Source organism: Nicotiana sylvestris, chromosome 10, assembly GCF_000393655.2.
Source record: "Nicotiana sylvestris chromosome 10, ASM39365v2, whole genome shotgun sequence".
NCBI classification, from domain to species: Eukaryota; Viridiplantae; Streptophyta; class Magnoliopsida; order Solanales; family Solanaceae; genus Nicotiana; species Nicotiana sylvestris.
Window position 1 is genome coordinate 119,909,659 of NC_091066.1, and position 72,089 is coordinate 119,981,747.

The 72,089-nt window shown below is 40.4% G+C and overlaps 2 protein-coding genes, 1 long non-coding RNA gene and 1 pseudogene across 13 annotated transcripts; 2 read left to right on the top strand and 2 right to left on the bottom strand.

The window, feature by feature from the left end:
* The first annotated feature begins 16,979 nt into the window (after positions 1–16,979).
* LOC104245887 (receptor-like protein kinase HERK 1) lies at positions 16,980–20,203 on the top strand (annotated as a pseudogene).
* Positions 17,034–20,607, top strand: LOC138880361 (uncharacterized). Its single transcript, XR_011402993.1, has 2 exons — positions 17,034–17,373; positions 20,340–20,607. It is a non-coding gene; the product is annotated as an uncharacterized lncRNA (long non-coding RNA).
* An 874-nt stretch (positions 20,608–21,481) lies between these two features.
* Positions 21,482–29,926, bottom strand: LOC104245886 (putative late blight resistance protein homolog R1A-3). 11 transcript variants are annotated; one of them, XM_070160361.1, is made up of 5 exons: positions 29,769–29,926; positions 28,923–29,025; positions 24,014–28,378; positions 22,757–23,925; positions 21,482–22,170 (listed from the first exon to the last, which is right to left on the bottom strand). In XM_070160361.1, exons 3-4 carry the CDS (start codon positions 26,251–26,253, stop codon positions 22,767–22,769), a joined length of 3,399 nt encoding a protein of 1,132 aa, XP_070016462.1. In that variant the 5' UTR covers positions 26,254–28,378; positions 28,923–29,025; positions 29,769–29,926; the 3' UTR covers positions 21,482–22,170; positions 22,757–22,766. The 11 variants fall into 11 exon arrangements, with proteins under 11 accessions (XP_070016462.1, XP_070016463.1, XP_070016461.1 ...); XM_070160362.1 differs by having other exon boundaries at positions 21,482–22,173; XM_070160360.1 differs by having other exon boundaries at positions 21,482–22,368.
* A 30,464-nt stretch (positions 29,927–60,390) lies between these two features.
* LOC138879871 (uncharacterized) lies at positions 60,391–62,146 on the bottom strand. Its single transcript, XM_070159514.1, has 3 exons — positions 61,756–62,146; positions 60,890–61,600; positions 60,391–60,782 (listed from the first exon to the last, which is right to left on the bottom strand). Exons 1-3 carry the CDS (start codon positions 62,144–62,146, stop codon positions 60,391–60,393), a joined length of 1,494 nt encoding a protein of 497 aa, XP_070015615.1.
* Between the last annotated feature and the right edge of the window lie 9,943 nt (positions 62,147–72,089).

Sequence of the window (72,089 nt, forward strand, 5' to 3'; positions counted from 1 at the left end):
TTAAAGATGTGCAGCGATCAGATAAGACGCTTGCTTATAGAAAAGAAGCAAACAAAAGACAGGATTAGAGCCATTGCTCATGCCATTTTCAGGAGATGCCGGGTTTGTGAAGACATGACCTCTACTACTTTTGTCTCAGCAGTAATGATCTATGTGAAGCAAACCATGAATGAATTAGAGCAGCTTGAAAGGGATTTGGATCCTAGGCCCGCGGCGAGGCCGAACGACGCCCCGCGGACACCTAAGTTTGAAGCACTAGAGTATGCATAGTCCGTGTCTATAGTTTTCTACCTTTTGAGTCTGTCTTTGGTCTGTCCGTTATCTTTTCAGGCCAAGTATGTTTGCAGTCTTAGAGTCTGGGTTTGCTTTTAATTTGCGTCTGTTAGTTTCATTCCGAAAAATGCTTAGTTTGTAATAGTTTGTTTTAGTAATGAAAATTTCAAAATATATATATATATATATATATATATATATAAAATTGAAAATTTCAAAAAAATTCTTATTTCCACCCTTTATTTTTGCATTTATTTTCACGAACTACGCTTGGTCTGATTCGTGCGGGGTCACGATACGTAGGCAATCTCCATAGGATTCGACCGTAATCGTAAGAAAAAAAAAGGAAAAACAAAGAAAGAGAGAAAGAAAGAAAAGAGCGGAAAAACAAAAAGAGAAAGAGAAAGGAAGAAATGAGAGAGAACACAAAAGAGAAAGAAATAAAAGAAAGAAAAGAGCACAAGAAAAGGATGAGGTGATGAAATTTGAAAGAAAGGTAAAAGGAACAAGGAACGAAATGCCGGGATGACGCATGCAATCGAGCAAATGCATAATAGAAATGATTAACTGTATAAGTGCATTCATGCCAACGTGCGGTTGTCAAATCTGTTAAGACTTAATCGCTAACAAAGTGGTTGTTTAAATGTGTGAGTCCAGGCAGGTGGTTAGTTGATTGACAGTTCTGGCAACTCACCCGTACAACACCCGGTCGAAAGATAAAGTAAACAGAACAGGACAGGACTCGGAAATCAGCATCGTAGACCCTTCAAATGAAGTTGAGGTAACAGATGTGGGCGCTATGAAAGAAGAGATGAGGAAACTAAAAGCGCAAATGGCCGAAATGCGTCGGGTATGGTCTTAGGGACATCCGACACCATTATACTCCATTAATCCATCTTACATCCCACCTATAGATCAGGCTCAGGAGCCCACCACTCCCCACGGATCTTTAGCTTTCCCCTACCACACCCAGGGCTATGGTACTACTTCATATGCTCCTCCAGCTCCACCACCCAAACAGAACCCTCCCCCACCCATGGTTCCAGTCTTTGTGGCACTTCCCCCAGCCCCATTACATAGATCTTCCAGTGAGCCGCTATTCCAAGCTCACGACACCCAATATTACACTCCCGAACCCACTTTCAAAGCACCTGAGCCATATACCTATACTCCCCATTTTGAAATCCCGGGAGAAGTTGAGAAACCGGTTAAGAATGCAGAACAAGAGGAAGTGATTCGTAAAGTCAAAAGCCTGGAGCAATCCTTCAGGAGCATGCATGGTTTAGGCAACCAAGTCAGCGTCGCATACAAAGATTTGTGCCCTTTCCCTGATGTTCAGTTGCCTGCGGGGTTTAAAATGCCGAAGTTTGACTTGTATGAGGGGCACGGTGACCCAGTAGCCCATCTGCGTGGCTTTTGTAGCAAAATGAGAGGTGCTGGGGGAAGGACGAATTGTTGATAGCCTATTTCGGTCAAAGCTTGAGCGGGTCCGCGCTAGAATGGTACACGAGACAGGACCCCGGCCGATGGTATACATGGGATGATTTGACACAAGCATTCATTGGCCATTTTCTGTATAACCTTGAGATAGTCCCTGATCGTCTGTCATTGTTGAAGTTGGAAAAGAAGCCCGGGGAAAGTTTTAGAGAGTTTGGTTTCCGCTGGAGGGAACAAGCAGCAAGGGTTGATCCTCCGATGAGTGAGAGTGAAATGGTAGATTACTTCTTGCAAACATTGGAGCCTACCTATTTTGGTCATCTAGTGACATCTGTCGGAAAGTCGTTTAATGAAGTGGTAAAGATGGGAGCCATGATTGAAGAGGGATTGAAGTCTAACAAGATCTTGAGCTACTCGGCATTGAAAGCAACCACCCAGGCCATCCAAAGCGGTACTGGTGGTGTGCTTGGAAAGAAGAAGAAGGAAGAAGTTGCTACGGTTGAAACTAGTACTTGGTCCAAGCCCAATAACCCTCCACCCTACTACAACCAACGCAGACCTCACCACCCAAACTACCAATATACCCCATATGTCCCGCCGCAACACTACTATCCACCACCAGAACCACACTTTTCTATCCACCACGCCTAGATATACACTCAGCCTCCGGTGCACTCGTAATGGCGTGCACCGACTCCCCAAAACACACATCCACCCCTACAAAACACCTATCCACCCCCCAGGGCAAACAGACCAGGAACTAGCTTCCGCCCAAACCAAGCTTTTAGAAGTGAAAAGGCCCCAAACAGAAAAACATTTACTCCGATGGGAGAATCTTACACCACTCTCTTCCATAGATTGAAACAGTTGGGAATATTGACCCCAATTGAGTCCAAAGCACCAAACCCCCTTCCCAGAAACCTGGACCATTCTGTTAGCTGCGAGTATTGCTCAGGGATGCTGGGGCACGATACTGAAAAATGTTGGAAGTTGAAAAATGCGGTACAAGAACTCATTGATAATCGCCGTATTGAAGTACAGGCTCCAGAGGCCCCAAACATCAATCAAAACCCGTTTCCAGCGCATTATGAAACTAACATGATTGAACTGATACATAAGGGAGCAGATCCTAAAAAACCCTCGTAGACGGTCATGGTGATCCGTTCTATGGAAGCCAAGGTCAAAGAAAAGACAGTTAGCACGAGGCCAGCGGTTCAGCTAAAAGCGATAAAAGATAAGTCAGTGTTGGTAATGGGAAAAGGACCATTTGTTGCTGCAAAAAAGCCAGAGCCAGTCAAGTTAGTGGTATCGGGGTCATCATCTGCACCCGTGGTTGTTGTGAAAGGGGCCTACATAGAACCAGTTGTCATAAAGCCGGTAGTCCAATTACCCGTGGTTGATAGCAAAGCCGTACCGTGGAAATATGACAAGGTAGTGGTGACATACAAAGGAAAGGAAATTGAGGAAGAGAGTTGTGAAGCACAAGGACTAACTCGGTCGGGACGTTGTTTTGCTCCCGAAGAGTTGAAAAAGGCTAGGGGCGCTAAAGAAAATCCGATGCTAGTCAAAAAGGCTGTGACAGAAGAAGAGGCAGAAGAATTTCTGAAAAAGATGAAAGTGCAAGATTATTCCATTGTTGAATAGTTGAGAAAAACACCGGCCCAGATCTCGTTATTGTCATTATTGATCCATTATGACGAGCATTGCCGAGCTTTGATGAAGATATTGAATGAAGCTCATGTTCACGACAAAATTTTAGTGAACCATCTGGAGACAATTGCCAACAAAATCTTTGAGGTAAACAAGGTAACATTTTCTGATGATGAATTGCCTGTGGAAGGCACAGAACACAATAAAGCTCTCTACTTGACGGTCAAGTGTGAAGATTCAATGGTTACTCGGGCGTTGATCGATAACGGGTCAAGTGCTAATATTTGTACGTTGTCCACATTGAACAAGTTGAAGATTGATGATGATAGAATCCGCAAAAATAGTATTTGTGTTCGAGGGTTCGACGGAGGGGGAACAAACACAGTGGGGGATATTATACTCGAATTGACTATTGGCCCAGTCGAGTTCACTATGGAATTTTAGGTGTTGGATGCTGCAGTGTCCTACAATCTTTTGTTGGGTCGACCATGGATCCACGCGGCCAAAGCAGTGCCTTCCACACTGCACCAAATGGTCAAGTTCGAGTGGGACAGACAAGAAATCGTGTTATATGGGGAAGATCCCACATGCGCCATGAATGATGCCATTGTGCCCTTTATAGAAGCCGAAGATGATAAGGGACCATGGGTTTATCAGGTTTTCGACACGGTCCCGGTGAACAGAGTGCCCGAGGGTAAAAACATTCCATGTCCTAGGGTGGCAGCTGCGATCGTCATGGTGGTATCAGAAATGCTGAGTAATGGGTTCGTGCCAGGAAAAGGCCTGGGGGCTGAGCTTCAGGGCATTGTTCAACCTGTTTCTCTGCCCAAAAATCTGGACACCTTCGGACTGGGGTTCAAACCAACAACGGCAGATGTTAGAAGGGCTCGTAAATTGAAAAAGAAAGCTTGGGTTCTTCCTAAACCGATTCCACGCTTGTCCAGGTCCTTCGTCAGGCCGGGTGGCAAGAAGCAGTCATTGGCAAAGGTGTCGGGTCCACTGATTGGTGCATAGGGGAACTTGGATAAGGTGTTCGATAGGGTATTTGCTGAAGTGAACATGGTTGAGGCCGGGGAAGGGTCAAGCGGAGAAGATATACGGTACATCGGACCGCATGCTAACATCAACAATTGGGAAGCTACTCCTCTTCCAATTCGGAGGGAGCCGTGGTAGTGGGTTTTGTTTTTCTTTTGTCACCTGGATTATTCCAGGGTTTGTAATTCAGTTTCTATGTTCCGTCCGTTTGGATGAGTTAAAACCCTGTTATCTTTACATTCAATGAAATGCAATTTTCTTCTTTTTTCATTCCTAATTTTGTTTCCATTTTTTCTTTTCTTTTGTACAGTTCTTTTTGTGCTGATATCAATGATATGACATGCATGAGGAATCTTCGGCCCAGTTTAAAAAGCCAATCTAGCTCAGAAATAATAATACAAGAAATCGAGTATGATAATGGGGTGGATTGTAATGATGATGAGGCTTATGAGGAAATTAGTAAAGAATTAAGTCACTTTGAAGAAAAACCCAAACCTAACCTAAATGACACAGAAGCAGTTAATCTAGGGGACCAAGACAATGGGCGGAAAACTAAAATAAGTGTTCATTTGGAGCCACAACTCAAGGAGGAGAAAATTAAAGTATTGCATAAGTACAAAGATGTTTTGCATGGTCGTATGATGATATGCCGGGACTAAGCACCGATTTAGTAGTTCATAAATTACCCACTGATCCGGCACTCCCTCCTGTCAAGCAGAAGTTGAGAAAGTTCAAAACGGACATAAGTGTGAAGATCAAAGAAGAGATTACCAAGCAGTTTGAGGCAAAGGTCATTCGGGTTACACGGTATGCCACTTGGTTAGCTAATGTTGTGCCTGTGCCAAAGAAAGATGGCAATACCAGGGTGTGTGTCAATTATCGAGATCTTAACAAGGCGAGTCCAAAAGACAATTTCCCACTGCCCAACATCCATATACTGATTGACAATTGTGCCAAACATGATATTGGTTCTTTTGTGGATTGTTACACGGGTTATCATCAAATTTTAATGGACGAGGAAGATGCGGAAAAGACAGCATTCATCATGCCGTGGGGAACGTATTGTTATCGGGTCATGCCGTTCGGTTTGAAAAATGCTGGGACAACTTATATGAGGTCCATGACAACAATATTCCATGATATGATACACAAAGAAATCGAGGTGTACATAGATGATGTGATCGTGAAGTCTAGACGGCAGTCCGACCATGTTAGAGATTTGAGAAAGTTCTTTCAAAGGCTTCGCATGTACAATCTTAAGCTCAATCCTGCAAAGTGTGCTTTCGGGGTGCCATCTGGGAAGTTGTTGGGGTTTATAGTCAGCCGGCGGGGTATTGAATTAGACCCGTCGAAGATCAAAGCTATTCAGGAATTGCCACCTCCAAGAAACAAAACTGAGGTGATGAGTTTGTTAGGAAGATTGAACTATATCAGTAGGTTCATTGCTCAGCTCACGACAACTTGTGAGTTGATTTTCAAATTGTTGAAGAAAGACGATGCGGTCAAATGGACTGATGAATGTCAGGAATCTTTTGATAAGATAAAGGGGTATTTGTCTAACCCACCTGTTATGGTCCCGCCAGAACCAGGGAGACCTTTGATTCTATATCTGATGGTTTTGGATAATTCATTCGGCTGTGTACTGGGGCAGCATGATGTTACGGGTAGAAAGGAGCAGGTTATCTACTATCTCAGCAAGAAGTTCACATCTTACGAGGTTAAGTATACTCATCTGGAGAGGACATGTTGCGCCCTAACTTGGGTAGCATAGAAGTTGAAACATTATTTGTCATCCTTTAGTACTTACCTCATATCTCGCTTGGACCCACTGAAGTATATTTTTCAGAAGCCTATGCCCACAGGGAGGCTTGCAAAGTGGCAGATCCTGCTTACAGAGTTTGACATTATCTATGTGACACAGACTGCGATGAAAGCATAGGCACTAGCCGATCATTTGGCTGAGAACCCCGTCAATGAAGATTACGAACATTTGAAAACTTATTTCCCTGATGAAGAGGTGATGCACATTGACGAATTGGAACAAGTTGAGAAGCCGGAATGGAAACTTTTCTTTGATGGGGCTGCAAATATGAAAGGCGTGGGAATAGGAGCGGTACTTATTTCTGAAACAGGTCAGCATTACCCTGTTACAGCTCGGCTTCGTTTCTACTGTACAAACAACATGGCAGAATATGAGGCGTGTATATTGGGATTGAGATTAGCTGTAGATATGGGTGTACGGGAAGTCTTGGTCATGGGTGACACGGACCTATTGATACACCAAATTCAAGGAGAATGGGAAACACGGGATTTAAAGCTTATACCGTACCGACAATGTCTGCATGAGCTTTGTCAGCGGTTTCAGGCTATAGAATTCAGGCACATTCCAAGGATTCATAATGAGGTTTCCGACGCTTTGGCTACTTTGGCGTCGATGTTGCACCATCCAGACAAGGCTTATGTTGATCCGTTGCAGATTCAGATCCGTGATCAGCATGCTTATTATAATATAATAGAAGAGGAAATTGACGGCGAGCCGTGGTTCCATGATATCAAAGAGTACATCAGGATGGGAGTATATCCGGTACAAGCCACCGGTGATCAGAAAAGAATGATTCGGCGATTGGCAAGAGGGTTTTTCTTTAGTGGAGGAGTGTTGTACAAAAGAACTCCAGACCTCCGGTTGTTGAGATGCATGGACGCAAGACAGGCCACATCTATCATGACTGAGGTACATTCCGGAGTTTGTGGACCGCATATGAGTGGGTACATTCTAGCAAAAAAGATTCTCCGAGCATATTATCATTGGCTCACTATGGAGCGGGATTGTATCAGTTTTGTGCGTAAATGTCATCAGTGCCAAGTGCATGGAGATTTGATTCATTCTCCACCATCAGAACTACATACGATGTCCGTACCATGGCCTTTTGTTGCATGGGGCATGGATGTTCTTGGGCCAATTGATCCAGCAGCATCAAATGGACACAGGTATATTCTGGTAGCTATAGACTATTTTACCAAATGGGTGGAAGCTAAGACGTTCAAGTCTGTGACTAAGAAAGCTGTGGTCGACTTCGTGCACTCAAATATCATCTGTCGGTTTAGGATTCCGAAGGTAATCATCACGGATAATGGGGCTAATCTTAATAGTCATTTGATGAAGGAGACATGTGAGCAGTTCAAGATTACCCATAGGCATTCTACTCCATACCGTCCCAAGGCAAATGGTACGGTTGAAGCAGCCAATAAGAATATAAAGAAAATACTCCGGAAGATGGTTGAAGGGTCTAGACAGTGGCATGAGAAATTACCTTTTGCATTGTTAGGGTACTGCACCACCGTTCGTACCTCGGTGGGGGCGACTCCTTATTCATTGGTGTATGGCACCGAGGCAGTAATACCTGCAGATGTGGAAATCCCGTCTCTGCGAATTGTTGCTGAGGCTGAGATCGATGATGATGAATGGGTGAAAAGCCGCCTTGAGCAGTTGAGTTTGATTGACGAGAAGAGATTGACATCAGTGTGTCATGGTCAACTGTACCAACGAAGAATGGCAAGAGCATACAACAAGAAAGTGCGTCCAAGGAAATTCGAAGTCGGACAGTTAGTACTAAGGCGGATTTTGCCTCAATGGGCTGAAGCAAAAGGAAAATTTGCCCCAAACTGGCAGGGACCATTTGTAGTAACCAAAGTGTTGTCTAACGGGGCATTGTATTTGACAGATGTAGAAGGAAAATGTATAGAAATGGCCATCAATTCCGATGCAGTCAAGAGATATTATGTATGATTTCTTTATTTCTGAATGTATCTGTTTGTATTTGGCATATCTTAAAGATTAAAATGACGAAGGCGTTTGTCCTGCTATCCAAACACTTTTATCCCTTGTCATCCCCTTTGAGCCCTATTTATTTTTCATACCCCTCTTTCGGAATCAATGACACTATCAAGGAACACAGGTGCCGAACATAAAAGAAAGAAAGGAAAAGCAAAGGAAAAATAAAAGAAAAGGAAAAAAGAAAGAAGAAGGGAAAAAGAAGAAAAAAAAGAAAGAACGAAAAGTGAAGGAAAAAGAAAGAGAAGAAAAGAAAAGGAGAAAAAGAGGGGAAAAGAAAGAAAAAAAAAAGAAGAAAAGAAAGAAAGAAAAGAAAAAAAACACACAACAACAAAGGTAATTATGATACAGTGAACTACGTTTGACTTGATCCCGAAAGGGTACGTAGGCAGCCTTACTCCGAGGTTCAGTCATACCAAAATAAAAATCCAAAAATCCCCAAGCAAGAAACTGGGGGCAGAAGTTGTGATTGTTGTGAACAGTTAGATTCCGAAAGTTGTAATTGGAACCCATTTGAATTGTTTTGAGCCTTTTATATTTTTCTTTCTAACCCAATCCAAAAGCCTACATTATGGTCCAAAGAAAGACCTTCTGATCAGTTTTGAGAAGTGCCAAGTTGAACAGGTAGGAATAACTCACGATAGGGGCAACACTCTGATTCAAGCAAGAAGAACAAAAGATAGAAATGAGAGAGTCTTATGGGTGAAAACCCTCACGGACACCGTAAGGCGATGGGAGCTGAGAGAAAAATAAATGAGAGAGTCTTGTTAATGAAAACCTTCACATGCACCTCAAGGCGAAGGTGAGATGAGAAATGGCAAACTGAGAAAGGTCTGTTGATGGAAACCGTTTCGTGATACCGCAGGAAAACAAGGTTAAGGTCTGGGTAAATCAAACAAGTGATGGAAGTTCTGGGCAATGAGGTATGGCAATTGAGAGTTGTTTAGTTGGATCGGTTGGGCCGATTAGTCCGAAATGCATGTCATGACTATTGGTGCCAGCTGTTCCGGTCAGATAAGTTTCTTTTCTTTACTTCATTTTTAGTAGTCATCCGGTTTTGGATTCTTCTTATCCCTAACCCGTAAAACCATTACATTTCATTTTCTTTTGGGGGTTTGGTTTGTCTAAATGTTCTAATGTCAGTTATGTTCAAAATCAAGTGGGAAAGGATTTCAAGGCTCACTACCAGCTTCCGAGATCGTAAAAGCACAACGTGGTCAGAACATGTCAAAAACAACATGATGACAAGCGGAATACAGGGAATTAACAGAAATTTCATCGGTGGAATGATTAGGAAATATCGTGGGAAATGCAAAGGTTCAAACAAAAGGGTCAGAAAAGTGAAATAACAGCACGGATGTAAAACATTTAGGTCGCCAGAGGTTGGGGAATTTAAAAGTTGGTCAGAAAATCAAACGGTTTAGGGTCGGTGCGTGGAAGTCAGTCAACACAAAGCAATGCAGGGGAAGGATTTTTTAGCAAAAATGCCATCAACTAACCACCATCTTAAACTAACGGAATTTTCTTTGATTGGAACAGGGGCAGAAAGTTGGTGGTACAGGAGGAATTCTCCATAAAAGGGAAAGCAAGCAGTAATCAGGTTTGACCGCAAAGTGTGGTTTGATTAAATACAAGATAAACATGAATAGCATAGGGGAATATAATTTGGTTGCAAAGTTTGCATGTTTAGGATAAAATGCAAGTTGTCAGGACCTTCCTGGATAATAGATAATAGGACATAATTCAAATACCCGGATAAGATAACATGGTATAGTGAGAAGTAACACCTTAGGTTCATAATTGTTTGGAGTTGACAGGATCTTCCTGTATAAAGGGATGTAGTTTAAACCCTTGTAGATAACATGATGTAGTTGTCAGAACCTCCCTGGATAATAGGATTTAGCTTTCAATTCTTAGTAATATGTGATAATATGATTCAGTTTAACACTCACCCATACACCCAACTTCCAAATTGGGGCAGAAAAATTTCCGTTGGTTGATTATTTTGTTGAAGTCAGGAGTCCACCTGGAGAACAGAGACACGCATTTCGAATTTCGGCAATCAGGAGTCCGCCTGGAGAATAGAGACATACAATTCAAATTTTTAGCAATTAGGAGCCCGCCTGAAGAACAGAGGTGACACAATTCTAATTTTAGTTTTCAATCAATTTCTTTGTTCATTTTGGAGTCAGGAACCCGCCTGGAGAACAGAGGTACAAAATTCAAAATTCAGAAGTAAGAAGTCTGCCTGGATAACAGGGACATGCATTTCAAATTTTAGCAATCAGGGCGTCCGCCTGGAGAATAGAGACATTCAATTTCAAAATTCAGAAGTTAGGAGTCCGCCTGGAGAACAGAGACATACAATTCAAATTTTAAGCAATCAGGAGCCCGCCTGAAGAACAGAGGTGATACAATTCAAAATTTAGTTTTCAATCAACTTCTTTTGTCTATTTTGGAGTCAGGAGCCCACCTGGAGAACAGAGGAATACATTCAAGTTTTGAAGTCAGGAGCCCGCGTGGATAGTAGAGGAATACTTTCAATTTCAAGGTCAGCAGTCAGGAGCCCGCCTGGATAACCGAGGAATACATTCAGGTTCAAGTTTATTCAAGTTCAGCAGTTTGGAGAGAAAGAATAACATCTCAATTCACGATTTGAAGTAATAATAGTGAGTTTCACAACAAGACAACATGGCAACAAGGAAGTTTAAGATGCAAGTTTGAAGACTTTAGATAGGATATTTTTTGAAAATTCGTAGTTCATAGTTTAGTTTAGCTTCTTTTATTTTGTCACGGTGTAATAAGGAAGGTTAGCGAGCAGTAGCATCAGCAGCAATCGCAATGAAATCATAGCTCCCGGTAGTCCCAGCTACCGGACACTTCCGAACTACACTGACCTGATTCCTGTTTAGCCCAGGATATGTAGGCAACTTCTGAAGCAGGGTGCGGTCAAACTGTTCAAAATGCTTCATAACGGAATATTTGAACGGGCAAAAAATCGCTCGTATTTTCTCACTTATCTTTGCATGAAAACTCGTCATGTTTCCGAGCAAAGAGGGGCAGTTGTGAGCACGTGATTTTTGCCCTATATATGAATAGTTCCCAAAAATTCAAACAAAATAATTTTTGTGCATTTTGGCATCATTTTTCTGATATTGGTTGCGTTTTATGTGTGCATGTTAATTCATACAAAATATGCATTTGCATTTAGGATATAATTTCATACTCTTAGGATCAATTAGGGGTTGGTTTATTTTAGAACCAAACATGAAAAATTACAAAAATAGTTCACTTCAGCATTTTTATTATTTTAATTGTGAAATTGTCACAAAATAGTTTTAAAGTAATTTTAGGCATCAATTAGTTTAGTTTAATATTTTATTTTCAATCTTTATAAATAAGAAAATTAGTAAAAAAATAAGGTGGAAAATAAGGAGGAATTAATTGGGGGAAAATCAAAATGAAGAGAGAAAATAATTGAAGGAGGAAAATAAAAGAAGATACAAGGGAAAGGAGGGTCTTGTGCAAAAAAAACCAGAATTGGGCCGTTCTTGGTCAAATTTGCTTGGCCCAATTCATTAGTCTCCATATCCCAAACAAATCCGGACTAGTTCGAGCCCAAAAATGCTAACCCGGTCCGTTCCCCCTTCTAAGCGAAGCGACGTCGTTTCGTGGTCTCCGAATCAGGACCATTGGATCTCATCAATCCAACGGTCCGGAACTAACGAGGTTCTTGATTTAAAATGGTCGGAGAAGCCCACCCCACCCACCCTCTCAATCGTCTCTCTCACCTTAGAGACGAGGCCACCGGCTCTGCCCTAAACCGCCGCCGGAAATCGCCTTACGGCGGCGTTTGAGCTCCAAATACACCCAAAATTTCACCATATAGTCCTCTCCTCCTCCCCTTCCTATATCCAAGCTCAATTTCTTTCGAATCACAATCCATCTCCTAGAATCTTAGATTGAAAATCCGGTAAAAAACCATAACTCATTCAAACCGGCCCAAAATCATACCACACCATCCCCAGACTTCCCTCAACCCAAATCCATGACCATCTTCCTTCGAATCTCGAGGAAGCGGCTCAAATTTCAGATCTAAGAATTTCTGGCCAAAACCCTAACCCAAAATCTTTGTGATTTTGGACCGTAATATCCTTAACCATGTGTTCTCTTGTAAAAACACATGGTTAGGGATGTTATGTGTCAAAAATCTGGAAAAGATTCGGACGATAGCAACTGGCCGGAGTTTCTCGTGCTTCAGTGAGCTTTCTTGTTTCTTTTTACTTGCATAGTTGAAGTTTTAGTTATAGTTTTGATTTCATTAAAGTGTTCTGTTAATTTTACGGTTTATTTTGTGTATTAGTATAGTTTAAATCTTCTTTGTTCCTTGTTCCTTGTTCCATCTATTTTAATCAGTAAAGCATCTTCGCATTTTTAGTTTAGTTTGATGCATGTGTCATTTATTAGTTAATCATAATTTTAATTGCAGAATCGGCATAATTAATTAGTTTGGATTCAATACCATTTTGTCCATTAATGTTAGCTAGATGTTTAGGTTGATTTCAATTGCTTTTTAGTTCTGAATTTAATGTTCGAATGGTCAATTGAGAGCTTATTAGTTAAAAGTTAGTTTAATTTAATGTTAATCGATCCTGGTCTCTTGGTTTTCCTAGTTTGTTTGAGTTTGGGTGATTGAACAATTTGGATTGGTTAGTTCAATTAGTTAATTTCTGAGTTCTAATTAATCAGTCCTAGTTAGTTTTGAATTAATTTAGGGGATTGGTTATAGCTGTTGAGAATGTAGGTAGAACCAGTAACTTTGAGAAGTTTTCAAGGGCATTTTAGGCATAGAAAAGGGTAGTTTCTTTAGGAACAGTAATTTCAGAATATAACAAGGGTAGTATAGGTATTGTATAGGTAGAAGAACACCCTAGGGCCTTCTAGAATAGGACTTTAGTGTAGATTTCAGCCAACTTAGGATACTAGCTTGGGAAAGAAGTCAAGAAATAAGGGATTAATCTGAAATAAACTAGGGACTGAATTTAAAATCTGAAAATCTGACTTGCACCTCATTTGTGCCTATAAAAGGGCATGTTCAATGCCTTCATTCCCAAGTTTTGATCTCTAAAAATTCCTCCCCAAAAATACTCCTCTAGCCTCATAGATCTGAAATTTAGAATTTCAGATCCAAAACCCCTTTAACTTAGCTTTCTTCAAAAGAGAAAAGAAAAAAAAAACAAAAAAAAAACAATAGAAAACCTTCAAAAATCCAAAAAAGTATTGTTCTATTAGACAAGTCAGGTTAATTTTGACTTTTAGTTGTTGATCACCATTCTTCTAGTTCAATACTTGGATTTTGAAACTTCAAATGTTCTCCTGTTTAATTTCGAGCAATTTTGGGTCTGTTTGAACTGGTTTTGGATGAGTTTTGGATTTGCTGAAGTATTCTGGGGCATTTCGAGCTTATTTGAGTGCATTTCAAGTGGTCTTTGGGTTGATTTGTTAGTTTCAGTCTGATTGTTGAATATTTCTGAATTTCTGAATCCATTCCTGGGTTGCTCGTCATTCTATACTGTTGGAAGTTGTTATTGCTGTTGCTGCTCGTCTATTTGCCTTAGCTTGACCTCTTCTCCTTCACGTTTTATTCGAATTCCAGGTACAAGCTCGAGACTGATTTAATGTAATTCCTTCATGAAATGGAAATGCAGTTGTTGTTGATCTTCATTGAGGCTTTCACTGTTCTATTAGCTAATTGCATTACAACTAATTCTAGGATTTTTTTTGATGAATTCACTGTTGTAGCTTATTTGTAGTAGACTGTTTGGATTGTTAATGTATAATGGACTTACTGGATTATTAGAATAGCAATTATTCATTAGCCTTCTTAGCTTAGTTTTATTTTGTAGCGTAATTTTGAAATCAGAATCTAACTAGAACATAAAAGTGATTTAGGAAGTCACGAGCCTTATTGGTACTAATAACTGGAAACTGATTATGATTAGTGTTCATATTATTGTGGGTTAATTCGAATCAGGAACTAAAATAGTTGAGATGCAATTGTGTCCGAATGTTCCAGTCACCTCGAATTTGTTCTTAAGCCTTATTAATTGACGAACTGTTAGAGGTCAGTGTTGGAAATCGAATTAGGACTAATAAGTGGTTTATTGGTAGTTTAAATTGACGATCATCACCATTTAGTCTTAAATACCTTAGTTGATTCGTTAATAGTAATGCATGCTCCATTAGTGTCCCGTTTTGCTAGAATTAGTTCATTAGCTTTCTCGGAGTTTGTTTAACTGTGAATATTGTTTGAATCTTGACTCACATTGGTTGAAATTGAAAGTTTGGGCCAACAATGGCCTGCTGAAAGTATCTGAGCCCTCTTCCCTTTTAATTTAATTGATTTGACGCCTCAAATACCATAATGGGAGGTTTGGGCCCAAGGACAATATCAGAGGACCAAACTTGGACAAACTCGAAGGCCACACTCGCTTGTTGCCTAGACCGAACGCAGAAGCCCAAAAATGCTGAAGGTCTGAATCATGTGGAAGCCTGCGATCTTAAAAAAGAAATAGTAGCTTAAATAATATTAATCAATTAGGACCTTTATTTTATTATTAGAGACAAATAAAGTAGAGAATCATAATTACTTTTAGGTTTGCCCTTTAATTAATAAATGAGATAAGCCCCGTCAAACAAAATACATAAATTGCGGGGCCCTCAATAAATATCTGTGATAAAAACCTTAAAATTTGGGAGGGTTGTTTAGTGAATTTCACGGCCCTCCCCGAAGATAATAATGCGTTAGTCTCTTTAGGCGCGTATTTTAATAATTTACCTTCTTAAACTCGGGTGCGCATTGATGCGACCCAAATCCAAATCTCGATGAAGTCGAAATGTGTTGACAACCACAGGTGCATTGATTGACGTGGTTCGAAACGCGTTTTCACGACGTCACAATTCTTTTAAAATAAATAATGATAAAAAGCGGTTTACGAATAAAAGGCACCTAAGCTAGCAGGTATTAAAATTAGATAAAATCAAATGCAACAGTTAAGCGACCGTGCTAAAATCACGGAACTCGGGAATGCCTAACACCTTCTCCCGGGTTAATAGAATTCCTTACTCGGATTTTTGGTTCGCAGACTGTTAACAGAGTCATATGTTTCCTCGGTTCGGGATGCAACCGGTGACCTGGGACACCATTAATCTCTCAAGTGGCGACTCTGAATATTTAATAATTAAATCCCGTTCTGATTGTCCTTTAAACGGAAAAACTCCTTTACACCCTTGCGGGTGTAGGTGAAAAAGAAGGTGTGACAATATGTAGAAAAAATGATAAACAATAAGATATATACACAATGTAGACAAAAATTTTACAATTACATAACAACAAAAAATAGGTATAAGGATGAGAATGAAAACAATCTTTTAAACAAAAATAAAAACAAAAATTATAAGCACTACAATTTTACCCACTCTAGTGACTGTTGGGGTATGTTTTTAGGAGATTTTTTAATCTTTTTACTTTTTGAAGGTTTGCTAGTAGGGGAAACTTTGATTTTTTTGCAGGTTTCGGAATAACTTCTTCTTCCACAAAATCATCAACACGAGCAATTTATTTGCCTTTCCGTTTTATTGATTTAACAAATGTCGAAGCTTCTACAACATCCCTATCATGCTTGAGTTTTGTTAACGCCTCTGCCCTAACTTCACGAAGAGAAAACTTGGACTTTCTCTCTAGTGTTGCATGTCTGGATTTCACCATTTTTTTGGGTGAATCCTGTGAGAAAGCACCCAAATCAAAAGTAGGAATATCATCATCAGTAGCTTTTTTAGAGCTTTTCTTCGGAGTTCCTTTCTTCTTCATCGTAAGGAAAGGAAAATTTGAAGCAATACCGATTTTGTATGGATTTTGAGAGAGAAATCAGAAAATTTGAGAGAGAAATTGTAAAAGATTTTTGAACAGAAATAGAAGAAAGCGTTACTGTAGGGAGATTTTCAGAATCGTGAGGGGTTGTGGACAGAGAAACGTGGGTGGGGGGGAGTGGGTTATGTACATTAGCGAGATTAAAGGAGTTAATTGATATCTCATTTAAGTCCTAAAATGTATATAATTGGTAAATTATATATGTTCATATAATTAAATTGAAACTTTAGTAGGGAGGGTAATAAGGTTTCATATAGTATATAGGAAGGTAAAAACTCCTTTCACCTTTTCCTAATATCATTATTTGTTTGTTGGTTTCTATTTGTTAGTAATCCCGCTATCTCAAATTATCTGTTGTATTTCTCTTTTACAAGTCCCTTAAGAAAATATTAAATAAGAGGGATTTTTAATTGTTTTACCCTTATTTATGTATTAAGATATAATCTCTCTTTATTTAATATTTATTAATAATTGAGATGTTTGTAATATTCAAGAATAATTAATATTAAGGGTAAAATAGGAAAAAATAATTAATTTAATTTTGAACTTCTAAAATGATAATTAATTTGAGACGGGTATTTTTAAAAACTATGACATATAGGGAGTACACTTTTTGTTATAATTTGTTTCTTTGGCATAAATTGAATTAATAGGAAGTTCAAGAAAGAAAGAAATATTTTTAAAATTTTGATCTTAAATATGCTATAATTATATATGAATATAAAAGTAAAATTAACAAGTTCGAAGTTGATTTTTTCCAAATGTATAAATATGTAAGAATTAATAAGTAAAGAGCATAGATCTCTTATATAGAGAGAGAGAGAGAGACGCAATCACAGTAACACTTCGCACTCTTTCGTCTTCTCCAATCTCGACTGTTCTGGTAAAATCCACTTACTCAAGCATCTATTTTGTTTACGTATTTGCGTTTTCATCTCAAAGCTTCAATTATAGTTGCAACCATCTTCTTAGGGTTAATTTTTATTAATTTATTTATAATCTCTGTTTTGAACTTTGAAACCTTCCGATCATGAGTTCAATGTTACTTCTGATTTTTCGATTTTGCTTGTTACAATAATATTTATGTTGCTCTACCCTCTAAAAGTAATAGGCTTAACATTAGTCTTGGCCCATCTCCAAGGAGTGCTAATCTTGACGCCTTTCTAAATGGACTGGAACTTCTGAAAGTTGAATAATTCTTGGGGCAGCCTTACAGGTAGCTTCTGTTCTTACTAATCCTAGCTCAAGCGTAAAGAAAAATATCGGAGTTATTGTGGGTGTGAGCAGTGGCGTGAGATTTTTCTCTAAGCAGTATTCGACATTTAAGGAAGTGACAAGTGAACAAATCACTTGTTGCTCTATACTCCAACAAAATCGTCGAGGAATAAAGCCAGGCAATTGACCATACAATTTTCTTTGAAAAATATTGTGATTGCGCGGTAGAAAATGACATTTTGAAGATATGCTCTCTTTATTGCATCATGGTCATTAGGATGATATTTTCGAATTGCTAATCTTTTCCCAAATTCAGCTTTTTAGTAATTTGAGTCAACTCCTTTGCTTTGTCGAAATTGTTCCAACTCATTGATCTTCTTCCTTGTTAGGATGAATTTTGAGAGGTTGAACCTGGATTCGGAAGCTTGGAAGATGCTTTAGAAAAATATCTCTCCGTTGATATTTAAGTTGAATGACTAATTAAGATATCAACTTAGAAAAATCTTAAATAATTTTCATATAGTTCAACCCACAAAGGAAAATGTGAAAATATGGCCTTTGGGCATAGTTCAACTCAAAAGCTGTTCACGAGTAAATGATTGCCTAAGTCCATATAAGAAGACAACCAGTTCATTCCCCAACTAATGTGGGACTCTAACCCACTCCATCCCTCGCACACCCATACCTGCCAACTAGAACATGGACAATGTAACATGGGGGTCTAGGGACGGACTTGGGTCTGATATAGATATGGCCCTTGAGCCTAACTCAGGCCCAGAAGCTAGCTCATAGGGGAGGATTGTCCAAGTCTATATAATGAGACAACCAGTCCATTCCCCACCCAATGTTGGACTCTAACCCGCTCTAATAGAGAACAATGGATGTCTTCAAAACATTCCAACTAGTAAGAAGGAAAAAAAAATCTCACGATGGAAATGGCAGGAAGTAGCACACTTGGTCCCAAAAACTGCAAAGTTGAAGAGGAGAATGATTTGGTTTTTCAAAGTTAACCCAGTTTGATTTTTTTTTTTCAAATATTAGTTTTGCGGACGAAAGGGGCTCTTGGTCCATTGTTTTAGTTGTTTAACTCTTGCTATGAGGTCAGCATTTCAAGCCTCGCTGACATCTCTTTTATGCAGTTAAACAAAAGGCTCAAAAAGTTAAAACACGTCATACACCAAGGATCGAACACTCGACCTCTCTAAGAGGATAGACGGTCTTCACCCGCAGGCCAAGGGGAGGGTGATGACAAGCGGTGTCATTTTATTCTAGTTGTACTGTATTTTCTTTTTTGCATGTTATTTACACATATATTTGCATCCGCCCTGGGTATGAGGGTAGGTGTACTTATTGCTTTGCGATGGTTGGCAACTTATTTGCATTCATAGAAGAAGAAAACAGGAGTAGCTTGCCCAGTCAAGGACATGGATTCCTTTATCTATTAATGGTGGCACTCCATAGTCCACACATACCATGGGAAGCAAGCATTCAAAGGGGACAACGTCCATAAGTGCTGCTTCAACCTGGAGTCATCTCATTCCTATTGAAAATTATCGAGTTCCTTTTGCAGCTTTGCAGGAAGCAACTAACGACTTTGATGAGAGTTTGGTCATTGGAAAAGGTGGCTTTGGAAATGTTTACAGGGGTGTTTTGTGTGATGGCACAAAGGTGGCCCTGAAAAGGCTTAATTCTGCATCCCAACAAGGTCTTGTAGAGTTCCAAACAGAAATTGTGATGCTCTCTCGGTTCTGCCATCCACATCTGGTTTCATTGATTGGATATTGTGATGAAAACGACGAGATGATTCTAGTTTTTGAGTACATGGAGAATGGGACCCTCAAGAGTCATTTGTATGGGTCAGATCTACCCAGTATGGGTTGGGAGCAGAGGCTGGAGATATGCATCGGGGCAGCCAGAGGTCTGCACTACCTTCATACTGGCTATGCCAATGCAGCTATACATCGTGATGTCAAGTCCGCAAACATATTGCTTGATGAGAATTTAGTGGCAAAAGTTACTGATTTTGGACTATCCAAGACACGGCTTGAGCTTGATCAAACCCATACTAGCACAGTCGTGAAAGGAACTTTTGGCTACCTTGATCCTGAATATTTTAGAAGGCAACAGCTGACAGAAAAATCTGATGTTTATTCTTTTGGTGTTGTTTATAGAAGTTCTTTGTGCTAGGACTGTCATAGCTCCATCTCTTCCGAGGGAGATGGTCAACTTAGCTGAATGGGCAATGAAGTGGCAGAAGAAAGGACAACTGGAACAAATCATAGATCCCAAACTTGCGGGCAAAATAAGACCAGATTCCCTGAGGAAGTTTGGAGAAACAGCAGAGAAATGCTTAGCTGAGTTTGGTGAAGATAGGCCATCCATGGGTGATGTGCTGTGGAGCCTGGAGTATGCACTTCATCTCCAAGAGGCTACCATTCATGATAATCCTGAAGAAAACAGTACCATCCCGATTGGCGAGCTCTCTCCGCAAGTCAATGATTTCAGTCATATTGATGCCAGTGCTTCTGCTTCTAATATCTGGATGATCTCATCAAATTCGGATGATCTTTCTGATGATGAGTAGGGTTTTCTCGCAATTGGTCAAGTCCTACGGTAGATAACTAAGTGAAAATGGTACATACTGTCCTTAGGTGTTTGTTAATTCCCTTTTGTTCGTGTATCATATGAAGATTGATTTTTTTGTTTTCATAACAGTTTAGTCTGCGAGTTTCTGTAGATCCTCTTTTCATTTTATTGGGTGTGTCCGGTTGTTTCACATGTTGTATATGGTTTCTAAGAATTCCTTCATACATATGAAGTCATTCCATTAATACTATGTCACTGAAAAGTCTTTTAAAAACATGGAACAATTTGCAGCCTTCGGGACGACCTGATAACATAATTCTTTAACGTTCCCTCATGATGTCGCAACCAAAGCATGGTAATCCATTTTCTTCTTGTAAACAGGCAAAAGGAAGTTGGCATTGCATACCTCTTCTGAGATGATGGGCCCTCACATTTCTCTGGATGTTTTATATGTTTGAGATACTGCAGAATTGCTGGCTGGGAAATAAAGTAAAATGTAACATCAAAGCCTCTTTTGTTCCCTTTTTTCCCATTAATTGGCAATAGGGATGGCAGAGTTAGTTCGGTAATATGGTTAATTTATTTTGATACTTTCTCTTTCAATTACACAGTATTAATGGTGCAAATATAATTTCCCATTCTCATGAAATGTTACTCCTAACAAGTTATAGGTTTGAGACAGTGAAGCTGCATCCTTTTGGACGTTTGTTTGTTTGTCAAGGATCCATTAATATGGGAATTTGTTTTTAGCAAGTGTCAGCACTCCAGTCATCCTACAAACCTGCAACATTTTGATTCTTCTTCTTCATCAGTATGAAAGAAATACCACATAAAGGAACACTAAAATAGAAGCCAAATATGAAGGGCGAGCACATGTACTTTAGCACCTAATTGACTGAGAAGTTACTTCAATTCTAGATGGAGCATATGATCAAGGAGAAACTCGTGAAAAGTTACAGCATCTCGAGCAGGTAGCTTCTAGATGTCATACATGATTACGAGTTGGCTGGTGTTAACAGGTTTATCAGCTTCTCTTTTTCACTGAAGCTTTTCTTAATAAAAGGCTACAGAGAACACTCCATTATTTCCTGTGGTGTGCTTTGTTTATGCAAAAAATCAATTAGGCTTTGGAACACTAGTCAATCTTCAGACTCAATGAGCTGTCATCTCCTTCTGGCATGGAATTCTGTATCTGTTTGGGAAACTAAAATATAGTTGTTAGATTAAGACATGTGGAGTTGGATTATGATTGCCCAAGCCTATGTATCTCGCAACAACAACAGCAGCTTCATTCTTAAACCAAGATGGCATAATTAGAATCAGAACAACAAATGGTCAATAGCTTAGGTGATAACTGATTTGCCACACTTGTTTCTTTTTATTCTTTGATAGAACATCCAAAACTGAATGAGAAGCAGTAACGGATTTTAGTGAACTTCAGGGTTCTAGTAAAGATTTGGTGTAATTTTCAAGCCAAAAGCAGATACTTCCAAGAATCTTCATGAATCAAAATAGGAAAAAGCTCAGTGAAATGACTAATGGATAAACCAGAATCAACAATTACAGAAGAAGATTATACAGAGATGATTCAGAATGAGCAAAAATCAACACCTTCATTCTTCAAAAATAGCACTCTGTATATCTTCTAATTGTGCAGTCTACTCTCTCTGATTTCTCTCCTGGTAATGTCCATCTACTTATGTAACAACAATAAACTGCCCAAGGATTTGTCAAACACTTCACTATTACAATGATAAAAGCAACTTGTTGCAAACGAAACATCTGCTTCCAGAGTGTGCAAAGAGGAACAAGAGGCAAGAAGATACTTGAGATGCACAGATTCACTCTATCAAAGATTTATGTTACGTCTCAGTTTGAGGCCACTGAAGCATCGTCTAGAAGAACTGTGAGAAATCGTGGAAAATTGAAGCTGAATCACCTTCTCCGCCGTTTTCTCATTTATAAAGGGAGGATTAGTTGGTACAGGTAACTCTTCCTACTTTCTTTACTAGCATCTGCAATGCCTTGGACATGGATGGTCTTAATCTTGGAACCTCTTGTGTCCACAGAAATCTGACATGTACCACTCTTAGAATCTCATTTTTTTACATTGATAGTGTGGTAGTCGTACAACATAAGATTTGGATCAAACTCTCCCATTTTGAAAATGCTGCCATCCCTGTTTCATAGAGCAAAAATTTCTGCTCCCATTCTGCTGTTTCAAACTAGAAACTTAAGATTTCTGAAAAAGCATAAAATTTCTGCAGAACTCTTTTCTAGAACCACAGTAATTCTAAATACGACTTCTAGTGCATGTGTTCAACTACTTAAGCTTCTCCTTCAGCCACTTGTGGTCTGAATAAGATATAACTGTCCCCTAAACATACTTGCAGTTAACACAAGAGTTGAGCTGACAAAAACCAAAGCCTGCCATTCATCAGTTTTATAGCAAAAATTTCAAAAACACTTCATAGAAACATAGACATCGCTTTCACTTAAAAGGAAACATAATAAGTTAGGCTAGGGATAACATATTATCATTTTGACAACTGTGCCAGGGCAATTGAATCAAAACGTGAATTAAAAGTTACAGGAACCATAGATCTACTTTTGATCTCAAATAAGCCCAAGAAAAAGTTAAGATTGCATCAGAAGTTATGAGTTCGATTTCTTAATTATTTGATACGTGTATTAAGTAATACTAGTACTAAGCATAATACTAGCAAAACAAATATGTTCTGGCGTAAAAGAAAAATGAATAAGTGTAAACGTACTCAGATGAAACGGCAAGAACATACCAGATATGAGTCAAGGAGATGATCTTTTAGCCCAATCTGGAGGCTGTATGGTAACTGTGAATGAATCATTTGCCATATCTTCACGTTGTGTTGTTTGAATTTCTTGGGCTGAATTGGCAACAGACCAGTTGCACCAGTTTACCTCAATGCTTTTTAGAGATACAGCATCATCAAAATGAGAAGGGATTTTCTCAAGATGCTTACATTTCGTTAAAACCAAATGTTCAAGCTTAGGAAAAGCATCATAAGAGACAGACCATTGTGCAACTTTGAGGTTATCCAGTTTTAAATATTTGAGTTCAGGGAAGTCTGAATCTTTCACTTCCCAGTGATCCCCTTCAAAAGCTCTGAGAGATAATTTAAGAATCACCAAGTTGGGCAGTTCTGCAATGGTCGAAATTTGGTTCCAAGGTAAACGAAACTTGGAAAATGTCAATTCCCTTAGTTGCGAGGGGAAATTGAACTTGTGAGGAAGTTTAGCTGGATAGCTGTTGGAAACCAGCTTGAGGGACTCAAGGTGGCTTAGAAACTCTAATCTGGGAAAACGAACGCACCTACCCATCACTTTCCTTGAATAACCAAATGTCCCCGAAAATATGCAACTCAACTTTCTCAGTTTTGGCATCTTCCTCAAAATCTTCTCTGCATCTTCACCATAAGAGAGCCGTGGAGTAGAAAAGGTTTCCAAATTAGCTAATTGAGAGTGAGAAAGGGATTCATCCATGTTCTCATGCAAACCAAATGAAACCCGATGGTTTACATGTATATGCCTCAATTTCACCATCTTTAGAAGTGAACAAGGTAAAATCATCTCGCCTCCCAATCCTCTAACCACAAAAGTCTCAAGATTCCCAAGCTTAGCTATAGATGAAGGAATTGAATTTGCATCAGTTTGAGCAGCGAAGTACCTCATCTGAATTAGATATTGTATTTCACTGGGAAAAGTACCACCAATGTTGAAAGATTCTAAATCCAACACTTTAACAAGTTTGAAACTGTCAAAGATGAAGGAGATATCACGCGGCCATAACAAGTTATCCAGATCAATTGCATTGAATAGTAAAGAGCGGATATTTGAGCGAGATGGCCGCCACAAATCAATTTCATCTTGGTAAGAGTGAATGAACAATCGGTATTCCTTCAGCTGTTCATGGAACACATCCTCTCCACTGAGCCAAATAAAAGAAAACACATGAAAATTAGAGTTGGGATAAACATTAAAACATAATACGATTATATTAGTATAGTTATTTTTACCTATTGATCTGGAGAAGGAAATTCTCTTGTTTGGCCTTTTCCACGCAGAATTTATGCAACAAATCATGAATGCGGCACGTTTTTACCTTGGCATTGGGTCTCTTCTCCATGCCCATTACTAGATTTCTACGAATAAGATCTTCCAAGAAACCTTGTGCGGCATCTTCCTGTCCTTTTTCCTTGTTTGCTTGTACAAACCCTTCGGCTTCCCACAACCGAGTCAATTTTGAGACATGAATATCCTTGCCCTGCAAAAATCCTCCAAAATAGAGAAAACAAGGCTTAAGATAGTGTGGTAAATTCTTGTAACTGAATCCAATTATAGACATGCTCTCTTCTAAGCTGCCAATGCTCTGGGAACCTAGACTTTCTTCTACTACTTTCCACAAATCTAGTTTCTTCTTTTTCTGTTTCAGAACACCAGCTACTAACACCACTGAGAGAGGCAACCCTCTACAACGCCTTGCTATCCGAGATCCCACATCTGCAAGTTCCGGTGGACAGGTCTCCCCTTGAAATACCTCTTTCTGTAACAATGTCCAACTCTCATCATCTCTGAACAAACGAAGATGATGGGGATCACTTTCACATTTAACATAATTGGCAATGTCACTCAACCGGGTTGTTAGAATAATTCTACTCCCACTACGAACATCTCTGAAGCACAGATGTAAATTGTCCCACACTTTGTTGTCCCACACATCATCAATGAGAATCAAGAATCTCTTAGTCAACAAAAATCGGCGTAGCTCATCAGCTAATTCACCATCTTCTTTTTCATTGAGATCAGCAGGCTCAAGAACATCATTCAAGATGGTCAGCAACAACTCCCTCCATGAATATATTTGAGTCACAAGACATTGAGCATGGGCATCAAAGTGAGAGGTGACTGTTGGATCATTGTAAATCTTCTTTGCAATTGTAGTCTTGCCCAATCCTGGCATGCCAACGATTGAGATGACATCTAGTTGAGGTGATCCTCCAAGTAGCTGCTCCTTTAATTCGTCCATTGTATCCTGGAAACCCTCCATTTCTTTGTTTGTTCTTCGAGTATTATCCGAAAATGACGGTGCAAGATTAGTGGAGGTTTTTGCAACTTCATGCGCTGTCACTTCAATCTTCTTTCTTTCACAAGTCTCCCCAACAACTTTATTTACAATCTTAATATTCTCAACAACTTCAGAAATCCAAAGAACTTTGTACCAGAGTGGATAAGAATAGGACAAGCACGAGTCAATGACATACTCGGCCTTGTATGCCATTACAGTAACACTTGTTATAAGACCATAAACTTCATCATGCTCATCATAGTGTTCTGAAAAATGATCAATCAATGATGTTAGATACAGTAAGCCCTCCTTGACTGATCCAATCTGATGATTTAAGTCAACAGCCAAATCAAGCTTAGAACATGAAAGCTCCTCCAATTTGCCCAAAAAGCAATTGAGAAATCCTAGTCCATTTGTCTTGGGGAAGCTATAACTTGAAGAATCTGGAACTTTCAGACAAACCGTCTTTACCTCTGCCTCAACAAACTTAAGCAACTGCTTGACATCAGAGAGATATAATGTGTAATACCAAGCAGGAATATACCCCTTGATGGAGAAGAAACAAATGTAGTTTTTATCTTGAACGCGTTTAGCAAGATCTTTGAGTTCAAGATGCATATTGCGGTACTGTACAATATCTACAAGTAAAGATCCCATGTCCAATAGTTTGTCTTTAACTACGGAGATTTGATTATGCAGAAAAGAGATTGAACCAGTATCATAGTCCAGCACCTTGTCCTGTTGGGTTAACAGAAGATTGATAAAGCCTTCTCCATCTGTCTTATGCATCTCATAGGGTGATGCATCCACAACTTGATTGCATGCATTTTTGACCTCCTCTACCTTGACAGATTCAATCTCCCCTAGAAAATCAGATGATGAAAGTTCCATATTCTCACTGCTGCTTCCATCCATGAAACTTTCGTTAAAAGAAGCAGCATCATTGTTCGGCACCTTGTCCTGGTGGTTTAATAAGAAATTAATAAGGCCTTCTCCATCTGTCATGGTCAAAGGTGATACATCCAGAACTTGCAAGCATACTTTTCTGAACTCTACCTTGATAGACTCAATCTCTCGTAGAGCATCAGATAACCAAAGCCTCATTATGTCAGTGCTGCTTCCGTCCTGGAAAATTTCATAACAAGAATCACTGAGTATTGCTAACCTTTTCACAGTCACTTCAGCATGCATTAAGATATCATCCAATTTGTTAAGTTCTGTGTGGCCTGAGAAGATCCATGAGAATAGATCTAATGAAAATAAGCTCTTCACGAGCACCCTCAATCAGATCCAGAACTTGATATTCCAAAGTGGCTTTGTACTTTAGTATATCCATCAAGCTTCCCTCAGATTTGATAAGCCAGAAAGCCACAGTCAAAAATTGAAGAACAAGATTGACCTCCCTACAGTTGTTGCTATTCATAATATCCTCATAAGATAAACACATAGCAGATTGCGCCTCAATTGCGATGGTTCCAAATCCCGTCGAGAGATTATTTTGCTTCCTACGTTCAATTTGAGGAACTAAAGGTTCAATAAGATATGTTACCAGGAGCAATAACCCACCATAAAACCTTTTGACCTCATCTGCAATAGTAAACGTCAAATTGGTTTCATCCTTCAGTAGCAGATTTTCGAGAATATATTCATGAAACCTCATCCATCATGGGCCTATGTGAAGATGATGTATTGGAGGATTTTAGCATGCTGAAATAGGAATCAATGACCTCAAAGTTCATAGGAAGAAAGTTCAGCAGACTTATTGTGGGATGGTCTAATGTTGATGATGCAGAAATGCTGGGATACATCTGTCTAATCGCTGCCTTAATAAACTTGAATTTAAGAAGCAACTGAAAATGCAAGCAATTAATCATTTCCCTGACCAAGTCTTCTTGCTCCGTATCATTAGAAAAAGAGTCTTCGTGATGCGTATCATAAGAAAAAGAGTCTTCTTGATGCGTATCATAAGAAAAAGAGTTTTCTTGCTCCAAGTCATGACAAAGAGAATCACAGACTGACCATGCTTGGCTAATCGCAGATTGAATAGAGGTCAAAATAACAGTTATCTTAGTCTTCTCTTTACACTGCTTTAATCCATCCATGAAATAATTTCTAAAGAATATCAGCTCACTCCAAACATAGTCAATCAGAGATTTCATAGGACCTATTGTGATGGCGGCTTGACGGGTTAGTAGCTGAATCAGATCGACTTCCACCTTGACATAATTAAACTTCAGTTGCAAATGAAAAAGCACATCGTCTATTTCAGTAGTGTTGTGCATTTCCTCATCATAGGAGGAGTAGATAGCATTTGCTGCCCCAATGGCCAGAGCTTCCATATTTAATCGAAGAGAAATCACTTCTTCACATGGAAGGGGATAAGATTCTATGTCCCTGAAAAATCGAGAAAGGTAAGAAAGTCCCCTTTGGAGCCACCTAATTCGACCATCACATCTAAGTCTTAGATCCTCCCGGAAAGCACTAACAAAATCAAGCATATATTTGGCATTCAATATTGTAGTAGTCTCAGAGCTTGATGACTTTAACCCTATCAAGGCACTCTGATAAATCTGCCTCAATTCGGGCTAAAGGGACGACTTACCCTTTCCAGCAATTTAGAGAACTCACCATCCATATTGCAGTTCGACCCCAAGAAACATAGGTATGCTGCAGTGTAAGCTACATCCTCAACATGGGTGAAGAGATCCTTCATACTCTCATGCTCAATGCACCGCTTTGCAATTAATGTGAAGAAGACTCGTAGATGTCGGAGCTTCTTGTCAAGCAAAGACGCTGCAGGCCCTACACTAATAAAGAACAGAGCGCGATGAACAGAACCAAGCAAAGATTCAACAAACCCCACCATCTCCATAGTGATTCGACTAGATGATCTTGATGGCTTTGAAGCTCTGATTCGCTTAGCAATAGTCTCATGTTCAATTATTGTCAGCACCTCGGAAATCATTTGGCTAGTTGATCTTGATGCCTTTGAAGCTTTGAATTTCTCAGCAATGTTCCCCATTTTATTGGTAAGGTTGAAACGGGGAAAACGAGAATACATCTCAGAAAAGCCATCACGAGCTTCTAGAAATAGGGGCCTAAGTTGTCCAGATATCCCATTCCCAGGGTAGCACTTCTCCAGATTCGTGAGAAATACAGCTACATGCGTTAGGTGCTTTGTAGCATCGTCCAATTGATTAATGGTCGGTCTACCTAAATGCTGGCCCTTCACAAGGTTTATGGCACCTATCACATTGCGACACTCCTCGGCCATCTCCTTTCCACCTTTTCAGTTTCCTCTAATAGTTAATAAATCCTGCAAGTGATAAATTATTATCTTAAATCAGCGCTTGACTCAAACATATTTCAGGCATTTTACTGATTCCATTACCCCCTAACCATCGAATAGTCCAGTATTTCTAGTTTCGCCAATCTTATTCTTTACAAGTGCATCAATGACCTAAATGTTGCAACCATACACCAAACAAAGATGGATAGATTCACAGTTATCTGTTTTCCAATTTCCAAAGAGCTAATGAGGGATGAAACTTCCATTAGAATCTAAAATATGGTCAAAGAAGTGTGTTGTCACAGCCGTGAACTCTTTCTATAACTTTGAAATACTGTACGGTTTGGATTTTCAACCATGTGAAAGCGTTTACAAAATTTCAAGACTCTAGTCGTACTTTGCAAACATGTATGCTGCTAGGTTTGATGTTGAATTCTATCATCACTGAACCTGTTGATTTGAACAGCTTTTCAGTTCAAAATTTGATGTTTCATTGTGGTGTTTGAGTCTTTAACATCACTATACATATGAAAAAGAACTAATAAGACGAACAAAAACAAAAGAGGGACACCTTAGTTTCGTATTGGTTGAAATCTAACTTCAAACAAACTCCAACGGCAAACACCTTAATACAGTGAACGAAGTCCTCAAACGCCAACCAGCTATTCCTGCAACTAACAAAGCATAAGAATTAAGTAAGCTAAGATCGTATTTTGCAAATGTTATAAGAAGGAGAATCAGAACACACCGTTTGGAGGAGTGATGAAGAAAGTTGATCAGTTTAGTCTTTAGCCTAGTTTCTCAAGGATTGAATGGTCTCAAGGATTGAATGGTCTCAACGATTGCATTCCTTTCAATGTGAGAGATATAAGCAATGATTAAAAGGTAGCTAGACTGATTAATTGGTATTTTCTTACCTCATTTAATAATGTTCTTTGTTCATTTCTGATTGAACTTCTTTTCATGTGAAAGAACAAAAGTTAGTAGTACTAATAAACAATGACCATATTAATTCATCTTTTTCCTGTTTTTCCTGTAATGGACGACAGATGGGCGGCTGAAATGAAATAATGAAATAATTTATTTCCTTTCATCTGATCTTTCATTATTTGTTTTCAAACGTTTTTTGCTAGGAAAAAAACAAGTAGAAGAGTTGAACATCGTTATTTTCTTCTAAATTTATGAGACCCATTTACTAGTTGCTATGAACCAAAGATGCTAATCAGCTAAAGGAGAATATTGCAGGATAATAATAACTCAATACTTTTCTCTTTCCTAGCATTGAAAGAACAAAGTCAACATCTACTTGTGGTTTGATCAAAATTCATACACTATCGCAATATTAGGTACAGTGCAATGCCATTACTGCAGAAAACTGAACAATAAAATCTGTTGCTACTGCAGCTTACTTTCGTACCGATAGAAATTTAACTTGTACAGTGATGGAAGTCCTCAAATCCCTAGAAACGGAAACCAGTGTCCTGCAGCTAACAAAGCAATTTGCTCTCTTTCTTCTCTCTTTTTATTCTTTCAATAGATAAGAAGCTTACCTAATCTCTTATCTAATTGTCTGTGAAAGCCAATAAAAGATGGAAGTATCAATGACCAAAAGGCTGACTGACTAATTGGTCTATTTTATCCTACATTTCGGTCCTAACCATTTAGCTCTCATTTGTTTTCTTAATTTTATTTTTTAACTTTGAATTTTATTCAAATTTTAATCATTAAGTATATTTTTTATAATTAAGATCTGTAACAAGGATTTAATTTCATTAAGATGCTATCATCAACATTCACTACTAACCATCACCATCTCCCACCATTATCACCGACCGCCGTGCACCACCCAATACCATCATACTTAACTACCACCGACCATCACTGTCACGACCCAACTCCTACGCGAGCCGCGACGACACCTAATACTACTTACTAGGCAAGCCAATAGCCATACAATAACAACGAATTTGAATAAAACATGGTTTAATAAACTCAACAACGGAAATCTCATGAAATGTCTCATGAACAACAACAATACTGCTATAATCATCCTAAATACTGGTGTCAACGAGTACATGAGTGCTACTAAATATTAAAATACAAAGCAAATTCCTCAATAAAGTGTTTGGACAATAAAACATTAACAAAGGAAATAAACGAAAGAGAACTTCAAGGTCTGCAGACGTAATATCATCTACCTTGCAGTCTCTCAAGTATTGGTACCAACACAACTCTAGCAATCAACACGTCCAGAGTACGTGGATCTGCATACCAAGTACAGAGTGTAGTATGAGTACAACCGACCTCATGTACTCAATATGTAGCAAATCTAACCTTGGGCTGAAAGCAATGACAAGATCAGATAAAACAGTCAGAGACCAATATCAATGACAACACAAGATATAATGATGACAGTAACAGTAAATAGCTCAAAGGAATTATCATTCTAAAACCATCAAAATGCCAACTTTCAATAATAAATGTTGAAACGCTCCCGGTCCACCCGAAACTCAATCCGAACATAAGCCCGAACCCAAAATCATCATACGAACCTATTGGACTCAAATTCCGATTCCGACGTGGTTTACTAAAAATGTTGACTCAAGTCAAACTTGGCAACCTTAGTCTAATATTATAGAACTAAGTGTTCCGAATTCAATCTGAACCCTTCCAAAACCAAACCAACCATCCCCGAAAGTTATAAAATAGTAAAAGAACATATGGGAAGTCTTAAATAGGGGAACAAGGACCTATAAAGCAAAACGACCGGTCAGATCGTTACATTCTCCACCGCTTAAACAAACGTTCGTCCTCGAACAAGTCTAGAATCATACCTAGAGTACCGAATAAGTATGAATATTTTCTTTGCATGTCCTCCTCGATCTCCCAAGTCTCCTCCTTGACTAGTTGACCCCTCCACTAGACCTTCACTGCTGAAATCTTCTTAGACCTCAACTAGCGGACCTGCTTGGCAACAATGGCAACTGGCTCCTCCTCATAACCCAAACTCTTATATAGCTGAACTGTGTTGTAATCTAACACATGCGACCTGTCGGCATGGTACTTCCGGAGCATAGACACATGCAAAATAGGATGAATTCTTGATAGACTGGGAGACAAGGCAAGCTCGTAAGCAACCTCCCCAACCTACTTCAATACCTCAAATTGGCCAATAAACCTCGGACTCATGCTCTCATCAAAATTTCCTGGCCTTCTACGTCTGAAATATTTTGTGCGTCTCTTGGACCTTGATTTCCCGTTTGGAATTCTTGGCCATATGAACCTCCTGAATTCTCTCTGTCGCCTAGATGTGTGGCAGAAACATCCTGATCCGGTGATTAGATCAGATTTGCGGCATGCTTTGTCAAGCGCTGGATTGTGTTGGATAATTTGTTTTAGGGCATAACGCTTCGTACAAATGTCATCCAATGTGATGAAAATAGCTTGCCTGATGTAACCAATTCGCGGGATTGTTATAGACTGAAACTTTTCTTCAATGATGGTCATGGTTCGGCTTGCCAACAATTTTGGAAGGGAAAAGACAAAGGCTTGCTTTATATTGATGTCTCCACCAATCTCGAAGAGTATCTTTGCCATTTTTTGAAAATGCCTGTCAATGTCATTTCTGTCGAATGACACACACTTCATCTGGAAGAGTTATCTTCACATTTTCTCCTGTCTTTGGCCAGTATCTCCGCAGCAAACTTCATGTAGGATCCTGATATTAAAGGCAAAATCTTGGAAAGTAAGAAAAGTATTTTTGTCTTCAATTCCAAGTGAGTTCTACCAATCTCTGAGAATTCCTGAGAACCTCATGATACCCTTCATCGGCGAGACTTTAAAGAGAACTTTCTCACCCACCATAAATGATAAATCACATGCTTTTTGATCCGTGTAACTCTTCTATCTGGACTGTGTTATACGAAGTCCCTCCTGAATCAACTTCACCTTATCCAAGCCATCCATTACCAAATCAGTACCATATAACCTAGCCTCGCCGGGGTCAAACCAATTGACGGGAGAACGACACCGTCGACTATATAAAGCCTCAAATGGAGCCATCTCGATGCTGGACTGATAATTGTTATCATAAGCAAACTCGACCAACCCTCCGAAGTCAATAACACATGCTCTGTGCATATCTTCCAGAATATAAACTGTCCACTCCGTCTGCCCATCGGTCTGCAGATGAAAGGTTGTACTGAGCTCTACCCTGGTACCCAACTCACTCTGAACTGCTCTATAGAAATGTGAAGTGAACTGAGGGCCTTTATCTGAAATGATAGAAATAAGCGCACCATGTGACCAGACAATCTCTTAAATATAAATCAGGGCCAACCTCTCTGAAGAGTACGTAGTCACCACCAGAATAAAGTGCGGAGACTTGGTAGTCTATCGACAATCACCCAAACAATATCAAACTTCCTCAACGTATGCGGCAACCCAACTACAAAATTCATAGTGATGCACTCCTACTTCCACTCCGTTATAACCATCTGCTGAAGTGAACCACCTGGTCTCTAGTGCTCTTACTTAACATGATGGCAATTTAGACACCTTACCACATACTGAACTATGTCCTTCTTCATCCGCCGCCACCAGTAATACTGCTTTAGTTCACAATACATCTTCGTAGCACCTGGATGAAACTGTATGCTTCCTCTAGAATCGTCTCCCTAGGCCATCAACATTAGGAACACATAAGCAACCCTCCAGTCACAAAACATCATCATCGCCGATAGTACCCTCGTTGGCATCACCCCGTAGCACCGTCTATCTAAGGAACAACAAGTGCGGATCATCATACTAGCAAGACTTGATCTGCTTGAATAAAGAAGACTGAGCCACAACACATGCAAGAACTCGACTGGGCTCAAAATATCCAACCTCACAAGTCGATTAGATAAGGACTGGATGTCTAAAGCCAATGGCGTCTCCTCTGCTGAAATGAATGCCAAACTAACCATACTCTCGGCCTTTCTACTTAAGGCATCCGCGACCATGTTCACCTTGCCCGGATGATAGCGGATAGTACTCCCTCTGTTCAAATTAAATGATGTACTTTCCTTTTTAGTCTATTCCAAAATAAATGACACATTTCTAAATTTTGAAATAATTCAACTTTAAACTTTTCATTATACCCATTTTACCCTTAATGAGAAGCTTTTATACCATACAAATATCATGGCCTTATAAACCTTTTACCCCTTAAGTTTTTAAGACCACATGTTTCAAAAATATTCTTTTATTTCTTAAACTTCGTGCCAAGTTAAACTACCTCATCTAATTTGAAACAGAGGGAGTAATATAATAATCCTTCAGTAACTTAAGCCACCTGCACTGCCTCAGATTAAGATCCCTCTGCTTAAACAAATGCTGCAAACTGTGATGATCAGTGTAAACCTCGCAAGACGCAGATCTTGAGGGAATGAACTATCGCGGCCAACTTCAAATCGTGCACAAGATAATTCATCTCGTGAGGCTTCAGCTGACGTGAAGAATATGAAATAACTCGCCCCTCCTACATCAATACACAACCCAAGACAACGCGCGAAGTATCACAATACACAATATATATCTCTGATGTGGAGGGCAACATTAACACCGAAGCTATAGTCAATGCAGTCTTAATTTTCCCGAAAGCTCGCCTCGTAATCATCAGACTATCTGACCGGAACACCCTTCTAGGTCAATCTAGTCAAAAGAGCTGGAATAGATGAGAAGCCCTCCTCAAACAGATGATAATAACCCGTTAACCCCAAGAAACTCCTGATCTTGGTCGTTGTGGTAAGACGAGGCCGACTATGAACTGCCTCGATCTTCTTAGGATCCACCTTAATACCCTCACCTAATACAACATGCCCCAAGAAGACCATGAAATCTAACCAGAACACGCATTTGGAGAACTTAGCATATAGCTTCTGTTCCCGCAAGGTTTGAAGCACTAACCTCAAATGTTGCTCATTCTCCTCCATACTACACGAGTAGATCAATATGTCATCAATGAAGATAATGACTAATGAGTCAAGATATGGCCTGAACACCCAATTTGTTACATCTCGCATTTTCGTACGTTAAAAGTTTTGTCTTCAGTTAATCGACGTAGACTCGGGGATGAGATTATCTTGTGGTTAACGTATTTATGCTATTTATAACAAGCGATAAGTAAGTGTCATAAAGGATAACGGGTACACGAATTAAAGAAAATGAGTTTCGTTGAATGTGACCGATTTGGGATAAAATACGGGTCGAGCGATAATACCCAATAATTATGGACTAGTACCATGCCAAGTACCATATGACCATGGTAGTATGACGTATACAGTATATTAAAAATGAATAATATTTTTAGGTAATTTGAGATAATTCTTAATTATACGGGTAATTGGTTAATTATCGGATAACGGGATATTACCTAGTTAATTAATGAATTATGAGATAAGTCTACCCTCCCCCCACCCCCCAAGAAAAGTAACGTGGCAGCATTTAGCTAACCACATAAAATGACTCTTAGTCATCCTAAGTATTAGGTGTCTACCTAAGAACACTTAGAACTTTATAGGAAAAGATTTATTTACAATCTGATTCCATTTCATTTAGAGAAAAGGAACCAAAAAATGACCAAAAATCCTAAAGCAAGAACCTATCCTTTCTTGGTTTGAATATTTCAAGAACATAAGCTCAATTTCGTTCAAACACTTCAACAAGCAGAAGCTTAAAATTCGTTCAAATACTTCAAAGAAGTAGAAGCTTAATTCTTTCAAATACTTTAAAGAACAAAAGCTTAATTCGTTCAAATACTTCAAAGAACAGAAGCTTAATTCCATTCAAATTTTGCTGCAAAAAAAAAAAAGAGTACGGTGCAATCTTCGCTAAGAATATTATATGAAGTTTTCCCTACTCCGTCATCCCTTCTTTCTTGTTGGCATGATCCAAGTTATACAAAAGAAACGAGTAAATACACAGTTTTCTTAAACGACTCTATTCATAGAAATACTACGAGTCTATGTGTTCTTGATTCCCCATGTGACATATTATTATATCTTCTGTTCATGGGTCTCAGAATAATACGCAGTTGAAAAAGTTTATCCGGAAGGAATATTGAGATTATTATATACTTTTCATGCATTTCATTCATTTATACATGTACATTGACCCATGATAAGATGACGTTATATACGCGTGTATATATATATATATGGGATATGGGAAACAAGTTACAACGTTATATACGCACCACCACCTGATCAGTTGGTATGTGTTGATGATGTTGCCCACAATGGCCGAGATGATATGATGGGATGCCTTCAGTGGATTGATGATGTTATGTACACCTATACCCATGCATGACACGATATTTATATACACATGCATAACATTACAAATGTTTCAGAATTTACAAAGTTATTCAAATTTACATATGGATTTCTTTATTCCATGTTTCATCTATGCCTTTTACATACAGATTTTCATGCTTTACATACTCAGTACATTTTTCGTACTGACGCCCTATTTAACAGGGCCTGCGTTTCATGCCCGTAGGTGCAGGTAGGCAAGCTTGTCGCGCCCCCTTTTACTAAAAGCGAAATCGGGTTCATGACATTTGGGAGGACAACTCGTTCCCTCTTGGGAATTGGGTTTTTTGGGTTGAAGAGTCGCCACCTAATGATTAAAGTGCATTAGGACACTAAAGAAGAGTTCGAGTTGGAAAACCAGAGTTCGGGTAAGGGCTAGAAATTATCTTAAGGGGAAGGTGTTAGGCACCCCCCTCCCCCAAGATCCACTAGTGTGGTTCCCGACCATGTTACAATTGTGACTTTAACTAACAAGTAAGCAAATAAAGATCTCAAATAGAAGGGGATTTACACATAATGTTGCAAGTGAATTGAAAGTTTGAAGAAAGATAAAGAAAACAGAAATCTTAAGCAAATAGTCTGGACATTTAAAAAAGGGATAACAAGTAAAGGGGGAAGGGTCATAGGTTTACAAACAATATGGATCACATCAATACAATACTCGGCAATCACTTCTCAGAAGAGGGGTCGCATGTGGTATTAGCGCACCGGTCATCATGTCCATATCTACCCTTTCCCACCCTATTAAGGTATTAAATGCGGAATAGTGTCATTACTTATTGCATGCTACTATCCGTCCCGATCCTATCAGTCCTGGAGGCATTTGGGACTATTAGTCCTAAATGGAGGGAGGTTGGGGCTTTTCAGAGTTTTAAAAGGACAAAATTCTAATGCAACAAAAAAAAAACACATAAGCAAGCAGTTTAAGGGCTTAAATAGGCCTCCTCACTTAAAGGAGCAAATTATTTAGCATGACTTCAAATACTGGTTATAGTATGAATTAAATTTAAAGCGTTAGGACATGCTACTTCATCACATATTTCTCGGATGAGGAGTCCGAATTAGGCCTTGTCTGGTAGCAATTTATTAAAACTGACACAGTTAAACAATTACCTACTACTTACCTAGGTGGAAGTATACTGATTTTAAAGAAGGGTTACTGATTTTAGAACCAATTAAATTCTGCAGATATTAAACAAGCATTACTACTGATTTTAGACTTATAGATAAAATAGACGAATCAGATTCAGACGGCTGCTCCTATAGGCATGATTTCTAAGCGTTATTAATTTTAAAACGATTATGTAAGTGTAGGAGCCCTATATGCATGGTATCTAGAATGAAGTTGATTACTATTAAACCTATGATTGTTTTCCTAACGACAGATGAATATGCAGAAATGCAGAAACAAAACTATAGTCATGATTTCTATATGCAGAAACTTATAGGCATGATTTCTAATGCAATAATGAAACAACTTATAGGTAAGATTTCTACGTGTAATGCATAACTTATAGGCAAGATTTCTAAATGCATAAGTGCAGAAACTTATACATGATTTCTATATGCAGAAACTAATAGGCATGGTTTCTAATGTAATAATGAGACGACTTATAGGCAGGAGTACTATATGATATACATAGATGTAGAATTTGTAAATAGTAATCCTTATGAGCATGGTGTCTACCCATATGCATACATAATGACCCTCCCCTTTTTCACTAGAGCCCCATAGTTATTATAAATTATTACAGACCCGAATGAATCAAAAAAATACATCAGAACTTTCAGCTGCAACCAAACAGCCTAATTCAGACTCAAGGTCTAGCAATATGAGATAAACCAACTTTCAGGATCCATTTTCCAAAAGCCTTTCTGTTATTTGGGATGTGTCAAAGTTTCCAAGAGTCTCAAAGGGACTCAGGGAAGTGGTTACACCCCAAACACATTGCAAAATTAGATTATAGTGCAGTGTGGAAGAGTCAGCCCTCAAATGTCCAAGTTCAGAGGGAACTCAGGGTCCCAAAGCATGGCTCATAAGAGGGGGACAAAACTTAGAATCTAAGAGTAAGTGTATGTGCATAGAGGGGGATTAGGGAAGTCCATGGCAGGCTGGTGGTTATGCCCAACAATTTAAGAGTGTTGGCACACCCTTGACCAGCCTGTCAGCCAAAATTGGGAGTTAGGATCCATTGAGGATCAGGTTTGGACCTGGGCAGTAATTTGGATACTATCAGGCCATGAACCTTAACTCAAACACATAGAAGAGAATAGGGGTAGGGGTTTATAACAGAAAATAGATGCAAGGAAAGAACACACATACTTAACATTAATCATGAACAACAAAGTAAACAGGATTGCAGAAAACTGTAAATAAACACATAGGGGTGAGGCAGGAAAGCTAAATTAGAATATACCAGTTTCAGGGAAAACAAACAAGTAAAAGTAGTCTTGAAAAAGCCAAGTTGCAAGAAAAAGTTCCAAAAGATCCCAGAAAAGAGCAGAATATTGTAAGAGTATTGAACTCAAAGCAATAAAGTGTGTAAGTAATTGAAAGTATTGATCTAAAAGTTCGAGGTATTGGACTCGAAGTGCCCTTAAAAGTGCAGAAGGGTAGTCCCTTTTATAGTGCAGAGAAACAAGTAAGAAAGGCAAGCAAATATCATTGAAATCAATCTCCCTTTGGTTAAGGGATTATGATTCCAACGGGTAAAAGCCAGTTAAGGAAATAAATTTTAATTAAAACCTTTCAAGGTAGCACAAAAGGGGTAAATACATAGAAGTTATTTAAGGAAAACCATCAATGGTACACGGTTTGTGCCAAATATGGCAAGGAAATCAATCAAACAGCCATGAAACCAAAACTACAGGTTCAATTTGAATGAACCAAGTCATGAAAGGTAAAGGAGGTTCAATCGAAGAAAAATCAGTGACAATTCGTCAGCCTTATTAAAAGGATTTCAGAATCAATCAATCAGTTGGTAAAAACCTTTTGAAAGAGAAATTTCACATATATAAATCATACCAATCAAACAAAAGGAATCGTCAGGTTACTCAGCAAAAGAGTCTAACATTAAAAGCCTTAGAGTCATAAACAAAAGGGAATCGAGTTCAGTTACAGACTCATAATGAGTCTGAAAGCCTAGGGTCCCAAAGTGGAACCCTAATATCACTTGCCAAAGAAACCCCCAAATCCTAGGGTTTCGAATTGAGTCAGACATAGAGGTGAGAGAGAAGGTCATTGAAAGAGGCTCAGAAGTCTCTTCCAAAGACTTTATGAGAAAAAAAGGGAAAATAGGCTATTTAACACTTAGCCCATTTTCTATTTCAATTACAGCCCTTTCACCTTTCAATTTTGGCCCTCAATTTGACCCAATTCTAGAACCCCAAATTAAACCATCCCAACCCCCAAATTACCCGACCCCTGATCCGATTAAAAAAACCCACCTGGCTCCCCTTTGATCTAGGCCTTTTGATCAACGGACGTAATTCACCCTTTCCTTTTTTAATTCCCAACCCCCCTGACCTAATTCATTTCACCTGAGATGCCGCCTTTGAACCCCTTCGTCTCTCAAGTCCTCTCGAGCCTCTCTGAAACCCTAATCGTCTCCCACCTTATCTCACCATGTTTCCACCGGAATCCATGGCGTCTCCGGCCATGAATGGTCTGTACTCATCCTTTCTCACCATCAGACCTAAACTATTCAAGGTTTTGAAGCCCGACTTCAATAACTCTCTTCAGATCCTTCTCAGATCTGTAAATCTATGGCTTCTCCGGCCATTACCCCGGCATGTTCAAGCAATATGAGTCTTTTCGACTCAGGATCTGACTTTCCTCAAGACCTTTCTCATTTCTAAGGTTTTCTCTACAACTCTAAGCCGTCTAAGGTTCTGTCTCGCCTATTTTTCTTAGATCTGTGATATGTCTGGGCTTTACTTGACATTTTAAAAGGTTTTTCCCCAAATTTCGTTTTCAAAATCGCTCAATTTCAATTTTAGGGTTTCTGAAAAAGTTTCTTCAAATATCTTTCCGATTCATTCTGTTCTTTCTTCATGTGTGTTTACCTATGTTATACTCGTATGATTTCTTTTCTACTATGCTTGAGTTTGCTCTCATGTTTCCTTTCTATTATGCAAGATTCTTCTACTTTTGTTGTTATTCCTGTACTCACATGTTAATCTGTGTTGTTAATCCTTATTCTTTGCTATACGTGTTTATGGTTAAGTTCTTTGATTTTGTTCACTTTATTTAGCTCTGGTTGTCATCTTGCTAAGCATATTTCACCTGCTTTTGTTTGAGCTCGTATCATCTCTTTCTTCTAAACTTGTTTAAACTCCGAGTTTTCTCAAACATGTTCTCATGACCTTGAATCAGTTCTTTCTATCATGTATGTTTGTTTCTCATAAAGTCTTTGGAAGAGACTTCTGAGACTCTTTCTATCATGTATTTTGATTTTCTTTTTGTTTGGATCTGAAAACTTCTTTGGAAAAAGGATTTCAACTGATCATTCAACATTTTCTCATCTCCTGGGATTCCAATTCTCATTGCCGAAGCTCTGTGCATTGATTAATCATCCGTCTTTTGAGCGCCGCTATATTTGACGGAACCGTCGATTTTGGAAACGACCGATGTAATACTGGCACTGTACTTGCCTTCTAACGCACATGCGTTTGACGATTTCTGTTGAACTTTCCGGTTCAAAAGTTTGCCGGCGCCTGCTCGGAGTTCATCTAATATGCCCATTACTTACTCGCAGTCCCACAATAATTTTGCCCTTAGCTGCTCTTTCTGTCTAAATAAAAATTAATTTTTTGTTTGCTCTGCTTCTTTGCTTACCAGTGGTAGCGGTGATAGCTCCTTCTGGTTTTTGGGTCGTGGTATTTTCTGTGTTTTCAGGAATTCTCGGAGTATTGGAGACAAGTTGGGCGCACGAGCACTGGCAAAGGAGAGCAACCTGGGCGAGTGTCAGCAAGGGTGGTAGGAAGTGGGCGGGAGCGTACAACTACATCGAGCACAGCAAATCAGCCACAGGTTTTGTTATCGGGAGTTGGTACCTCCTATTTTACTGTTTCCCTTTTGGTGTTAGCTAAATTATTGTTACTTTACTTAGCAATAGTTAAACCTTTGAACAAGGATACTAGTTACCACGTGTTTCCTTCTAGTTTGATTTGTGTACGTTGTGCACTAGCGAGACTTCTCTAGAGTGTTGTAGGTGTAGTGGCTGCAGTCTGGGATGATAGAATAAGGGCATGTCCTTGGGTGGGGCAGAGTGTGGGTGGGGTTCAGGGGGTGGGTCGGGTATCAGGGGAGGTAGAGGGGGCAAAGGAGCCTATAGGTTGAGAATCGGGTCATGGAACATAGGTTCACTAACGAGTAAATCCATAGAGTTGGCAAAAATCCTGCAGAAGAGGAAGATTAATATAGCGTGTGTCCAGGAGACTAGGTGGGTCGGATCGAGGGCGAAAAACATGGATGGGTATAAGTTGTGGTACTCTGGTGTCCTGAGGGGTAAGAATGGAGTGGGTATCCTGGTAGATAGCCATCTTAGGGAGTCCGTAGTAGAGGTCAGGCGAGTGAATGATAGGCTAATGACTATTAAGTTGGTGGTGGGTGAGGGTACTTTAAATGTCGTTAGCGCGTACGCACCACAAGCAGGCTTGGATGAGGATATTAAAAGGCAATTTTGGGAGGGGTTGGATGAGATTGTTCGTAGTATACCGCCTTCTGAGAGGTTATTCATAGGAGGAGATTTCAATGGTCATATTGGGTTATCTGCAGGTGGGTACACTGAGGTGCATGGCGGATTTGGTTTCGGAGAGCGGAACGGAGGGGGCATTGCGCTGTTGGACTTTGCCAAGGCTTTCGATCTAGTCATTGCAAACTCGAGTTTTACGAAGCGGGATGAACATTTGGTTACTTACCAAAGTTCGGTGGCGAAGACTCAGATTGACTATCTACTCCTCAGGAGATGCGACAGAAGGTTGTGCGAGGACTGCAAGGTTATCCCAGGTGAGACCCTCTCAACGCAGCATAGGCTTTTGGTGATGGACATTTGTATTAGGATAAGGAGGAAGAAGAGGTCAGTACAAGGACGCCCCAGGATTAGGTGGGGCGCCTTAACTAAGGATAAAGCTAAAGAGTTGGAAGGAAGGTTATCGGCAATGGGAGCTTGGAGAAGTAGTGGGGACGCAAACACAATGTGGTCGACGACGGCGGACTGTATAAGAAAGGCGATGAGAGAGGTGTTAGGGATATCTATGGGACACTATGGTGGACACAAAGGAGATTGGTGGTGGAATGCAGTTGACCAAGGTAAAGTGGAAGCAAAGAAGGCGGCTTACCTAAGGTTAGTAGGGAGCACTGACGAGGAGGAGAAGAGAGAGAACAGTCAAAGGTATAAGGTAGCTAGGAAGGAGGCGAAGATGGCAGTGACGGAGGCTAAGACGACAGCTTTTGCTCGTCTGTATGAGGAACTAAGGAACAAAGGTGGGGAGAAGAAGTTATTCCGACTCGCTAAGGCGAGAGAGAGGACAACTCGGGATCTGGACCAAGTGAGGTGCATAAAAGATGATGACGGCAAAGTTTTGATGGGAGATGACCAGATTAAGAGGAGGTGGCAGACCTACTTTCATAAACTTCTAAGTGAAGAAGGGGATCAGGATATTATACTTGGGGAATCGAGGAATGCCGACAGTCACCATGAAGTAAGTAATTGTAGGGACATTGAGATCGATGAAGTCATGGAGGCAATGCGTAAGATGAGAAGGGGCAGAGCTACCGGGCCAGACGAAATTCCGGTTGAACTGTGGAGGTGTGTGGGTAGAGCAGGCTTGGAATGGCTTACTGCATTGTTTAGTGTTATATTCAAGACTAATAGAATGCCTGAAGAGTGGAGGTGGAGTACAATGGTCCCGTTGTATAAGAACAAAGGTGATGTCCAGAGCTGTAACAACTATAGGGGCATCAAATTACTAAGTCATACCATGAAAGTTTGGGAGAGAGTGGTAGAAATGAGAGTGCGAAGGACGGTGTCTATTTCAGACAACCAGTTCGGGTTCATGCCGGGACGATCTACCACAGAAGCTATCCACCTTATTAGGAGGATGGTGGAACAGTACAGAGATAAGAAGAAGGATCTCCACATGGTGTTTATTGATCTGGAGAAAGCGTACGATAAGGTTCCTAGGAAGGTCTTATGGAGCTGCTTAGAGGATAAAGGGGTCCCGAGTAACTATATTAGGGTGATTAAAGACATGTATGATGGAGCTAAGACTCGGGTTAGGACAGTAGGAGGCGACTCTGAACACTTTCCAGTTATTACGGGATTGCACCAAGGGTCTGCGCTCAGCCCATTCCTATTTGCCCTGGTGATGGATGCACTGACTCATCATATTCAAGGGGAGGTTCCATGGTGCATGCTATTTGCTGATGACATTATTCTAATTGACGAGACAAGAGGCGGCGTCAACGAGAGGCTAGAGATTTGGAGACATGCTCTTGAGTCTAAAGGTTTCAAGTTGAGTAGGACGAAGACGGAATACCTCGAGTGCAAATTTGGAGTTGAGCCGACGGAAGCGGGAGTTGAAGTGAGGCTTGACTCTCAAGTCATTCCCAAGAAAGGTAGTTTCAAGTACCTTGGATCGGTTATTCAGGGGATCGGGGAGATTGACGAGGATGTCACACACCGTATAGGGGTGGGGTGGATGAAGTGGAGGTTAGCGTCGGGAGTCTTGTGTGACAAGAAAGTGCCACCGTTACTAAAAGGTAAGTTTTATAGAGCAGTGGTTAGGCCTGCCATGTTGTATGGAACTGAATGTTGGCCGGTAAAGAACTCACACACCCAGAAGATGAAAGTAGCAGAGATGAGGATGTTGAGGTGGATGTGCGGGCATACAAGGATGGATAAGATTAGGAATGCAGATATTCGAGAGAAGGTGGGTGTGGCCCCCATGGAGGACAAGATGCGGGAAGTAAGACTCAGATGGTTCGGGCACATTCAGAGGAGGAGCACTGATGCACCGGTGAGGAGGTGTGAGCGACTGGCTGTAGTGGGCACGCGGAGAGGTAGAGGGAGACCTAAGAAGTATTGGGGAGAGGTGATCAGACAGGACATGGCGCGACTTAGGATTACTGAGGACATGGCCCTTGATAGGGAATTATGGAGGTCGAGCATTAAGGTTGTAGGTTAGGGGAGAGTGTGAATATTTCTACAGCACAAGTGAGGGAGACTATCTAGTTAGGAGTTAGACTAGGAATGTCAGTGGTCGTCTATTGATGCAGGGCTTTACCTTTTAGTTGTACTATACCAGCCATCTATTTCGTATTTCGTATTTCGTATCCTGTATTTCATATTTCATATCTCTTATATATTGTTGTTATTTTTATTACACATTTTTATGGTACTAATATATCATCTCCTATTGTTTTTTTGAGCCGAGGGTCTCCTGGAAACAGCCTCTCTACCCTTCGGGGTAGGGGTAAGGTCTGCGTACATATTACCCTCCCCAGACCCCACTTGTGGGATTATACTGGGTCGTTGTTGTTGTTGTTGTATTTTATAAAAAAATAGTAATAATAATTTTAAAAGTAAATTAAAAATACTGAGCCAACAAATACTATATAAATATTAATTTAAAATACTGAATATAATTTTATAATTATAAAATGCTACTAATCGTGAAATAGGCTATAATTGCAATTACATGCAATTTAGCTTAAAAATACCAAATAGGTTTGTAAAAATATATAAAAATCACATTAATTATATTTTGGTGTAATTATGAGAACAAAATAAGTTAATCACCAAAATGATGGAATAATTATTGGATTTTGTACTGTTAATAATAGACAATAAATTGATTTTAAAATCTTAAAAATTAGGAAACAATACCAAAACTCTTGGGCATGCTTATATATGTATGTATATCCTATTTTAAAAGCATTTTGTATATAAAAATACATAGGAAAAAATTGGGTATCAACAGCTGCCCCTCTTTACCCGGGAAGGATGAAAGAGTTGCCGGGTAAAGATATGATGGCCAATTTTGACCGAATAAAACGATTTTGAAGAGTTTTGACCGAGCTCTGGTTTTTGAGCTACCTACATATCCCTGGTATTAGAGGAATCAGACCATATGTAGTTTGGGATCCATCGGCGGAGTATGCCGATGGAGATTTTCGAAAAGCGGACGCGATGTTCAGGTTGAGAAAGGATAGTCAGAGTCTGATAGGCTGTGGGAACTAGAGTGGGATCGCTCCTGCTGAGACGACCATTGCTAGCCAGTGTAACTACGAATGAACAATACCAGCATATATATATTGTGCATAAATTTAAACGTGATGCAAGTTCCTGTTGGACCGTGAATGCTGTCTTTGGACGGTTAGGATGACGTCCTCGGACCATGAAGCATATGATAAAGGATTCACAGGATATGAAATGATGTTCTTGGGCTAGGAGGATGATGCCTCTGAACCATGATGCCTTTGAATAATGATATGCAAAAGATAAAATGGGGTCCTCAGGCCATGGCATAGCGTTCTCGGGCTATGAAAATGGTGCCTCCGAACAATGACGCCTTTGGATAATTTGACGATCTTTCAGCCCATGAAAATACAGAAGGTGGCGATCTTTCAGCCGATGCAAGACGTAAATAAAGGGTGGCGGTATTTCAGCCATGCAAAAGAAATAAGATGGCGGTATTTCAGTCATGCAAGAGAAATAGAGTGGCGATATTTCAGCCATGCAAGAGAAATAAGGTGGCGGTATTTCAGCCATGCAGGTGGAGGTAGAGCTTAACCTCGGAAGGCAGAAAGGTAGTCTTATGCAATGCAAGAGATGCAGATGGAGGTAGAGCTTAACCTCGGAAGGCAGAGAGGTAGCCTTATGCAATGCAGAAAATGCAGATGGAGACAGAGCTTAGTCTCGGAAGGCAGAAAGGTAGCCTTATGCAATGCAGAAGATGCAGATGGAGGCAGAGCTTAGTCTCAGAAGGCAGAAAGGTAGCCTTATGCAATGTAGAAGATGCAGATGGAGGTAGAGCTTAACCTCGGAAGGCAAAAGGGTAGCCTTATGCAATGTAGAAGATGCAGATGGAGGTAGAGCTTAACCTCGGAAGGCAGAAAGGTAGTCTTATGCAATGCAGAAAATGCAGATGGAGATAGAGCTTAGTCTCGGAGGCAGAAAGGTAACCTTATGCAATGCAGAGAAATGCATATGGAGGCAGAGCTTAACCTCAGAAGGCAGAAAGGTAGCCTTATGCAATGCAGAGAAATGCAGATAGAAGTAGAGCTTAACCTCAGAAGGCAGAAAGGTAGCCTTATGTAATACAGAAAATAAAAGGCGAATAGTAATGAAATCTCTTAGCTGATAGATGATAGCTGATAGCTGATTGCTATATTATGGCTGTTGTGGATGTCGTGTACGGATAACAACTGTAAATAGGTGATGATTCCGAGAGTTGTATTCCTAGGAAGTATGAGTGTATAGATATATCTGATGATTTTAAGCCTTGAATGCCTGCATCCAAAGAAAAATCGTGAGTTTTGTAAAGGGGGGGGGGAAGGTTAGTTCATTTCCCCATGAGCTTAGCTTGTCCTGCTTGGCGTTGTGTATCATTGAGGTAGCATTGCTAAACAAAGTAATTTTGATACCAGACTTGCATGATTTAGAAAAAAATGTAACATAAATACATAATTTAAAATAGTTTTCTTTAGATGAAACGACGAATGCGACGCAGTTCAAGACATTGCAACCTATGCCCATTTGATGCGACAGGCTCAATAGGTCCGATAACATCCATTCCCTAAGCATCGAACGACCATGGCGAGCTTGTTGCAGTAAGCTCGTTTGGAGGCACCTTTATCATGTCTGCATGTATCTTACAGCGATGGCATTTTCGGACATACTGGATGCAGTCCGTTTCCATAATCATCCAAAAGTAACCAGCACAGAGTATTTTCTTGGCTAAGACAAAGCCGTTCATATGTGGTCCGCAGGTCCCCGCATGAATTTCCTCCAACAATCTGGATGCTTCCTTTGCGCCGACACACCAAATCAGGAGTCCTCCTATACAGGATTCCTCCACTATGAAAGAAGTTGTTAGGTAATCTCCGAAGTGTGCGCTTCTGAGTAGGATTTGCGAGTTCTGGATATTCTCCCTTGGTCAAGGTTTTCCATCTGCTTCTTCTTCTACATGAGCATAGTAAGCTGACTGATCATAGATCTTTACCGGAATAGGATCAATGAAGTTCTTGTCTGGGTGCTGTATCATAGACAATAGGGTAGCCAATGCATTGGCAAACTCATTCTAAACTCTGGGAACATGTTGGAACTCTATCTTTGTGAACCTCTTCCTCAACTCCTATACATGATGCAGATAAGGGAGTATCTTGGAGTTCTTGGTTGCCCATTCTTCTCGGACCGATATATAAGAAGGTCTGAATCTCCGATCACTAGCAATTCCTGAATGTTCATGCCAATGGCCAGCTTGAGCCCTAAGATGCAGGCTTCATACTTGGCCATGTTGTTGGTGCACGAGAACCTGGGCTTGGCAGACACTGAATAATGCTGGCCAGTTTCTGATACTAGGACCGCTCCTATGCCAACTCATTTGAAGTTTGCCGCTCCGTCGAAAAACATTCTCTAACCATCATAGGATTCTGCAATATCTTCCCCTATGAAAGATACCTCTTCATCAGGAAAATACATCTTTAGAGGCTCGTATTCTCCATCCACGGGATTTTCAGCAAGATGATCTACCAGTGCTTGTCCTTTGATTGCCTTCTGAGTCACATAAACAATGTCGAATTCACTCAGCAGGATTTTTCACTTGGCTAGCTTGCCAGTAGGCATGAGCTTCTGAAAGATGTACTTCAAAGGATCCATTCTTGATATGAGATAAGTAGTATAGGCACAAAAATAGTGCCTCAACTTCTGAGCTACCCAAGTCAGAGCACAACAGGTGCGTTCCAATAGAGAATACCGGGCTTCATGCGGGGTAAACTTCTTGCTGAGATAATAGATGGCCTGCTCCTTTCTTCCCATTTCATCATGCTGCCCCAGAACATAACTGAAAGCTCCATCCAGTACTGCAAGGTAGAGTAATAGAGGTCTACTCGACTCGGGCAGGACCAAAACTAGCGGTGTTGACAAGTATTCCTTGATTCTTTCAAAGGCTTTCTGACAATCATCAGTCCATTTGGTAGCGGCGTCCTTCTTCAACATCTTAATGATTGGCTTACAATTGACAGTGGATTGAGCTATGAACCGGCTGATGTAGTTAATCTTCCCAAGAAACTCATAACCTCTTTCTTGTTCTTCGGTGGTGGCAATTCTTGGATAGCTTTGATCTTTGAAGGATCCAGTTCTATTCCTCGGTGACTCACAATGAACCCAAGTAATTTTCCAGCAGGAACCCCGAATGCACACTTGGTGGGATTCAGCTTCAAGTTGTACCTTCTTAGTCTGTTGAAAAACTTCCTCAGATCTTCCATATGGTCAGTGGCTCTCTTGGATTTGATGATGACGTCGTCTACATACACCTCGATCTCTTTGTGTATCATGTCATAGAAAATAGTAGTCATGGCCCTTATGTAGGTGGCCCCAACATTCTTTAACCCAAACAGCATCATCTTGTAACAATACATCCCCCACGGCGTAATGAAAGCCGTTTTCTCCGCGTCTTCCTCATCCATCCATATCTGATGATACCCAACAAAACAATCAATGTACGACTGCAGTTCATGCTTGGCATAGTTGTCAATTAGAATGTGTATGTTCGGCAATGGGAAGTCGTCTTTCGGACTGGCCGGATTGAGATCTCGGTAGTCTACACAGACTCTAACCTTCCCGTCCCTCTTCAACACTGGCACAATATTGGCTAACCATGTTGGGTACTCTACTACCTTGAGAACCTTGGCTTTGACTTGCTTGGTGACTTCTTCCTTGATTTTCAAACTCATGTTAGGTTTGAACTTCCTGAGCTTTTGTTTTACTGGTGGACATGTCGGATCGGTTGGCAGTTTGTGAGCTACAATAGATGTATTGAGACCAGTCATGTTATCATAAGACCAGGCGAATATGTCCTCATATTCCCTAAGAAATTCCGTGTACTCTTTCTTTTCTGACAGTGACAGATGAACACTGATGCACGTTTCTTTGACATTTTCGGCATCTCCCAGGTTGACAATCTCAGTTTTGTCCAGGTTAGACTTAGGTCTGTTCTCAAAATTCTCAACCTCTTTAACAACCTCTTTTGGTATATCATCTTCTTCTGAGTCTATATCCGTTTGTTACGTTGCCTCATTGTATGTCACAATCATCGGTACATCAAGATAAGTAATAGTAATGCTGTGTAAATAAAGTAAACGATAAAAAGTAATAAGAGCAAGATTTATAAGAAACTGAAATGCTTTGATAAATTTCATAATTGTTTTGAACATTGGAGCTCTTATTTCAATATTAAAAATGTGGAAAGAAAGTCAACTAGCGAAAAATAAAGACAATGCATGGTGCTTTGTTCAGCCTTGCTTCCCCGAAGCTTTCTGGGCCTTGGTGGTTCTGATGGACCAATTGTTGAGGCATCATCCTCGGCTCATAGCTTGTATAGAAGGGCCTTCCTCCCCCTCCTCCTCGAAAATGACACAACAGTCCATATTGTCATCTTCCAAAAACAAATTCCTCATCGTCGCCAGTGCTTCCTCTTCTTCTGACCCATATATGACATCGACTGGCTGGAAGGTCTGCTCTGAGCGAGATATCAGATGCTCCAGTGGGTAGTAGGGACTAATCCATGGTGGGACTAGTGGTTGAACTCCTCCCAAGTGTATTCATATCCCAAACCGAAAGTGGTACCGTGTTTCTTTAACTTGATAGGGTTAGCGATTCCTTGGAGATTCTTGCCAAGTCCCTTGCCAGGTTCGTATCCACACCAATTCAATATACTTTCAATTTTGTTATCCCACCATTTATCCTTGTCCACGGCGTTGACTCGCTCAATGTGATGGTAGGTTTCTCCGCCTATCTTCATTCTTCCTCCGATTGCTGGGATGGTCTAGCGACTGTATATGGGATTGCTACCATCGCTGCGAATAATTACCTCTTAGTGATTCCACTCGAATTTCACTGCTTGATGTAGGGTTGATGCTACAGCTCCAGCAGCATGGATCCAAGGCCTTCCCAATAGCAAGTTGTAAGATGTTGGGACGTCTATCACTTGAAAATCAACGTCGAACCAAGTCGGTCCCATTTGTAGACACATACTTATTTACCCAATAGTGGACTTTTGGGATCCATCAAAAGCTTTGACATTGATGGCTCCATCATTGATCTCATGCAGGCTCTTTCCCAATGTTCTGAGAGTTAGCAATGGACAAATATTGAGGCTGGACCCTCCGTCAATCAAGATTCTGGTGATGAAATAATCTTCGCACTGTACAGTGATTTGCAATGCCTTGTTGTGGCTTAGCCCTTCAGGTGGCAGCTCATCTTCGTGGAAGGTGATTTTGTGACTCTCCAATACTTGCCCTACCATGTTTTCCATTTCTCCTCCAGTTATGTTGATGGGCACATATGCCTCGCTCAGTACCTTCAATAAGGCATTCTTATGTGCGTCAGAGCTTTGTAGCAGAGCCAAGATAGAGATCTGGGCTGGCGTTTGTTCAACTGATCAATGACCGAATACTCTTTGGATTGTATCTTCCTCCAGAGATCATCATGCCCAATTTCAGTAACGGTTGGTCGTCCAGAGGCCTGCTTACTGGACTCATCTAGATGTTCTGGAGTATAAACCCTGCTGGTTCTTGTCATACCCTGTGCTGCAATTACTTCTCCAGATTTGGTTTTCCCTTTCCTTCTCGCCTTGGTGGTGTAATCCCACGGTATGACCTTTGGGTGGAACGATGTTACGGCTGTCATGGCCACTAGAATGGGCACCCTTGCTTTGGGAGGTAATACAACAACCTCAAATGGTACAGGTGCCTTTGGGGACCCAAACTCGACCTCAATAGGCCCTGGCGTCTTTGCAGAAGAAGGTGCTTCGAACTCAAGTGGTATGGACATATTCACTTCGGCATTTCCAGAAGGTTGCATCTAGACCACAATCGGATTAAGGGTGACTGTTGGTTTCTTTGGCTCGTCACCTTCAGCGATCAATCCAATCAACCCTTTGGGATCCCAATCGTCTTCTATCTCAATCATGCGAACACCTCCACCCTTGTGGTATGGTAGAGGGTTGTTACAAACATTCAGAGTAGGCTCCTTTACCACAATGATCTTGTTGTCAATTAAAGCTTGGATCTTATCCTTCAGAGAGCAGCACTCATCAATGGTATTCCCCTTCATGCCAGAATGGTATGCACAAGTTTTGTTTGGGTTGACCCATTGGGAGGGGTTTTCGGGGTTTATGGCAGGGATAGGGGTGACGTAACCAACAACTTTGATCCTTTCATACAACTGGTCGATAGGTTCAGCAATGGCAGTATACTGTTTGGGGGGTCTGCGGTCGAAGTTTGGTCGGGGTCTAGGGAAATTTTTGGCGAGGGGGAGGTGATTGATAGTGGGCTTGTTGGGTGTTGTAGGCTTGGTAGACAGGTGCGGATTGAGAGTATCTGGGCGAAGTGGGCTGATATATGGGAGGTGGGGATGATTGGTAAATAGGCGGTGGAGCTTGGTAAGAGGGCAAGGGTTCTTGGTAATTTGGGGTAGGCTGATATGTGAGTGGAGGTAATGGGTAGGTTTGGTATTTGATTGGGGACTTTGTTCTCTGTGCAACCATCATGGCACTCACATCCCTTTTCTTAGACGTGCCACCAGAATGTAGAGCCTTGTTGGTGGCCTGTAATGCTTCAAAGTTTATGACCATACCACTTTTAATACCTTCCTCGATCCTTTCCCCTAGCTTAATGATGTCGGAAAATTTCTGGCCTTCAATCAACATCAACCTCTCATAATATTGTGGGTCTTGAGCCCGGATGAAAAACCTATTCATTTGTTCTTCTTCTAAAGCCGGCCTGACCTTAGTAGCTTCTGATCTCCAACGAGTAGCATACTCGTGGAATGTCTCTGTAGGTTTCTTCTTTAAGTTCTGGATGTAGAACACATCTGACGTATTTTCCGTGTTGAATTTGAATCTGTCCATGAAATCGGATGCCATACTTACCCAATTCGACCACTTCTTTGGGTCTTGGCTAATGTACCAAGATAGAGCATCCCCTTTCAGGCTTCTCATAAAGAGCTTCATGCGAATCTTTTCATCCTTCCCTACTCCGACCAGCTTGTCGCAGTAGGTCCTCAAATGGACTCTGGGATCCCCTATGCCATCAAACATCTCGAACTTGGGAGGTTTGTACCTGGGGCAGTTTGACATCTGGTTGAATGCAAAGGTCTTCGTAATTCAATCCCTCGATCCCCTTGCTTCCTTCAACACCCTGAACTCGGCTAGTCAGCTACTTGAGTTCTGCGACCAGATTTCTGATAAGAGAGTCTTTGTCATCAGACTTAGGTGTGCTTGAAATAGGTTGAGTATAGTGTGGTATGGTTTCCACATAGATGGGGGTATTGTGGAGATGATCATTTGTGGAGTTTAGTGGTTCAGGGATGAGCAGTGGGGTGTTGTTTGAAGTGAGGCATGTATTGCAGTGGTGATGGGGAGCGGGTTGGTTTCGTGGTTTTGGAATGTTTTGTGGAGGTGTGGGGTTTTGAGTTTGGGAAAGTTGACATCTGGGGTGGTGAGGGAAAACGACAAGCTTGCCAAGTTCCGAACTTGGTCCAGTTCTTCCTGAAATTTCAACAACTTTAGCTCGAGCTGGGAGGCACTTTCCTTGGAAACCTAAATACCCTGAGGAACCTCTACCCTTTAAACTGAGTTCTCCTTTCTGATATTGCTCAAATCTTCCATTTTTCCCCTATTCTTGTTTCTAATAGGACTCGGAGGCGGAGGGCCCTTAAATTTTGTGGAGTATGATGACGATGCCAGAGTGCACAAACTAACCTTTGGGGAGGGGAATAAAACAAAAAATAAAAACAAAGGTAACAAGTTAGTGCGGGTTGTAAGAAAAAGAGGTTGCGATATTTAAACACATAGTGCAAGAATATAATTCGTGTCCTAATTTGGGAGCCTTGTTGTGCCCAAGTTAGGCCTAGCGACAAGTTAATTTGGAGAACTTATAATTCTAAATGCCTCATTTTATTGATAAAAATAAGACAAATCCCAAAACGACGCTAAAAATAGAAGAAAATAAAATGTCACTAATGGCCATTGGCCTTATTACATTCTTAAAGCAAATTTTCGTTGATCAGATCCTCTAGCTCGCGCAGATTTTCTAGTAAGAATGCCCTCGCCAGGCGTTCTACTTTGCCTTCCTCAGCGTTTTGACAGTTTTCGATCCTCTGGATGAACTTCCTTTCAAGCTCCACTAAACCCCGCTCCAAATATCCCAGCCACTTGTTGGCGTTGATAGCCATGTCTTTCCATTCTTCAATCAGCATTTGATGGGCTTCTTGAATTCCCCGGTGCTCACTTTCGCATTCCCAAATCCTCTTACGCAATTGGTTGTACTTAACCTGTGCTTTAGCCTTTTCGTCGATGATTCTGTGACCTCGAACAAGCCCGGGTTGCCCTAACCCACTCTGATCGTCTTCCAACCAACTTGGATAGTATGGAGTATAACCAGCATGGTACCTGTCTGGTTCTATGGAATCCTTTCCCAGGATGATTTTGCAGTGCCACATATGCTGAGCTTGACACTTGTATGGACTATCGTCATCTTGAAAGTTGGCCCTGAAGTGACTTATTTTGTCGACCCTTGGTATAACCTGTTTCCTTCCTGCCCGCCTCATGACTCGGAGAGGGACATAAGGATAAGTTCCTCTCAGACCAATGAGTATAATAAACGGTGCATCCCGAGATCGGACAATGAACTCTTCAGTAGGGAACCATTCGAACATCCATTACACTCGGTCCTTTTTCAGATTTCCGAACAACTTTACCCACCCTTTAGCATCTTCTGGTTGGGCAAACATGTTAGTCATATAGTTCATTCACCTTGGCTGATGGAAGGCGATATGATCATCCCAGTCTCTGCGCAGAATCTCTTGCCGATATTCACCTTTTTGGAGGTGCTCCATGAGCCAGAGTTGGAGCGGTAAGTTACAACCCTCAAAGTGTTTGGCCACTCGTTGACAGTTTTCCAGGGCTCGGTATATCTCCGCAACGATCATAGGTACTATGCTAAAAGGCTGCCCGCCAATTTTTTCCATCAAAGTCTTGGTGACCATGGCCTGTCTGGTATGGATCCTAGCCTTCTTCATAGGAAATAATATCATCCCCAAAAATCAGAACATAAAGACGAAGACTCTTCTGTGGATATGCCCTAATGATGTGAGGGCTAATTCATCTGGGTAAGTGCGGTAGGACTTGCTATGGTCGTACCTCCAGTACAGATAGTCGAAAGGAATGTAGGAATCCTTCAAGCAGGTCACGTCTGTGTTCTTCTTTAGTCCCATCATTTTGAGAAAGCCCCTACCCTTGCGATTTTTCGGCATAAGTAAACCCGGAGTCTCCCATAGAATACCAACTAATCCTCTTATTTCCTCAAGCAGAGGTGTCATTTCAAGGTCCCCGAAGCGGAACACCAATCTATCGCCATCCCAGAATAGAGTTGCAGCCTCTATGATTTTGTTGTCGGGTTGGATCTCCAAAAGAGAAGGCAAATTTCCCAAATATTGCGGACGAGGGTCTGATCACTGGAGTGAAGGTCTTCCCACCAACTTAGCAACCTTGGGTGAATGTTGGTTACTATGCTGAATCTGGGGACTTCTTGCCTCATTTTCTGCAAAATAAAGTGTTAGACCCTTACCCCCGCTAGACCCGACTATTTAAATATCAATAATTGGCATAAGCAGCATTTAGTTGTCCAAATAAATGCACAGACGTGGTAATGTTTATTTAGGTTCCAAGGGAACCCAGTGGACTTTGCACAAGGCTATCTTAAAGAGTCATTATGCGGACAACATAACTGACTCGGCTAGGCTTGACAGTGATGCATGCACAATTGAACAGAGTAAGGTTTCTATGAGGTATTAGACCGGTACCCTTGAGCGGACAACTCAAGAGGGAAATACACGGAACTGTCGACTGCACCGCTGATCGACTGGTTTTACCGCAAATACGCCTTTGCCAAATTTAGGGGGTGCTAATATTGGAAGGGCACGACCACTCATTATAAACGTTGCTATGGTATTTTGTTTGGCACGAGTAGAATATGATATTGAATATGCAATTACAAGAATGAAACAAGTTGTCACGTATTTGCACGTTCATAAAGTAATGATTACAATAATTGCTCATAATTACAACGACATTGAAGGAAAGCGGTAAAAGAAAGCATTAAAGAAAAGAAACAAAGATCCAAGTCAGTTTCATAGCAGAAAAGAGGTAAAGACATTAAATAAAGGTAATAAATTAGAAGTGAAGTCACAAGTAACATGAGATGGTAAAAGCCTAAAGAAGTCCCCAGCAGAGTCGCCATGCTGTCGCGTCCCCTTTTTCTAAAAGCGAAATCGGGTTCATGACATTTGGGAGGACAACTCGTTCCCTCTTGGGAATTGGGTTTTTTGGGTTGAAGAGTCACCACCTAATGATTAAAGTGCATTAGGACACTAAAGAAGGGTTCGAGCAGGAAAACCAGAGTTCGGGTAAGGGCTAGAAATTATCTCGAGGAGAAGGTGTTAGGCACCCCCCAAGATCCACTAGTGTGGTTCCCGGCCATGTTACAATTGTGACTTTTACTAACAAGTAAGCAAATAAAGGTCTCAAATAGAAGGGGATTTACACATAATGTTGCAAGTGAATTGAAAGTTTGAAGAAAGATAAAGAAAACAGAAATCTTAAGCAAATAGTCTAGACAGTTAAAAAACGGATAACAAGTAAAGGGTAAGGGGTCCTAGGTTTACAAACAATATGGATCACATTAATGCAATACCCGGAAATCACTCCTCAGAAGAGGGGTCGCACGTGGTATTAGCGCACCGGTCATCATGTCCATATCTACCCTTTCCCACCCCGTTAAGGTATTAAACGCAGAATAGTATCATTACTTATTGCATGCTATTACCCGTCCCGATCCTATCACTACCGGAGGCATTTGGGACTACTAGTACTAAAGGGAGGGAGGTTGGGGCTTTTCAGAGTTTTAAAAGGACAAAATTCTAATGCGACAAACAAAACACACAAGCAAGTAGGGGAAACAAATAGCAGTTTAAGGGCTCAAACAGGCCTCCTCACTTAAATGAGCAAATTATTTAGCATGACTTCAAATACTGGTTATAGTCTGAATTAAATTTAAAGCGTTGGTACATGCTGCTTCATCACATATTTCTTGGATGAGGAGTCCGAATTAGGCCTTGTCTGGTTGTAATTTATTAAAACTGACACAGTTAAACAATTACCTACTACTTACCTAGGTGGAAGTATACTGATTTTAAAGAAGGGTTACTGATTTTAGAACCAATTAAATTCTGCAGATATTAAACAAACATTACTACTGATTTTAGACTTATAGATAAAATAGACGAATCAGATTCAGACAGCTGCTCCTATAGGCATGATTTCTAAGCGTTATTGATTTTAAAACGATTATGTAAGTGCAGGAGCCCTATAGGCATGGTATATAGATGAAGTTGATTACTATTAAACCTATGATTGTTTGCCTAACGATAGATGAATATGCAGAAATGCAGAAATAAAACTATAGTCGTGATTTCTATATGCAGAAACTTATAGGCATGATTTCTAATGCAATAATGAAACAACTTATAGGCAAGATTTCTACGTGTAATGCATAACTTATAGGCAGGATTTCTAAATGCATAAGTGCAGAAACTTATACATGATTTCTATATGCAGAAACTTATAAGCATGGTTTCTAATGTAATAATGAGACGACTTATAGGCAGGAGTACTATATGATATGCATAGATGTAGAATTTGTAAATAGTAATCCTTATGAGCATGGTGTCTGCCCATATGCATACATAATGACCCTCCCCTTTTTCACTAGAGCCTCATAGTTATTACAAATTATTATAGACCCGAATGAATAAAAAAAATACATCAGAACTTCCAGCTGCAACCAAACAGCCTAATTCAGACTCAAGGTCTAGCAATATGAGATAAACCAACTTCCAGGATCCGTTTTCCAAAAGCCTTTCTCGTATTTGGGATGTGTCAAAGTTCCCAAGAGTCTCAAAGGGACTCAGGGCAATGCTTACACCCAAACACATTGCAGAATTAGATTATAGTGCAGTGTGGAAGAGTCAGCCCTCAAATGTCCAAGTTCAGAGGGAACTCAGGGTCCCAAAGCATGGCTCATAAGAGGGGGACAGAACTTAGAATCTAAGAGTAAGTGTATGTGCATAGAGGGGGATTAGGGAAGTCCATGGCAGGCTGGTGGTCATGCCCAACAATTTAAGAGTGCTGGCACACCCTTGACCAGCCTACAACCAAAATTGGGAGTTAGGATCCATTGAGGATCAGGTTTGGACCTGGGCAGTAATTTGGATACTGCCAGGCCATGAACCTTAACTCAAACACATAGAAGAAAATAGGGGTAGGGATTCATAACAGAAAATAGATGAAAGGAAAGAACACACACACTTAACATTAATCATGAACAACAAAGTAAACAGGATTGCATAAAACTGTAAATAAACACATAGGGGTGAGGCAGGAAAGCTAAATTAGAACATACCAGTTTCAGGAAAAACAAACAAGTAAAAGTAGTCTTGAAAAAGCCAAGTTGCAAGCAAAAGTTCCAAAAGATCCCAGAAAAGAGCAGAATATTGTAAGAGTATTGAACTCAAAGCAATAAAGTGTGTTAGTAAGTTGAAAGTATTGATCTAAAAGTTCGAGGTATTGGACTCGAAGTGGCCTTAAAAGTGCAGAAGGGTAGTCCCTTTTATAGTACAAAGAAACAAGTAAGAAAGGCAAGGAAATATCATTGAAATCAATCTCCCTTTGGTTAAGGGATTCTGATTCCAACGGGTAAAAGCCAGTTAAGGAAATAAATTTTAATTAAAACCTTTCAAGGTAGCACAAAAGGGGTAAATACATAGAAGTTATTTAAGGAAAACCATCAATGGTACACGGTTTGTGCCAAATATGGCAAGGGAATCAATCAAACAGCCATGAAACCAAAATTACAGGTTCAATTCGAATGAACCAAGTCAAGAAAGGTAAAAGAGGTTCAATCGAAGAAAAATTAGTGACAATTCGTCAGCCTTATTAAAAGGATTTCAGAATCAATCAATCAGTTGGTAAAAACCTTTTGAAAGAGAAATTTCACATATATAAATCATACAATTAAATGAAAGGAATCGTCAGGTTACTCAGCAAAAGAGTCTAACATTGAAAGCCTTAGAGTCACAAACAAAAGAGAATCGAGTTCAGTTACAGACTCATAATGAGTCTGAAAGCCTAGGGTCCCAAAGTGGAACCCTAATATCACTTGCCAAAGAAACCCCCAAATCCTAGGGTTTCGAATTGAGTCAGACATAGAGGTGAGAGAGAAGGTATTTGAAAGAGGCTCAGAAGTCTCTTCCAAAGACTTTATGAGAAACAAACATACATGATAGAAAGAACTGATTCAAGGTCATGAGAACATGTTTGAGAAAACTCGGAGTTTAAACAAGTTTAGAAGAAAGAGATGATATGAGCTCAAACAAAAGCAGGTGAAATATACTTAGCAAGAACACAAATAGAGCTAAATAAAGTGAACAAAATCAAAGAACTCAACCATAAACACGTATAGCAAAGAATAAGGATTAACAACACGGATTAACATATGAGTACAGGAATAACAACAAAAGTAGAAGAATCTTGCATAATAGAAAGGAAACAAGAGAGCAAACTCAAGCATAGTAGAAAAGAAAACATACGAGTATAACATAGCTAAACACACATGAAGAAATAACAGAAAGAATCGGAAAGATATTTGAAGAAACTTTTTTAGAAACCCTAAAATTGAAATTGAGCGATTTTGAAAAAGAAATTCTGAGAAAACCCTTTTAAAATGTCAAGTAAAACCCAGACATATCATAGATCTAAGAAAAATAGGCGAGTACAGAACCTCAGATGGCTTAGAGTTGTAGAGAAAACCCCATAAATGAGAAAGGTCTTGAGGAAAGTCAGATCCTGAGTAGAAAAGTCTCATATTGCTTGAACATGCCGGGGTAATGGCCGGAGAAGCCATAGATCTACATATCTGAGAAGGATCTGAAGAGAGCTATTGAAGTCAGGCTTTAAAACCTTGAATAGTTTAGGTCTGATGGTGAGAAAGGATGAGTACAGACCATCCATGGTCGGAGACGCCATGGATTCCGGTGGAACATGGTGAGATAAAGTGGGAGACGATTAGGGTTTCGGAGAGGCTCGAGAGGATTTGAGAGGCGAAGGGGTTCAAAGGCGGCGTCTCAGGTGAAATGAATTAGGTCAAGGGGGGTTTGGGAATTAAAAAAGGAAAGGGTGAATTGCGGCTGTTGATCAAAATGATCAACGACCTGGATCAAAGGGGAGTCGGGTGGGTTTTTTTAATTGGGTTAGGGGTCGGGTAATTTGCGGGTTGGGATGGTTTAATTTTGGGGCAGAATTGGGTCAAATTGAGGGCCAAAATTGAAAGGTGAAAGGGCTATAATTGAAATAGAAATGGGCTAAGTGTTAAATAACCTATTTTCCTTTTTATTATTTTATAAAAAATAGTAATAATAATTTTAAAAGTAAATTAAAAACACCGAGCCAACAAATACTATATAAATATTAATTTAAAATACTTGAAATAATTTTATAATTATAAAATGCTACTAATCGTGAAATAGGCTATAATTGCAATTACATGCAATTTAGCTTAACAATACCAAATAGGTTTGTAAAAATATACAAAAATCACCTTATTTATATTTTGGTGTAAATATGAGAACAAAATAAGTTATTCACCAAAATGATAATCTTGGGAATAATTATTGGATTTTGTACTGCTAAAAATAGACAATAAATTTTTTTTAAAATCTTACAAATTAGGAAAAAATACCAAAACTCTTGGGCATGCTTATATATGTATGTATATGCTATTTTGAAAGCATTTTGTATAATAAAAATACATAGGAAAAAATTGGGTATCAACAAAGCTAACGGTCCCCCTTCTTAGGATCCTTGATCAACGAGAGTTGGTGTGCTCCACTTGATCCGAAACTGCTTTTGATTTTGGTACGATATGTTTGTATATATATGGGTATGATGTGGCTTAGTCCCGTCTTTGTACATTTATATTTCTATTAAAGGTCTGTAGACAATATGTCTAGTTAGATAGTATGTGGCCTTGCCAACTTCCAGTTTTGAGGTACATAGTTGCCTATAACAGCCTTGTCAGCTCGCCATATGTATGTTGCACATATATGTACGTATGCCTTTTTGGACAGGTTTCCTTCATGTATATTATTCTCGTAATTCATCAGATATTATTCAAGTTTATATCTTAGATGCATGCTTAGGGGTGTTTGACAGGTAGGACTCGGACACCCATCGCAGTCCATCGGTTTGGGTCGTGACACGATTCATCAAATCCATAAACGCCACCGGGGCATTAGTCAAGGCGAAGGACATCACTATAAACTCATAGTGCCCATATCTAGTCTAGAAATCCATCTTCGAAACATCCAAATCACGAATCTTCAGCTGACGATACCCATATCTCAAGTCGATCTTCGAGAATACTCTAGAACCTTGTAGCTGATCGAACAAATTATCAATGTGCCACAGTAGGTATTTATTCTTGATGATGACTTTGTTCAAGTGGTGGTAATCAATGCACATCCGCATACTCCCATCCTTCTTTTTCACAAATAACACTAATGCGCCCCAAGGTGACACACTTGGCCTGATGAACCCCTTCTCAAGCAACTCTCGAAACTGCTCCTTTAACTCCCCCAGCTCCTTTGGAGCCATGCGATAAGGCGAAGCAAAGATAGACTGGGTGCTTAGAAACAAATCAATGTCGAAATCGATATCCTGATCTGGTGGCATACCTGGTAGATCAACAGGAAATACATCGGAAAACTCTCATACCACTGGCACTGAATCTATCATGGGAGTCTTTATAGTAGTATCCAAAAAAATGTCAAATAGGCCAAACAGCCCTTATCAACTATATGTCGAGCCTTCAATAAAGAAATCACCTGACTAGAAGTGCCAACAGACGAACCCCTGCACTTTAATCTGGACAACTCAAGCATCACCAAGGTAACAACCTTGCCATGGAAATCAAGAATGCAATAGTACCAAGACAACCAGTCCATGCCTAGGATAACCTCAAAATCAAGCATATCGAGAAACAAAAGATCCACTCTAGTCTCATAACCACAAAAAGTCACTATAAAGGATTGATAGACCCAATCCACAATAAAAAAAATCACCCACTGGTGTGGACAATATGTAGTAACACACAAGGAATCGCGAGATACATCCATATAAGAAGCAAATAGAGAAAAGACATAGGAGTAAGTAGCTCCTAGATCAAATAGTACTGAAGCATCCCTACGACAAACAAAAATAGTACCTGTGATCACTACATCAGAGGCGACTGCCTCCTGCCTGGTTGGGAAAACATAGAATCTAGCTGGAGCACCACCTGATTGGCCTTCACCTCTAGGGCAAGCCCTACTCACCTGTCCTCTGCTTCTGGTTGGTCGGGCAGGCGGTGCAGTAGTTAGTGCGATAATCATGGGCCGATGGTCATGCTGCATTGCCTTGCCCCGAAGTCTGGGGCAAAACCTCTTCACTTGGCCTAACTCCCTGCACTCAAAAAACCCCTCGGAGTGGTAAACTGCTGACCCGAAGTCTGACCCTGATGGTCCGAATACTTATTGGAGGAACCCTGAATAACTGGCGGACGGTAAGTACTCTCTAGAATAGTACTGATGTAAGGTCATACTGGAGCACTCCGAGTAGACGGTGGTGTTGAATGCATGGCCCTGCTAGACTAGCCCCTCATGAATTGACCTCTGCCCCCAGGTGGGGCACCATTGAACCCACCAAAATGTGGGGCCACTTGTCCCTCGGCGTAAACACTTTGATGCGGTTGTGGATACGCTCGACCCTTCAAGCTATATCCACAGCCTGATGAAGTCCCTATCTCTGCCTCACAAGCCATAGAAACCAGAATCTTAGGGTGCAGACCTGCAATAAAACTCTGCACCCTCTCTGCATCCGTGGGGAGTATAATAGGTGCATGGAGAGACAAGTCAGTGAATATCACCTCGTAGTCGGTCACAGTTATATGACCTTGATGGAGCCGCTCGAACTGATCCCGAAGATCCTCTCTTTCTGAGGTGGTAAGTACATCTCCAAGAACAGATGCGTAAATTGATCCCAAGTTAAGGGAGGTAAACATCCTGTCCTACTATGGAGGTAAGCCTGCCACCATCTGCGAGCCTTGCCCTCAAGCTGAAATGTGGTGAATTCCACCCCCTTGGACTCTAATATACCCATATTACATAGCCTCTCCTTGCACCTGTCAATGAAGTCCTGCGGGTCCTTTAACTGCTCACCCCCAAAGATAGGAGGATAAAGGCTAGTCTATATGTCCAACCGATTCTACTGCTCAACGGGCACGCCTGGTCTAGGCTTTGGCACAACCGCTGCAACTGGCTGAACCCTACCCACAGGTAGTGCACCTAGGGTCTGACAAACGGCAACAACATGCCCTAGAGCTTGAGCGATAGGAGTCTGTGCTCCCCCTCCCTCCTTAGATATGGCTGGATCTGCTGGAAATAGCCCAGCCTGAGTCATAGAATCCATGAACCGCATTATACAGTCCATGACCTCCTGGAAGTCCATTGCGGTCATAAAATAAGCTGGGGCTAGCTCGGTAGTAGGTACCTCATGCTGCTCCTCAATAACAGGATCCTCCACTAGATCTGCAAGACTCCACTAGGCCTGATCATTACTTATGAGACCTACGTGAACCTAAATCTCTAATACAAAGTTGTCACAATCCCAAACTTATAATAGGTTATGATGGCTGTTGTTAACCAAGCCCATCCGTGAACCTCCAATTTAATTGTTCCTTTTTAACTTTTAAAAATAGAAATTTCCTTGTATATACCGAATAAAAGTAAAATCTCATGGAACCATACATACTTCTTTTCCAAAAATATTAAGTGTGAATAATACATATGCCACGGTGATAGTAAATAATAAGTACAACGATGCATAAACGTTGGAAGCCCCCAAAACCTGGTGCCACAAGTGCATGAGCAATCTAGGGAATATAAAAACTACTACATCTACTGTCTGAAGTATACTAGATAGAGATAGAAATAAGGTAGTGGGAGACTCCGATGTTGGAGATCGAAGCAAGGCAAGCAGCTCACCACTAAGTTTCCACGGAAGTGAGTCTACGCACCCGTGTGACCATTGAAAGTACATGTCTTAGTACCTGCACAATCATTGTAGAAGTGTAGAGTGAGTACATAAAACAATCTGTACCTAGTAAATATCTAGTCTAACCTCAAAGAAATGGTGACGAGGGGTCGACTATACACTTACTAGTGGTCAAACAGTAATAAAATGCATAAAGTAGACATGGAGGAGGTACAACAAGTAGCAACAAAACAGATAAAACATTAATAGTAAATTTTCAACATGGATCTATATAAGGCCACTAAAATGTCATAAACGGCCTCAAAGGCACGAACTCCACTGAAATCAAACCAAATCCAATCTCAAATGTTAAACACGATCCTACCAAGGCGAACGACCCGATCCCATAGGAAAAGTGATACTCAGTACTGCCGAGGCTAGCTACCCGATCTCATACGAATAATATTACCATACTGTCAAGGCAAACGACTCGATCCTATAAGAGTAGGTTACAAAACTGCAAGGCAAACACCCCGATCCCATAAGAGTAATTTATAACATTGCCGAGGTAAATGGCCCAATCCCCTACGAGTAGAGAAACTACCTCACTCGTGGAAATACATGCAAGTCGAGAATACACAGATCTATTACTCATCAATTATTCCACAATTTTCCAAAGCAAGAGGCTCAAGCAATATTTTATTCTAACATCAATCTCAGTCATAAATTAAGCAAATCTAATACGCAGGGCAAATACAAATAGCAATATTTTGGCATGATGTTAATGTAAGTGTATCCGGACATACCATAAATATAGCTATGTATGGACTCTCGTCACTTCGTGCATATGTAGCTCCCACAACAAGTAGCAGACACCAATTAATACACCTAAGGGGATAAATTTTCTATTACAAGGTTAGGTAAGAGACTGACCTCGCTTCCAAGCTCACTATCCGGCTCTTAACCTCACTAAAAATCCCCAAACGATGCCGTGCAATCTGAAACTAATCAAAGGTTGTATAAACTAATCAAGTTATTCTCAGAAGTTCATAATTTAACTATTAAACTAATTTGGAAAGTCCATAAAAGTCACCCTCGGGGCCCACATGCCCGGATTCCAAAAAATTTAGAAGATAATGCCACTCCTGACCTCACGAACTCAAAATATAATTTATTCTCAATTCGATAATCAATTTCGTGGTCAAATCCCATTTTTACCAAACCCTAGGTTCAAGAAAAATCCTACAAATTTTCTCGAATTCCATGTTAAATCTATCCATAATCCATTTATTTAACTAAAAAGTTCATAGGGATCACTTACCTTGTGATGTTCATAAAAATCCCCCACAAAATGCTCTAAATTTTTCCAAGACCAAGTGAAAAATGAGAGAAAAGAGGCTAAGTCCCATAATAAATCCATGTCTACCCAGTGATTCCTTATTCGCAATCGCAGAAAATGCCTCGCGATTGCGAAGGCCAATTTCTTCCAATGACCAAAACACTCTTCGCATTTGTGACCAACTGGTTGCGTTCGTGATGAATCACCTCCCAGCCATCCGCGTTTGCGATACCAAGGTTGCGTTCGCGAAGGTCAAATGCCTTCCTGCTCAGCTCCACTTTCTCCTTCTACATATTCACGTCACGACTCCACGGTCTTGAAGGTTAGCCATGTCCTCCTTCGTGTTCACGAACCTTTCTTTGCGTTCGCATAGGGAAATCAGATGGCCCTAAAAATTTCCTTCTTCTCAATCGCAGGATAACCTTAACGATCGCGAAGCACAGTAGCAAACTAGCACACCATCAGTTTTCAGCCAACTCCAACTTGGTCCGGGTGGTCTGAAACACACCCGAGGTACCTGGGATCCTGTCCAAATATATCAACTGGTCCATAAACATGCTACAGACTTAGGCGAAGCCTTGAAACACATAAAGCAACACCAAAACCAAGAATTGCACCCCAAAACCTCATTAATCAACTTCTAAGCGCCAAACGTGTTTCGACCAACTCCGAACGCGACGAAATATACTTAGACAACCCGGAATGATGCCAACTTTTTTGCATAAGTCATAAATTACAATACGAACCTATTCCAAGGCTCAGAATCTCAAACGGACATCGATAACACTAAAATCCGCGTCAAGCCATACTTCAGAGATTCTAAAACCTTCAAAATGCTAATTTTCAACAATACGCGCTGAAATGCTCCTGGTCCACCCGAAACTGAATCCGAATATTTGCCCAAGTCTAAAATAATCATACAAACCTGCTGAAACCCTTAAATCCCGGTTCCGAGGTAGTTTACTAAAAATATTGACTCAAGTCAAACTTGACCACCTTAGGCTAATATTATGGAACTAAGTGTTCCGAATTCAACTTGAACCCTTTTAAAACCAAACCAACCATCCCCGTAAGTTATAATTAGTAAAAGAACATACAGGAAGTCTTAAATAGGATAACGAGGACCTATAAAGAAAAATGACCGGTCAGGTCGTTATAACGAGGGGTTGAAAGTTACATAAACACGAAGTGCTAAAATATAGTGGAGTTGGATTATCTCACAACAGCAAAAGCAACTTCATTCTTAAACTAAAACGGCATAATTACAATCACAACAACAAATGGTCAATAGTTTTGTTTAATGCATTCACATTAAGATTTGGTGTAATTTTCAAGTCGAAAGCCTAAACAACTGACTAGCGTTGGATGACTACATTCAAGGCAGAGCAAATACTTCCAAGAATCTTCTTGAATAAAAAAGGAAAAAGCTCAGTTATATGACTAATGGATAAACCAGAATCAACAAATACAGAAGAAGATATACAAAGAAAATTCAGAAAGAGCAAAAATCAACACCTCCATTCTTCGAAATAGCACTATATATATCCTCTAATTCTCATTAAAACAATGTGCACTCAAATGTATCTTATTTCTCTCGCTGGAAATGTCTATCTACTCATGTAACAATAAAATGCACCAAGGATTTGTGCAAACACTTCACTATTACAACGATAAAAGCAGCTTGTTGCAAACGAAACATCTGCTTCCAGAGTGTACAAAAAGGAACAAGAGGCAAGAAGATACTTGAGATGCACAGATTCACTATATCAAAAATTTATGTTATGTCTTAGTTTGTGTCCACTGAAGCATTATCTAGAAAGAACTGCAAGAAATCCCGACAAATTGAAGCTGAATCACCTTCTCCACCATTTTCTCATCTATAAAAGGAGGATTAGTTGGTGCATGTAACTCTTCTTCTTTCTTTTCTAGTATCTACAATGCCTTGGACATGGATGATCTTAATCTCGGAACCTCTTGTGCACAAAAGTCCAACATGTGCCACTCTTATAACCTCATTTTTGACATGGATAGTGTCACAACCCAATTCCATTATAGGTCATGATGGTGCCCAATACCATTGTCAGGCAAGACAACGCGGAAATGTTAGTAGATTCTAGTTTTTACTTTACAAAAACTGTTACAACAATTTCTTAATTTGCATTTTAAAACAAGTTGATTAGCAACATAGAATAATAATTATACAATCCCAAAAGAATAGTCTACCAATATGTGTGGCAAGACCTGGTATCACAAGTATGTGGGCAACTAGTAGAATATACAAAAGAATAAATCTATCATACTGTCTGAAATAGAATAGACAACCAAAAAGTAAAGAGAGACTCCATCGTGTTGCTGAACGACATAGGAAGGGAGCAACTCACCGTGGAATCTCGAACTTTGATCAAGAATGTGCACCAGCCTGGTAACCAGATGTACCTGCCTCAGATCCTGTACAATTAAGTACATAAGTGTAGTATGAGTACATAAACAATATGTACCTAGTAATTATCCTGTCTAATCTCGAAGAAGTAGAGACGAGAGGTAGACTTGACACTTACTAGGGTCAAATAATATGAGAAAGAGTTATACTAAGCATGGATAGCACAAATAATTAACAATTTATAGCAAGAAGTAACAGGTCCTTCCCTAGATGATATCAACAGTTAACCATTTACATTTCAGGGCATATAACAAGGTTCAATCCACAGAAAAATACCGAGCAAGAAGCATGCACAAGTAGTGCCGAGGTCGTACGGCCTGATCCAACATAAAAATTAAGTGTGCAGTGCCGGAGTGTCGAATGGCACGAATCATAGATGCATCTATTACCCCGCTCGCGAATCATACATGCGACGCGGTCAAATGTAATTAAGCACAACAAACAGGCAGACAAGAATATGTCAGGGGAGCAATTACTCACAGAAATGTCAACTTCTCTTTAAAAGGTCAAGAAAATGATCTTCCTCTTATTAATTTCATTTACCACATTCAACATGATTTAATCAATCTAAATTAACCGTAAAGTTACAAGAATATCACATAAAGCATGCTTTTGGGTCCTAGACTACCCGAACTTAAGCATAATAGTGGCTACGCATGGACTCTCGTCACCTAGTGCATACGTAGCCCCAGCATTTAGTTGCAAATTATTCAATTATTTCACCTATGGTGACAATTCTCTCTTACAAGGTTAGATATGAGACTCACCTCGCTCCAAAGCGTACTTCCAATACTAAGAACGTGCTCAAACCCTCAATTTGGAGCTGAATGATCCGAAACTAATTAAACGAGGTAGGAACTAGTCAATACAAGCTCAAGAGTTCACATTTTAATTACTAAAGTAATTTCCTAACCTTAAACATAAGTTCCCTAAAATCTGACCCCGGGCCCATGTGCCCTGATTCCGAAATATTTCGAAGAAAGTTGTTCTTTATAACCTAAGGATCAATAATATATGATTTTTACTTCATTCCTTAACAAATTTCGTGGTTAAATCTAACTTTTATCAAAACCCTAGGTTTTGCTCTAATCCCATGATTTTTTCTTAATCTTTGTGTGTTAATCTACCCGAGGTTCAAGTATTAAACTAGAAATAAATAACATGAACTTATCTCAAGATTCTAGGTGAAAGTCTTCTCTCAAGAGCTCCAAAAACGCCCCATAAATGAGTGAAAATAAGCAAAAATGACCTAGAGCCCGTAAGAATGAAGGCTAATGCCTTCTGTGATTTCCGTATCTGCAGTCCTGGGCCGCATCTGCGCCCACCGCTTCTGCGGAAAGAAGACCGCTTCAGCGATCTGGGCCGCTCCTGCGGACAGGCCCACCCCTCCTACGGTTCTGCTTTTACGGATTAAGGGCCGCATCTGCGGTCTTGGGCTGCCTGGCCTGGGCCGCTTCTACGATAGGTGGACCGCTTCTGTGGTCTTGCACCTACGGCTTACCAACCGCAGGTGCGATTTTGACAAAAACCAGCAGCTTCAACCCTTTCCTAAATTCCTAACTCAACTCGAGTCGCATCCGTTCGACGCTCGGGGCCCCATGGGCCCTGCCCGAACATACCTACAAGTCCGAAATGATAAAACGGACTTGCTCGAACCCTCGAAACACTTGAAACAATGCTAAATCTAAGAATCACCCCCAAAAACCAATTGAATCAAACTTATGAACTTCAAGTTCTTCAATTTGCTTCTAACGAGCCGAAACGTACTTATACTACTCGGATTAACACCAAATTTTGTGGGCAAGTCTTAAATGTTATATTGGACCTATACCGAGCTCCGAACCCAACATACGGTCCCGATACCAACATGATCAAGCATTATTCAATTTCATTAAATCCTTAGAATTTTAGTTTAACAATTTCTAACAAAAATTCATTACTCGAGCTAGGGATCTCGGAATTCGATTACGTGTATACACCCAGGTCCCATATTTTCCTACGGATCCTCCGGGACCGTCAAAGCACAAGTCTGGGTCCGTTTACTAAAAATGTTGAACAAAGTCAAACTTAGCCTTTTAAGAAAATCTTAGGGAATAAAGTATGCCTATTTCAACTCAAACTCTTCCAAATCCCGAACCAACCATCCCTGCAGGTCGTAAATTAGTTAAAGCAAGCGTAGGAAGTCTTATTTAGGGGGACGAGGTTCTAAAAAGCAAAACGACCAGTCGGGTCGTTACATTTTCCATCTCTTAAATAAATTTTCATCCTCGAACGGACATATAAAAGTACCTGAGCTAGGAAAAAGATGGGGATATCAGCTCCACATGTCCTCATCGGACTCCCAGGTCACCTCCTCAACTTGTTGGGCCCACCACTGGACCTTTACCGCGAAAATCCTCTTGGATCTCAACTGGCAATCCTACTTAATAATGGCAACTGGCTCCTCCTCATAACCCAAACTCTCATCCAGCTGAATAGTACTGAAGTCTAACACATGGGACAAGTCGACATGATACTTCTATAGCATCGATACATGGAAAACTAGATGAACTCCCGATAAGCTGGGGGGTAAAGCAAGCTCGTAAGTAACCTCCCCAACTCGCCTCAACACCTCAAATGGGCCAACAAACCTTGGGCTCAACTTGCCCTTCTTCCCGAATATCATAACACCCTTCATTGGCGAGATTTTCAAGAGGACCTTCTCGCCAACCATGAATGATACATCATGCGCTTTCTGATCTGCGTAACTCTTCTGTCTGGACTAAGCTGTGCGAAGCCTCTCCTGGATCAACTTTACCTTCTCCAAGGCATCTTTTACCAAGTCTGTACCATACAACTTAGCCTCACCAGGCTCAAACCACCCGATAGGAGAACGACATTGCCGACTATATAAAGCTCCAAATGGAGCCATCTCTATGCTGGACCAATAGCTGTTGTTGTAAGCAAACTCTGCCAAGGGAAGAACTGATCCCACTATCCTCCAAAGTCAATCACACATGCTCTGAGCATACAACAACAACATACCCTGTATTATCCCACACCGTGGGGTCTGGGGAGGGTAGTGTGTACGCAGACCTTACCTGAGCATGTCCTCCAAAATCTAAACTGTCCGCTCTGACTGTCCGTCGGTCTGAGGATGGAATGCTGTGCTAATCTCCACACGGGTCACCAACTCACTCTGAACGAACCTCCAAAAATGGGAAGTGAACCAAAGGCCTCTATCTGATATGATGGAAATAGGACACCGTGCAACGGGACTATCTCTCGAATACAAATCTGAGCCAATCTCTCTGAAGTGTAAGTAGTCACAATCGGAATAAAGTGTGCCGACTTGGTCAACCTATCAACAATGACCCACATGCATCAAACTTCCGCAAGGTCCGGGGTAACCCAACTACGAAGTCCATAGTAATGTGCTCCCACTTCCACTCTGGTATAGGCATCTACTGAAGTAAGCCACCTGAACTCTGGCGTTCATACTTAACCTACTGACAATTCAAACACCTAGTCATATACTCCACTATGTCTTTCTTCATCCTCCGCCACCAATAATGCAACCTCAAGTTATGATACATCTTCGCAGCACCCGGATGAATTGAATACCGCAAATTGTGCGCCTCCTCTAGAATCCTCTCCCTCAGACCATCAACATTAGGAACACATAGGTGACCCTGTAGTTGCAGAACACCATCCCTGCCAATAGAAACCTCCTTGGCACTACCCTGTAGCACTGTCTCTCTAAGAACCGCCAAGTGTAGATCATCGAACTGTCGGGCCTTAATTTGCCCCAATAATGAAGACCGAGCAACAACACATGCAAGGACTCGACTGGGCTCTAAAATATCTAACCTCACAAGTCTGTTAGCCAAGGACTAAATATCCAAGGCTAGTGGCCTCTCCTCTGCTGAAATGAATGCCAAGCTACCCATGCTCTCTGCTTTCCTGCTTAAGGCATCTGCGACCACATTTGACTTGCCTGGATGATAAAGAATGGTGATGTCATAATCCTTCAGTAACTCAAGCCATCTAAGCTGCTTCAAATTGAGATCCCTCTGCTTGAACAAATGCTGTAAGTTGCGATGATCAGTGTAAACCTCACATGACACCCCATACAGATAATGCCTCCATATCTTAAGAGCATGAACAATCATCGGCGACTCTAGATCGTGCACAGGATAATTCTTCTCATGAATCTTTAGCTGGCGTAAAGTATATGCAATAACTCGCCCCTCCTGCATCAATACACAACCCAAGCCAGTGCGTGAAGCATCACAATATACCGTATATATTCCTGAACCAGAAGCCAACACAAGAACTGGTGCTGTAGTTAAAGCTGTCTTGGGCTTTTGAAAGCTTGTCTGACAATCATCTGACCAACGGAAAGGAGCACCCTTGTGGGTCAATTTAGTCAGAGGTGATGCAATAGATGAAAAACCCTGCATGAATCGTTTGTAATAACCTGCTAACCCTAGGAAACTCCTGATCTCGGTCACTGAAGTAGGACGTGGCCAACTTTGAATTGCCTCAATCTTCTTGGGATCCATCTTAATACCCTCTCCTGACACAATATGCCCCAGGAATGCCACTGACTCTAGCCAAAACTCACACTTGGAGAACTTAGCATACAACTTCTGCTCTCACAAGGTTTGAAGCACTACTCTCAAATGTTACTCGTGCTCCCCCAGGCTACGGGAGTATATCAATATGTCATCAATGAAGACGATGACAAAGGAATCAATATAAGGTCTGAACACACTGTTCATCAAGTCCATAAATGTTGCTTGGGCATTAGTCAAGCTAAAAGACATCACTAGAAACTCATAATGGCCATATGTGGTACGAAAGGCAGTCTTCGGAACATTTGAGTCCTAAATCCTCAACTGGTGGTACCCTGATCTCAAGTCGATCTTAGAGAACACCCTGGAACCCTGCAACTAGTCGAACAAATCATCAATGCGTGGCAACGAGTACTTGTTCTTGATAGTAGCCTTGTTCAACTGGCGGTAATCAATGCATATCTGCATGGTCCCGTCCTTCTTCTTTACAAACAACACTGGTGCACCCCAAGGCGACACACTTGTTCTAACAAACCCCTTTGCTAACACCTCCTAAAGCTGCTCCTTCAATTCCTTCAACTCTTTCGGAGCCATACAATACGGTGGAATAGATATAGGCTAGGTACCTATAGCCAAA

Excerpts from the sequence above, each read along its gene's own strand:
- LOC104245886 (XM_070160356.1), bottom strand. The coding sequence starts at position 26,253 with ATGCATGCTGAAGTGACTGTGAAAAGGTTAGCAATACTCAGTGATTCT. Across the intron at positions 23,926-24,013 it reads TTCCTTCTCCAGATCAATAG|TGGAGAGGATGTGTTCCATG; the intron begins GTAAAAATAACT and ends TATTTGGCTCAG.
- LOC138879871 (XM_070159514.1), bottom strand. The coding sequence starts at position 62,146 with ATGTTTACCTCCCTTAACTTGGGATCAATTTACGCATCTGTTCTTGGA. Across the intron at positions 61,601-61,755 it reads TGCCCCACCTGGGGGCAGAG|GGTCAGACTTCGGGTCAGCA; the intron begins GTCAATTCATGA and ends TCGGACCATCAG. Across the intron at positions 60,783-60,889 it reads ACATATAGTTGATAAGGGCT|GTATGCCACCAGATCAGGAT; the intron begins GTTTGGCCTATT and ends TTGATCTACCAG.